The sequence below is a fragment of the Hirundo rustica genome, chromosome 5, assembly GCF_015227805.2.
Source record: "Hirundo rustica isolate bHirRus1 chromosome 5, bHirRus1.pri.v3, whole genome shotgun sequence".
NCBI lineage: Eukaryota > Metazoa > Chordata > Aves > Passeriformes > Hirundinidae > Hirundo > Hirundo rustica.
The window spans coordinates 48,055,706-48,127,538 of NC_053454.1; the positions used below are offsets into that span (position 1 = coordinate 48,055,706).

At 44.1% G+C, this 71,833-nt stretch overlaps 1 protein-coding gene and 2 long non-coding RNA genes across 3 annotated transcripts; 1 reads left to right on the forward strand and 2 right to left on the reverse strand.

The window, feature by feature from the left end:
* Positions 1-16,172: 16,172 nt before the first annotated feature.
* On the reverse strand, positions 16,173-18,210 carry LOC120753564 (uncharacterized). The gene is made up of 3 exons (XR_005701150.2): positions 18,175-18,210; positions 17,508-17,586; positions 16,173-16,836 (listed from the first exon to the last, which is right to left on the reverse strand). It is a non-coding gene; the product is annotated as an uncharacterized LOC120753564 (long non-coding RNA).
* A 357-nt stretch (positions 18,211-18,567) lies between these two features.
* On the reverse strand, positions 18,568-20,906 carry HAND2 (heart and neural crest derivatives expressed 2). The gene is made up of 2 exons (XM_040065764.2): positions 20,345-20,906; positions 18,568-19,338 (listed from the first exon to the last, which is right to left on the reverse strand). The coding sequence occupies exons 1-2, from the start codon at positions 20,897-20,899 to the stop codon at positions 19,240-19,242; spliced, it is 654 nt and encodes a 217-aa protein (XP_039921698.1). The 5' UTR covers positions 20,900-20,906; the 3' UTR covers positions 18,568-19,239.
* LOC120753490 (uncharacterized) lies at positions 20,319-27,643 on the forward strand. The gene is made up of 4 exons (XR_005701112.2): positions 20,319-20,449; positions 22,359-22,451; positions 26,553-26,704; positions 27,506-27,643. It is a non-coding gene; the product is annotated as an uncharacterized LOC120753490 (long non-coding RNA).
* The last annotated feature ends 44,190 nt before the right edge of the window (positions 27,644-71,833 follow it).

The window sequence follows — 71,833 nt, forward strand, 5'->3', positions numbered from 1 at the left end:
ACCAGCCTCGCCACTACTCAGTGCATCGAGGAGAGATCTCGTCCTGTTTGCCTACTGTTAGCTGGGATCTCTCTCCTTAGAAATTTTTTTCTTTATTTTTTCTTTATTATCTTCTTGATTATTTTCTTTATTATTTTTAATATGTAAAATGCATATTTAAATAGCCCTCACTTCGTGCAGCATGTAGATATGCGAGCGTCTGAAACAAATTAAGGGGAATTGAGGGACTAGTTCACTAATCTTTAAAAAGGTAACTAAAACAATCTAATATATTTTCGACTGTAATAATCTGCCATGAATTAATCCTGCGTGTGCGTGTACACGCGGGGAGGAGCCGTGCCGCCCAGGGAAGCACCTGGGGCAGAGGGTGGGAAGAGGGATGTGTTTGATCCCACCGCTGCTGCTCGGGCGGGTGCGATATTCGGCTTTAAACCCTGCTCCTCTGCAATGCGGGCGGCAGCACACGGGAAAGGGAACGGGAAAGCGAATGTGCCCTGCGGGCGGGGGCGGCCCGGTTGTGGGGGCACACGGCGCGTACGGGAGCCTGCGTCCCGCTGGTGCCGCCTGCCACCTGCCCCGCCTAAGGGGGCTGGAATCGGCAGCGGCGGGCAGCAAGCGGTGACAGCTCCCCGCGGGGGGCAGCTGCTGGGCAGGCCCGCCCTGGCCACCCGGCTGCGGCGTCCGCCGCTGTCGCGCTCGGGTCCCAGCGCTCTCAACCTCGTCTGCAAAGAGCATCCTTTCCCTGAAGGTCCTCCCGGCTCTCGGCTCCGCGTGCTACTTGAATAAATGGTACCACCGAGATGAAACGCGCTCGTCGGGGTGGGTACGGTTTACACCTATCCCAGGGCTCCGGCCGGCAGCAGGCCGGGAGGAGAGACCCTTGGTAGTGACGCCTGAGCCGTCAGGGAGTCTGCATGGCTTGCGCAGCACACCGGAGAGCAGGTCCTTCGGTCCTGACAGGATTTAGAGGCCTGCCGAGGGCTGAGGAACGCGAGGGAGGAGGTGGCCCTATCCTATACGGCCATCTGCCCTGCTGAGATGGACAGGAGCGTGTTGTGTTTGGATCCGGCTGGGTGGACAAGGGGAGGCACCGGGAGCTGGAGACCAGCAAGCAATGGGGGAAAACAAGGAGAGGCAAGGAGGGCTGGGAGGGCTGCCACTTTGAGAGCACAGCCCTAGAGATGTAATCCGGATGAGGCCCCGCCGGCCCCAGGAACGGCGGGGAGAGGCTGCAGCCGGCCAGGACCTGCCTGGAGGGTTGTGCGTGTCCAGGGCAGGGGCAGGGCAGCCGGGGAAATCGCGTCCCCCGCCTGGGAATCAGCCTCTCATTCCCGCCTGGGAATGAGCCTGAACCTCGGGAGCTGTCCCGGCCCCGCACCCGCAGTTTCTCCCCGTGCGGAGCACTCCGCAGCTAGCCCGCAGGGCATTTCCCGACGGTGAGGGGAAAAGCCTAACCGAGGTTGCGGAGTGTCCCTCCAAGTGCGCGTTACCGATGGATTTCCCTTTCCTGCCACCAGATTGTAACGGGTTTTGAACGGAGAGCACACGCGAAGCTGAGGGATGCTGCTAAGTTTGCAAGGCTGAGCGTGCTCGCCGGGGGCTGGGGACGATACAGAGAAAGGCGCATCCCGCGCACGTGGTGCCCACCGACCCGGTAACCCAGCCTCCCCAGGCATTACTGCAAATTGAAGGCTATGACCTGAGGGGTGCAAGAAGAAGCACATCCCTGTGCCCGGAGGGCTGGAGAGGAGCATGGCAACTCTGGACTCCAGAGGTGCTGTCACTTTACACCGGGACCAAGTTCTTTGTTTTGTGAAGACAGACACGCCGAACAAATCTCTTCAGGCTCTGAATGATAGCTTACGTGTCCCACTGCTTGGAAGGCTGGGCACAGCTGCTCTGACCGCCGAACATTGCAGAATTAGGTTTTCTGGGTCAATTTTGTGCTTCTCGGAGACAAGTGCTCCTGCTGCGAGCTGGGGAAGCCCCAGCCGAGGGGTTTTCTTGGCGACGATGTTTGTAGGTTTGGAAAGGAGCTGCAAGAAATCTCACCAGGCATTTTCCACCGATTACTTCCGTGGGAAAACAGGACTGAAAATGCTCCCCCGATCGGCTCTTTCCCGCGGCTATCGCATCGTCCCTGTGAGCTCAGGGAAAAAGAGGCCCTCTCCCTGCCCTTTGCCTTGCGGGGTGAGTGCAAGGCGCTGGGGCGAGGTCAGCTACCGCGGGAGCGGAGCGGAGCGGGTGCTGCTTCTCGGGGCACCGTCCGCCGGCTGGGGCGAGCCGGGGCGCTACCGGCTGCCGGCCACCGTGACGGGCGGCGGCTGAAAGGTGCGAGGCTAAACCAAACCCGAAAAATATCCCCTACCATAAATACATACATACATACATACATACATTAAAAAAAAAAAAAAAAAAAAAAAAAAAAACAACAAACCCAACACCACAACACCAAAAAAATAAACTAAAAAAAAAAAAAAAAAAAAAAAAAACCACCAAACAAAAAACACCACCACCACCACCAACAAAAAAACCACCCCTCGTCAGCTACAGGTAAGACCCATTCTGCTTTTGATACACACGTGCACACACCCTCCTCAGCCCCGTGTGCCTTCCCTGCCGCCCGGAGGTGCTGGTTGCAGAGCCCAGGCCGCATAGCTGACTCCCAGCCAGCTCTCCAAGACGATAGACTGGCATCTGAAATATCACCCAGGGAGCTGGAGCGGCTCCGGCAGTACCGCTCCGCTCTTCCCCAAAAAGGTATCCGGGGAATCCTTCCCCTCCCTTGCCGGCCGAAGCCCTTTCAAAGAAAGCCAGGCCGATGTGTTAGCCTAAGTACGAAGCATCCGAGGAATTTCCACCGGGGAAACGAGCCCTTTCCGCGGGCTGGCGGCGCTTCCCGCACTGCGGCCCGTCCTGCCCGCCCTGGCGGGGCGTACCTTTAGGCATGGAAGCGTTTAGCGGTTTCGGCGGTATTAACTCCTAACAGGGTGTGAAAAGTATTGGGGATTGAAAAAGCTGTGGGAAAGTGGATTCTTTCCAAGTGAGGCGGGCTGGAACTTTCCTCCGCTCTACTGGCGTACACCTTGCGCTGCTCCTGCCGCAGGGCTCCCCGAGGAGCGGCCCCTTCCCTGCGGCTGGGAGCCAGACAGCCCGGCAGGTGCCATGCCCCTCGCAGCTTGACCGTGAGCTTTTATAGGTGGAAAACACGGCATCGCGTTTTGCCACCAGCCCGCTCACCCCTGTCACCTGCCAGAGCCGTGTCGCCGAGCGCGGGGGATGCCGCCCGGCGGTCGCCCTTCAAAAGGGGCCCTCACTTCGCCAGGCAAGGTATTCCCTTCTTCTTTCGCTCCGGGAGCGGAGGTTGAGCCCTGCTCTGCTCCAGCCGCCGCGGCCCCACAGCCGGCGTTCTTTCATCCCACCCCCCCGCCGCAAGGGGCTCAGCGGCGCAGGCACCGCCGGGCTCGCAGAGGCACCCGGACAAAAGGACTGTTCTCCCAACAACTTCTTGTCGGGTTTTTCTCCCTTTCTAAATTTTTCATCGGTACATCCGGGTTCTTTTTTTTTAAGTGTGAACGCTCCGGAAAATGACCGCGGTACAAATATTTCACGCCTGATCAAGCTGAAGCAGCCGTTAACACTTGTTCTAATTAAAGAGGATATTCACATCGCTGGCCCGGCATCCCCGAAGGAGCATTACGATATGTGTCCACATTCAAACTCTATCTTCTCGCCGTGGGGAGTTAGGGGGGAAAACATCGAAGTTTGAAAAAAAATTCTTAAACCTCGAGGCCAAAAAGATAATATTAACAATAATTATTATGATTATGATTATTATAATTATATTATGATAATAATAATAATAAAAACAATAAAATGTTTGGTTTCTCCTCGCCACAGAAGACAGCGGATAGCCAAGAGTTCGCTTCTGATAACCTGCTCTCGCCCTGACCATGGCTGCTCCGGGCAGACAAGCAGCTGCAGGCTCCGGTGCTGCTGGCCTGCCTCTGTGGCCGCCCGGCCTCCCCGCTCGCCCAGCGTCGCCCCTCCGGTTGGGAGACTGCTGGTCCCGGTGGTGGTACCCGATGGCAGGGCGGTGAAAGAGCCGCCAGGAAGGAACCTTCAAGGGCTCCCAGGGAGGGAGCGGCGCAGGGCGAGCCGCTGGAGGGGAACCGAGCGTCGCATCGCTTACCTGTTTTAGGCAAGGGACACTGAGAGAAAAACCCTTCTCAGGGAAAAATAAGCACAAATCCTCCTCGAGTACTCCCGGAGCCGCATCCCGAGTGATGCACTTGGCCAGCGGAGGGGAAAGGCACAGGCGGCAGCTGCTCCGCCGAGCAGGGCAGGAGCGGCCGCAACGCCCGTCTCGCTCAGAGGTTCCGAGAAACCCCGAGATAAAATGACAGGCTCCTTCTGCGGAGAAATAAATTTCTAAGCATCAGAGTGAGGTTTTTAACAAACTAAAAAAAAAAAAAAAAAAAAAAAAAAAAAGCCCCCCACCGACCTGTGATTGAGAGACAGTTAAAAATAATTGCCCCTGTTAAGAGACAGGAGACCAGGTTACAGGGAAAACTACCTTCTTTCAAAGCCCGCTAATGGCCATACGATTCATTAGGTTACTTAATCCTAATAACCTTGCTAGCATCAGTCCCGGTGACCCAGCCCATTAAGCACCACCAGCGAAACCCTATAAAACAGGCAAGGGGAATGTCCAACATCTGAGCACATTTATTAGCATTATGTTCCTGAGATAACGTGCCCCGGCTCCCCTGCACGCTGCTGCGGGCAGGGTGGGGAAAGAGGGAGCTCTCTTTTCGGAAGGGCTGAGCGCAGGACCAGGACTCCGTGAGGCGGATGGCTGGTGCCACTGTCACTGTCATTCGGGGTCTCCTGTTCTCTCCGCTTTCCTTGCCCGGCCTCCGTGTCTCCAGCCAAACAATAGCTACATTTGTGGCGAGCATTTTTTTCCTTCTGATTAAAGCCAGGCCAATCAATGGCAGCCAGAACGAAACGAAACGCAGAGAGTAACATTTCGATCATAAATGGGAGTTAACAACTTTAAAAAAAAAGGGGGTGGGGGTGGGGGTGAGAGACCAAAAGTCCCCCTTACACCGAAACGTGCTAGTGAGTCATTGCGGTATCACCCTCTGGAAAGGAGTGGGCTGGAGGGGAGAGAGGGAAAAGGGAAGTGAGGAAAGCAGCAAAGCCGGTTCCTCCCGTGCCTTCCAGAGCTGCAGACAAACCGGACGCCTCCCCGGCATCTCCCTGCCAGGGTGAGGTCTCTGTAATTTACGACACTCGAGTTGTTACGGAATTTGCCGGTGCTCGGAGCGGGGCTGCTCAGGGCGCAGGCACATGCAAGCGATTAGAAGAGCGAAGGGCTCTCGCTAGCCGGGGAGGGACCTCTCCCAACGCAGCTATCACCCCCTTTCCTCCGGCCCTCTCCGGGCAGGCAAATCCACTCTGCTCCCGGGTGGGATGGCTCCCCGCGGCCGGAGTGAAACCCCTCCCAGGATCTGCCGAGGAACAAAAACACCGTCTTCTGACTTTGACTCTCTACAATCCCCTACCAACATTTCTTTAATTTTCCTCTCTTTTTCTAAAGAAGAATGTGCCCGGAGGCAGCGGGATGGCGTTGTTCGCGCTCTGGCCCCGCATTAAGAGATGCCGGCCCGGGATAACAGGGGAGGGCTCCCGACGGACACCGGCCCCAGGCTCCCGCCGCTGCCCACCCAGGCTGCAGAGAGGGGGCGGCTGGCAGGAGCCGCCGGGATAACGCCCGGTTGAGTTGAAGGTGATCAGGCAGAGTTCAGCCTCCACAAAGAGCTGACGCGATTCCTCGCTGTTTTCGCAATAGTTTTAACACGCTGGCGGAGATTAAAGAGAGGAAAGCGGCGGGGAGCGAACCGCAGCGCCCTGTCGAGCTGCCCGTTCCCGGTGCTGCGGGCTCTGCCGAGGCTTGGCCGGTGGTTAACTCTGAGGGCTGATCCTGCAAGCCCTCCTCCCCGGGAGAAGTGCTCGCCGCGTTGGCCGGGGTGCCAGGGGCACGGACGGCCGAGCCGCAGTGGGGCTGGGAGCGAGGTGCGCCCTGCGCCCCGTCCTACACCTCCGCAACTGACAGCGATCCTGTTGTTAAACTCTTTTGTCTCTTTTTTGTTTGTTTGTTTGTTTTTCCTCAAGGGCTATTTTAACTCGTAAAATGTTGCTCTGGCTTGGAACTTGTCATAACAGGAGCCTGCTTTATTTATTGGGTTATTTATTTCTTTTACCAGCAACGATAACCCCAACACGGTTCTGTTAAAAGAATGAGTTTCCAAAAACAAGGGGAAAAAATAGGGCGGGGGGGGGGGGAGGGGGGGCAATAAGAGGCAGAGAAGAAAAGAGAGGGAAGAGAGGGAAGAGAGGGAGAGCAAGACAGAGAGGAAACGAGAGATAAAGAGAGAAATCTAGAATAAAGCAAGGAAGGGAGAAGCAAGAAATTGAAAGAAAACAAGAAAGCAAGAGAAAGCAAGAACTCAAGCAAGCGAGCGAGCGAGCAAGAAAGAAAGAAAGAAAGAAAGAAAGAAAGAAAGAAAGAAAGAAAGAAAGAAAGAAATCCACACGTGCCAGCTTTTCAAAATTAAAACAAGAAGCCCCGAAGTATTCATTTTGGTATTAATATTATTTAACATTAAAAACTCCGGGAACTTCAAACAATCTTCTCGCAGGGAAAAGAAAAAGAAAAGAACTATTCTCTGGAAACCATTTGTTCACAGCTCGAGCTGTGCCGTTTTGGCTTAGAAACAAAACCCGAGACGCCCAACCCTGTCCCTCCTCCCCCCAGCATACATCTTTTCAGCACACATTTTAAAATAAATATCCTTACGAGTCTTTCCAAAATCCTCCTTGTTATGAATTGATAGGATACGACATACCCCAGCTGCGTGCCTGGGAGTTGGGATTTAGCCCTTTAAATGCCAGGACAACATCTGGGGGGAAAATAATTCCGGCGGCTTCGCCCTCTCCGCTGGGTGCCGCCGGCGGGGCTGGGGCCCCTGTGCGGGAGGTGAGCGGGGGCTCCGGGGGCACCCGGCCCCCCGCTGCACCCCCGGGTGCCACGGCAGCCCCTCGGAGCAGCGGGCGGCCACGCGGTGCTCTGGGTGCAGATAACCGCAGGGAAGAGCCCCCAGCTAGGCGGAGGAGAAAATGATGCTTTTTTCTGACTCTCCCCGCAAGGTCTTTTAATTTTACCGTGCTTTTCGTCCTACTGCTCAGCAAGTCAACATACAAAGCATATTCAGTATCTAGTTTCCATAGAATTTAATAAAATAGCGAAAAGGTTGCCAGGGATCTCTTCAGAGGTGTCCTGCTTGGGAAACAGGGGCCGAACCGGCACGTTTTTCGTCCTAACATAAAATAAATTCAATCTCGAAGATGTTTTCGTGGACGCTTACTTAGTAAAGTTTTCCGTAGCTATTTTGTCCCAGAAGAGTGCCTACCAAAAAAAAAATAATAATAAAAAAAAAAAATCGCAGGAAGAATTTACAGCGTGATCTTCTGTTTTGGGGCTTGAAACAGGTGTCAGAGCTCTCTTCAGGGAGAGGGAAATATATACATATATACACACACACACACACCCCTGCGTGCATATGTGTGTGTGGACCATTAAATAAAATGACCACTTTACATTAAACAACAACAAAAAATCAAACATAAAAAAATAAAGAAAAACCTTACCATTTTAAACACCTTCTATGCTTATTCATCTTATAGAATAGATTATGTGATCTTTTCATGTTTCAATCTCTATTTTCTTGTCAATTCTAATGAGATGCTGTAGTGGGAACCATCGCCACCCATCTTTAATAGGATGTACGCTTTTAATCTTATGCTTGGGTATGCCTTCTTAGGGTTGGACAAGTAAAAAAATACCTTTTCTTTTCAAAAATAAGGAAGACGCGCGAGTAATGGCATAGCAAATGACGTAAGACTATGGACATATATTACAATGATCAGCCATCAGAATTAAAAGTATGATGAAGCACATGTTTTGAGGTGATACACCTCTAGAAAATGAGTTACAGTTAGTTACTGTCCCCTGTCTCCTCCCTTTATCCAGCACGATATTGCCTTCTCTCAGCCAAGAGCTGAGGGGAAAATAAGTTTGAAAAAAACCCGAACTCGTTGTCCCTCGGGGAACACGATTTCTAACAGTTGTTTTACAGAGGAAGAGCCAGTGAGCAAAAGAATCCTAAGGAGCGAGCCCATAACCGAAGGTGATGCACACTTTTTTAATCCATGCCCCCACATACATGTTTACGTCCACATATTCCTACAGCTAGTGCTTAATGCACCAGCAGCGTGTTACTCTGGGAGAGCGAGTGCTTAAAAAATCCTCACAAGATCTGGTGATCTTGTTTTGGGGAAGCTCCAGAAAGTTTACAAACTTTGGGGGGGGATAATTTTTCCATTCCTTTAGCATCCCCCCGCTCGGCGAGTGCAGACGCCAGCCGCGCCAGGTACGGGCAGGGCAGAGGGAAGGGGCTCGGAAGCGGGCAGCCCCGGGATCCCCGGCCACCGCCTCCTCCCGCCGGCTGTGCGTGGGATGCGCCCGAGGAACGCCCGCCAGGGCACTGTCCGGCACTCCCTGCCCCGGCCGCGGTGCGCGGGGAAGGGGCACACCCCTTCCCTGCAGAAACCTGAGCTCCAAACCACGCGTTTGTCTCCCCTCCCTTTTACCCCCGGGACTCCCACCAGAGTCAAGCCAGAACCGGTTTCCTAAAAGCAAACCGCCTTCTTCAGAGCCCTCTAAGTCCCAGCCCGGCCCCGGGATACAGCGCACACGAGGATGCTGTACGCAGGATGCCAAGGCAGCCCCGACCCGGGAAGTGCGCTGGATTCATGGAGAGGGAGCTGGGAAATACTGAAAGTACTCGCAGCTGGCAGCTCACCGCAGTACCCGTGGCAGGAGGGGCTTCGGTCGAGACAGGGGGTCCCAGCACCTGGGTTGCTGCCTGCGCGCACTGCACACGCCCCAGCCAGTGTGGCAGAGGAGCTCCGGCAACGGAGAACAGCTTTTTTTTTTTTTTTTTTTTTTTTTTTTTGAGGGTTCCTTGCTCTAACTCAGCCGTCGCCCTGCCAGAGCAGCTCTCCGAGCCTGCCTGCACCTCCCCGAGGATGGGATGTACCTCATGCCCTTGTCGCGCGCGGAAACTCAGGCCATCCTGCAAACGACGTGTTGCCTAAATAAAGATAAAACGTGCTATACATCACAGGCTTTCGCGGCTATTCTCAATGACTTGTCCATTCCTCCCCCCTCCCCATCCATCCCCCTAGCACCCCTGGCACACGTGCAATGATAGAAAATGGTTTTAAATGTCCAAGGGTCACGTAGAGCCATCCTGATCGTTTAGTAAAAATAACAGAGCTATTACAGAGCTGAAGGAAGGAGCCAGGGAGTTCACCCACACGTGCTTCAATACTGTGCCTCGATTGAAAGCACACACATATCTATATCTAATCTATATCTATATACAGATATATATGCAACGGCACCATCCCATGTGACCCTCAGGACTCTCTCATTAGGCCATAAATACGTACATAGATGACAGTGAGCGCTCCTGTATGGGTGGGAGGAGGGGACACAGAAGGGCTGCTTGTGTCTTTGGGATGGAAACGTACATAAAGCCTTTTATGAGAGCTCGGGACACAGCAGTTGCTCACTAACCTACTTTTTTCTCTCTCTCTCTCTTTTTTTTTTTTTTTTTTTTTTTTTTCCCATCTCTATTGCATAAAACTGGAAATAATTAAATTCTTTTAAGGTTTACTTTTGAAACCGTGGCTGGAGTAAACTATGATTCAGGTGTAAATAATTACCAAAGTCATGAAAGCAGCAACTGCTACATGTGGTTTATTCATTGCTTGCCTTTTCTTTTTCTTTTTTCTTTCTTTTTTTTTTTTTTTAATCGTTTGATCATTTTCATCCCTAACTGTCTGCCAAATTCACATATTTGTAATTTACTAAACTTTATCGTTCCTACCAGGATAGGGATGTTGTACATTAGTTTCCAGACTCGTTCTGCCCTGCCTCGGTGAAGAAGCCTGGCTGGATGCTCCTCAAGAAGGGATAACGCTATTACCCTGTTATTAGAACTGAATAAACGATGCTTCTCCTTTCATAAACGCTACCAGACCCACTCGATTTTAGACTCCGGAGAAGAAATGAATTATTAAAGGAAAGAAATTGTTTAAAAACAATAGCTACTTGGCTAAATGAAAGCAATCCCTGGGGCAAGACTAGCAGGGTTTGGCAGGAGAGCACAATAATAGAAGTATGTGTTAAACGAAAACCTTAGAGAAATAGGAGAGACGTGGACGTATAATATACAGCATGTAAACAAAAGCCCAGGATTTATTTCATGCCTGTTTTCTTCAGCCTGCTCCTATTTTTTCTTTTTTTCTTTTCTTCTTCTTTTTTTTTTTTTTTTTTTTTTTTTCCCTTTTGCCTAAACTACAACAGTACAACTTCAAGCCACTTGAATCTTCAAAATGCCGTGGTGGAAAAAAGCAGGAAACCTTTTTTTTTTTTTTTTTTTTCTTGCCTGTGTCCTATTCAAAAAAAAAAAAAAAAAAAAAAAAAAAAAGCGGGTAGTAAGCCACCACTTGAACATGTTCTGGTGTTGTAAAAGTGTTTTTTATCAGGCTGTAAATTACTGCCACTCTGACAGAGCAGCCGGAAATGTAAATCACACCGTAGAGCTGAAGTTATGAAAAAGTTTGTTCCCTTTTCCATGTCCCAGGAAGATCTCGGGGCTGCTGGGTTGGGAAGGGAGGGGAAAGGCTTGTTTACTATTTTCCTTCTTCACCAAACTGTTGGCTCCACGGTGCCTGGGACTTTGATGAGAAAGAATGGACAATGTGCAGAGTCCCTTCCTATGACACCCAGGCCACTGCCACTTGGGAGGTCCTTTGGCCTAATGCAACCACAGCTAACTGCTCCCAACAGGAGGCTCTGTGGATCAGGCAGGGTCACAATTATACTTCTGCTAAAGGCAAGAGTTGCCTTTAAAAAAAAAAAAAAAAAAAAAAAAAAAAAAAAAAAAAAAAAAAGACAAAAGGGAAAGGGGGAGGGGGGGTGCAAGGGGTTGAATTAAAGCCTTTCAATTCATCTGGGGAAGGAAGGACCAAGAGCGGGGTTAGTTGAAACCGTTTCCAACAGGCAAGAACAAAATAATGTTGCATCCATCCTGAGGGAAATTAGGGGGAATGAGGTCCGGGACGCTTCCAAAGGGGTTACTCCGACGTCGGGACCGCCACACCAAATGGCCCATCGGGAGCAGTGGGCCTTCCCCGGGACCCTGCGAATGTTTTGAGGACTCATCTGCGGAGGGGAGTGCTCTCTGGTGCCGTACATCGCACGGGCACTGCTCCTCTAAGGAAGGGAGGAGAGAGCTACAAAGCCACTGTCCACAGCGAGCCCTTTGCACGGGGAAGGGAGAAGAACTCCAGGAGATACCACAGCCGATCGGCCTCTGGTTTGGGCACTCGGGGGGCATCAATATTTTACGGAGGTGGGAGGACAGGAATGTTGAAACTGATTATATATCTCGGAGAGACAGGGCTGTGAAAAACACGAGCCTCTTGCATTTAGGTGAAGAGGTGAAAAAAGGCGGGGAAGAGGGAAGAGGGGGGATGTCCCGACCTCCGCCGCTTACGGGGACAGCGGCTGCCGGCCCCTGTGCATTCGCATCTGGCCCGTTCCCCTGGCAAGCCGGCCGGGTGTGCTCCCAGCGCCCTCCAGCCGGCCTTCCCCTACTCCTCCCGCTCTTCCTGCCGTGCCCCGTTCAAAGTCCCCAAAGTCACGGTGCCCCGTTACACCCCCGGGAGCCCGAGCCCCGCCGGGCCGGGGGCTTTGGGCGGGCCCGGGTCTCGGCTGCTGCCTCCCGCCGCGGCGGGCGGGGCACGGCGAGGGGTCTTGCCGTGTCCCCCCATTCCCACCCCATCCCCGCGTCGGGGACAAGGGGACGCCTCACCCACCAAGCTCCGGGCAGCTCCTTTCAGAAAGTGAGATCCGCCCGGGGAAGGAGGGAGCGGCTCCGGGGATCACTGCGGCCACCGCCCCGGCCCCGCTGCCCCCCGCTTACCTGGACGACGGTCCCCGTGCTTGGCGACGGCTCTCAGCAGGACGAGGGCGAGAGGGGACGCCTTGTGCCCGGGTGCACAAGCGCCCGGTCATGGCCCCCCGCGCACCCTAGAGAGATCCGGCGGGAGGAAGAGAGAGGGAGGAGAGAGGAAAAGCCTTTATTCCCCCTTTCTCTCCCAGATTGAGCCGAAGTGACCCGCAGTATCTGGAGAAGCTTTTTGAAGACGTTTGGGAGGGAGGGAGAGAGTTTTCTGCTGAGAAACTCAATCTGCCATACAGTAGCGACTGCATCTGGGATCTGTCACCGCTGACAGCACCACAGGGCACAGACATGATGTTCCGCACAACACTGCAACTCCCCAAAATACCCTCCTCGCTCCCAAGGTATCTGCCGGGTTGCATCGCGCTCCTTTGCCAAAAGGGGGAAAGCAACCTGAGCCCCGCAAACAAACACACGGAGGGGAAAGGCAAGAGAGAGAAACCCTGCCTCCCCCTTCCTCTCCGCGATGCAGAACACTCGGCCGCCGAGGACGCAAGGCGAGAGACGATGTCACGCTCGGAGGGCGCAAAGGCCATAAATGTAGACTCTCGCGCCGCTAGATTCCCGGGAATGACTTTAATGAATAATTTCGGAGACAGTTATGGCTTTAGGTAATTACTGCGCGGCTCTATGAAAACCAGATTTGGGAGACAGGCAGTCAAGGCCGAGCCGTGTCCCTGCCAGACCGCTCCAGACACCACCTCCCCCCGTCGCCGCCCGACCCCCGGGCGTCCCGGGCCTCCCGCACCCCCCAGCTGCCGGGGTCCTCCTTCGGGCAGCGCTGCCAGCAACTCTGCGAAGGCTAGAGGCTTGTGGGGGGAGCACCTAGTATTATTATTTTCTTTTAATCTCTTCCGCCTCCTGTATTTTTCTGGCAGGATATCTCATTGTCTTTTAGGCCAGTTTTAGAAAACTTCTCTGGGTTTGCACGCGTATTTATCTTTTTTAAGAAGTTCATTACAAGCAGCTGTTGCAGCCTATGGCCACATACGGCATGCAAATAGAGACCCCTATAGGAGAGTCGGCCTCTCTATTACCCCCACATGTTCGCTCAATAGACGGGACCGGTGAAACGATTCTAGTGCTCTGCACTAAAATAGAATTGGACATTTTTCTCCCGAGTCCTTTGGCCAACGGAGGGGCTTGTTTCCGCTTTGAACAGCCTCCACGGTTAGCCAATGAAGGGCTCCGAGATGCGGGGCCGCCGATCTCCATTGTTTCTCTAACACACCGCTGCTGTTCCCAGAAGGCCGCCCCCGGCCGCAGCCGTCCCCCGGGCCCAGCCCGGCTCGCCGAGCTCTGCTCCTTGCCCAGGCAGGCTCGCTCTCCGCCAGGATCCGCGCCGCGCCAGCCTCAGGACGGCGGGCTCCCCGGGGAGAGGTGCCGGGCCGGCCGCCTCAGCCCGGCCACAGAGCCGTCACCAGGCACGGGTCTCCCACAAAGGACAGAAAGAGGATTCCCCCCACCCCCCGCCCCTTTACTTTAACAGCTTTTTAAATATTCACTTACTCCCGCCCGCCCCCCTGGGTGGGTGGCTGTGGTGGGAAGCCGAGCTCACAGCATACCGTTTGCTCTGATTCAGAAAGGAAATGTTCCTTTTCCTTTCGAGATTACAGATAGACACAGAGGAGCGTTGCGGTATTTTAGGGGGTTTATTTTATTTTATTCTGCTGGAACAAAGCAATGGAAGTATTTTTAAATTTATTTTTAGGGTCACACGGGGCTTTGTTTTTCTTTTCTCCCTCCTCCTGGCAAGCGTATTTTACCGCGAGAATTTAATCCTTCAGATAAACTGTCTAACATTATCTTTTTCCTCTGGAGACGAGATCAGCTGCTTTCTCATCCACTAACCCACCCCCCCGCGCCTCCTTCCTGGTAGTAGCACTGATTGTAATGTACAGCTGGACAAGTGTCAGCCGTCCAAGACTGCGAACAGCCAGCGGAGGCTTAAGTTGTATTTATTCAATTATTTTTTCTAATCTCCTTGGGGGTAAAAAAATAGAGTGATACGAAACTTTTTAAAAAATGCAAAGTAAAAAGTTTGTCAAAATAAACGTATCAAACGCGGTCTCGGGTCCCGCTGAGCCAAGGCTCCCACGTCGGCTGTTCAGCGTTACCGTCAGCCAGCCCGGGCTCTCAATTAAAGGCGATTCATTAGGATTTAATAGCAGGTGCAAAGCCATCTCCTTGCCAGCAGCACTGCCGTTTGGGTAGGGAATCGCCTTGTTTTACAGCAGCCTCCGGCTCTCCCGGCTCGTTCTGAACCTGACTACCACTTTGGATAACGGGGTGTCGGCGCGCCTGCGACTGCCCGCACGTACGCCTTGCACTTTGTTCGGCTAATTTCTCCCCGCCAAGACATAAGGTGGAAATCTGCCTGGCTCGATATTTGTTTTGGAAGGCAGCGCTGTGAGCGAGTGCGCCGGGAGAAATCTAGCTGAGATAAAGCAAGCGCTGGGCCGCGGGCTGAGGGGAGCGGGGTGGCTGGGAGAGGAACCCCGCCCGCGGAATGCACCGCTTTTGCTTTCTCCGAGTCCCGAACGGACAAATACACAAACGACCTCGGCGGCAAACTCAGAAGAGCCGGAGCCTTCGGGGTTCCGAACCGGGCTGTACCGAGGAGCCCCGGGGCTGGAGCGCCGCGTCCCGCTGCACCCGCATCCCAGCTGGCGACCGCGGCAGGGCCGGGGCTTGGAAAGCGTCGCCGTGATTACACCCAAGTGGAGAGCAGGATGGCTCCGAGCCGTCTGATCTGACGTCAACATGTCTCTAGCTCCTCGCTGCAAGATAGAGGGAGCAGAGCCGGGGGAGGGACGGCTCTAATCATTCCCAGATGTCTCTAATAGCAGATATAAAGACTTACATAGTGTCTGAGAATAAATTTGTAATCAATGCTCTAAAATCGCATCATCAAAGCAATGGTATTTCTAGAGGAAAAGGGGTTTGGAGGAGGGAAAACTGAGGAAGAGGGAGACACACACCACGCTGGCTTGGAAGGGGAAGAGGGAGGTGCGGGGAACCTTAGAAATCCACTGGCTTCGCGCATCACCGGGCTTTGCTAGAATTTATGTGAATATACAATTCAGATAACAACTCTGTTTAACTCTCCATTGTATGTGACAAGCTGAAACAGCTGAACAGTAATTGGCCAATTAGAAATAGAAAAGATGGGAACTGGTTTGCAAAGGCACATATTTCACGGCCCGAGAAAAAAAATATCCCAAATTAAAATATATAAAACATTGATAAGCCCCTCGTTACAGCAGAGGGGATTATGTCTGTAGGCGTGCGGAATGCGTTTCCTTCCCATCGCTACTTGGAGATTTCTTCTGGGGGTATTTGCGAGTCGCTGGGCGAATACGTGCGAAAAAGGAGGATTAACGTTAAGTTTCCAAGAGCAAAAGGAGGATATTTTGCTTAGAGGTTTTATTATTAAGCTTCTCTCCCCACCTCCCTGCCCAGCTTTCAAGTTCATGCTGTCTCCACGGCATCCCCTCATCTTGTTTATATCCCGCGCATGGCTCGGCGCTTGTTCTAGGGGTGTCTTTGGCTTGGCCGAGAGGCCTCGTTGCACCTCCTTGACAAAGATATCAAACAATAAATAATTATTGAAATAATCCTTTGAGGCAAAGAAGAGTTCCTGGGAACCGCGGGGGAAAGGGGGATACGTGTGAAAAATTAAAATCCCCAGACCACAACACAAAGCAAACGAAGAAAAAAAAAGCCCCGCCACATTTTTTTCTCTTTTGCTTGCCAGAGTGTAGGCATGGCATACACATCCGATAGCAACGAGGTCCCGCGTGTTGCAGAGTCCCCCCAAAACTCAATACTGCCAGCGGCTGATAGGCACGCCGCCAGCAGCGGAGCACAGAGCCGGCCCCTCGCCGCGTCCCTGCTTTCCAAAATCCGGACTAGCTCTAAAATCCGTGCTGCTGTCTGCCTCGGGCCCCCCAGGGGACAGGCGGCCGCTGGGGAGGTCCTCGCCTCCCTGCGAGGGGCAACCGCTCTGTTTCGGGCGTGCAGCCGGGCCCGCAACCCGGGGAACGGAGGGGCCTCTCCCTGGGAGGGAACGGGAGGCGGGACGTCACCCGGGGGAGTTTTGGTGCTCTTCCTTTTCAAGGGGAGAAAAAAAAAAAAATAAAAATCAAAGTGCTGTGTTCTCTTGAGAGAGAGCAGAGGGTCTCACTGCCTTAGCCATGGGGTCTCGCTGCCTTAGCCATGAAACGAGGCTACAAGCCTAAAACACGGATCCGTGAGTCCATCTGGGGGGAAAAGGCTCCAGCGCCCCGGCTGCTCTCCACCCTGCCCTCCCTTCCCTCTTCCTTCCTGCACCCACAGAGAAAAGTTGCAGAGTGGGAAAGCCTGCTATCCCTCCTCTTACGTGCCTTTAACCTCGGTAAAAGCTCCCCCAAATGTTTTGGCCTGGAGGAATGACCGGACAGATCGACGGGATGCCGATGCCCCCGGGTGCGGGAAGGATGCGAAGCGCAGAGCTCCGCTGTTATCAGGCCTTGGCTCCGCGGGCGGAGGGCTGAGGCCAGGGCACTGACATCCCCATCTACCATCAATTTACCTTCTGCTTCCCCATTTAGCTTTTAATGTCAAAACCTACATTTTTGTCGGCTCCGGTCTGTCTAGGGCTCCTGTGATTTAGCTGCTGGAATGGCTGCTCCTGAGAAAATAGCAACATCCTCGTTAGTGGGCAATTAAAAAAATGAGATCCTCCTTAGCGGATTCGGAGGGGCTCTCTGTTCTGACAAACTGGCGTTACAAAACCGGAAAACTGTTAATGGGGAAATGTTGGACAGGCGACTCGGATATTGGATATCGGAGCCGCCCGCCGGCCCTACCGCGCATCCCTCGGAGGAGTTGCAACCCGGTGACTCGGCCGAAGGAAGACACAGTGTCTGCGGGGAGGCTGCCCATGACGTGCCCCACAGCAGCATTCGCAGCCCCCCCCACATCCCTTCTATTTTTTTTTCCCTGTGCCGCTAAAAAAATTTAAAAAAAAAGGAAAAAAAAAGAAAAAAAAAATAAAAAAAATTGTCTGAGCAGGGAACGCAGAGTGTGTGAAGCTCCGGTTCATCAGCTGGACAACTAATAGGCAAGGAAAAGCAAACAAGGGGGCAGATTCTTCTCTCCAAGTGTTATAAACAGAGGCAAGTGTCTGTAAACACAGACTCACGCCGGAGAGCAGAGCCGGGCTCCCTGACCCGACGGGGGAGAGGGCACATCACTTTTGTCTGGTTGTTGTAACCCCGCAACCTCCCCACTGTCAGCAGGGGCGGCGAAACGGCGCAGGGGCTCCCTTATCTTTTTATGGGCAATTGCACATCTACCTACGCTTACTGCCGGGTCTCGTTGGGAACCACTTCCTTAGGCGCGGCGGCACGGGAAGGCCGGCAGGTATGCAGCCCTGGACCTGGAGAGAGAGCCAGCTTGGTTTAAGTTGCGGTGATTCACGAAAAAGTTTTAACTACGAGCCCTAATTTTATTATGGAAAAGGTGGAAAACCTTGCCCTTAATCGGGAACGGACAAAAAATACGTAGACCATCTTCCTTTAGTGAAAACCTTTAATTTTTTCCTTACGTGCCTACAATACAGGAGGACGTCATGCATTTCCCAGCACTGAACTCTGCAGCTCGCCCTGGTCACCAGACTGGCACCGAGACCCTTGTAAAGGAGTGGATAAGCAGGGCGAAATATTTAAGGGAAGAGAGATCCTGTTGGGGAAGCAATGAACGTACTAAAGAGAGCCAGAGCACGGGCTGCTGCAGTATGCAGCTGGATAAAAAAGGTTAAAAATAATTATACTCGTTGTGGCACACTGGAAACGTGCAACCCAGGAGAATTTTAGGAACCACAAAGTTAATATTAAGTTCACCGTCGCTCATTGTAAATCTTACATATTCCCTACAGCACACCCTCCCCACCCCCCCCCCACCCCACCCCCCAGACCCCCGCAAATCCCTTGCCTTGTTCGCTCTTTCTTCCTTGACGTAAAACTACCTGCTACATAATGACTCCGAGCAAAGCTCAGCAGCCTCCCCGGCCTGCCTCCGGCCCCTCTCCGGGAAGCCGCCCCCGCGCCGGGCCCGCGCCTGGCACCGCCGCCGCCCGGGCTCCGACGGCACGAAAACCGCGCATCTCCGCCACTCCTGACCCGCCCGGGGTTTGCACCCTTGTCCACTTCCCCTTCGCAGTAGGTCTCCTGCATGGAGAACACCACCACAAGGAATTCCTATTCAGACGAACTGCCTCTTTCTGTTCAACACTCACGGGTCTGAGAGATCCCTCCCTCTACCCCTCCTTTCATTCAGTCACTTGTTTAAAAATAAAATTAGGAGCCGTATTTATAATTTAGTTTACTTCCGAATATTTTAAATATTATGAAAAAAAAAAAAAAGCCATAAACAACGCTGTTATTCAAAACATTTTGAGGTATAAAACATAAAAAGATTTGGATTTTCTTTTTTTTTTTTTCCTTTTTTCTTATTTTTTTCTTTTGTTTTGTAAAAAACACACACAGTGGTTTATTGAGTACTTACAACGTTTACACCTTCAATATTAATTAGATTCCACTTTTTCCCTTACGGACGGAAGTGCACATAACCAGTAACTGTTGAAAACATCTTCAAATACCGAACGACCACAACAAAATTACAACACTAAATACCGAGTCAATCGAAACATTGGTGCAACTGCTTCTGTTGAAATATAGCTTTATAATCCCATGAATATTTATATCCAAAAGGCCAAGTATTAAAGATACACTTCACATACACACTAATGCCAGGGAGGGATGATTTTTCTTTTTCTATGGTTCTGCTTTCCCCACGTGTTTTATACAGAGCAAATAACATTCACAAAACATTTAGAGACATTACCCCTTACCAAGCTGGAGTTTCCTCTTCATATATGGAATGCTTTTTCCCTCTCCTTCAAATATCCACATTTTGGGGGGTTGGGGGAGAAATTGCACATAAATAAACTGGATGATTCCAAATGCAAAGAGTCCTCAGAGGAGAGCTCACTACCGAGACTAAGAGGAAGGCTCCTCCAGTCCTGCCGTGCTCACTGCTTGAGCTCCAAAGCCCAGACATGCTGCGGCCAGCCAGTCCTCCCTTTGGTTTTCTTATCGTTGCTGCTAACTGTGCTTTTCAAGATTTCGTTCTGGGGAGACAAGGATGCGAGGGGAGAAACAGAAGGGGGAGAAGAGAGAAAACAAAGGTTAGGTATATTCCTCCCCTTTCTAGGTCTCATCTGCTCTGCTTCGAGATAGAAAACTACGAGGAGACCCGAGCTCATCGAGGCCTGCGGGCTTCAAGAGACATAACGGGGCCGTCCACGGGATCTCGCCGCGGGGGAAGCCGCCGCCCGTGGGAGCGGCCTCGCGTGGCGGGGGACCGGCCGTGGACCCCGGCGGGGACCGATTCCCGCTCCGTGCCACCCCGCTGCTCTGTCGCGGCCGGAGCGAGGGGCTGGAGGCTGAGAGGCGTCAGCCGTCCACGGGGACTACGATAAGACCCCCCCCTAAAGCATCCCCTCTCTGATTGCGGGGAGAAGCTGGGCACCGGCACGTACCGGGGTAAAACATCGGACTCGCGGCCACTAACATATGCGGGAATCAATCACACGCGAGCACGCCATGGGGCCTACACGAAATTCGGCTTGCGCTGCCTCGCCTAAACCGACTCTCGCATTAAAAATCAAAAAGGCTGAAGCGCCGAGTGCGGAGGCAGGAAAGCCTCTCGCTGCAAACCTCGTACTTGCCGAGGGCTCAAAGCTGGGCTGGGCTTAGCAGGTAATCATGCCTCCAGATTTTCATTTAAGGCAGCAGAGGCTTGCCTCCTGCGAGATCACGGTTTGGGATACGGGACAAGCAGCGGCCCGGGAATGACCTCCCCGGGGGGCCCTAATGCGGCAGACTTTTCCCCGCGGCTGCCCTCAGCCGCCGGGTCGGATCCGGACGCCGAGGGCCGCTCGCGGCTGTGCACGGTCCCGCTTTTGGTCCTACCTACGGCCAGGGACCGCTGGGACCGAGGCGTCCCCCACGGATTCTGCCCAGCGAGAAGCCGCGTGCGCTCGGATGGGGCGCTGGCCGGCGGTCCGAGCAGCCTCCCCTCCGCGGCTCCCCCGCCCCGTCCCGCCCCGTTCCGTCCCGTTCCGAAGCACTGACCAGCTCTTTCTTCCTCTTCTCTTCCTTCACGTCTGTCTTCTTGATCTCTGCCTTGAAAGCCTCCGCCTCCCCGTTCTGGTCGTCCTTCGCCAGCAGGTCCATGAGGTAGGCGATGTAGCTGGTGGCCAGACGGAGGGTTTTGATCTTGGAGAGCTTGGTGTCGGCGGGCACGTTGGGGATGCACTCCCTCAGCTCCGCGAAGGCGCTGTTGATGCTCTGAGTCCTGCGCCGCTCCTTGCGGTTCGCCGTGCCCCTGCGTTTCACCGGCCGGGGCCCCCCGAGCCCGGGCGGGCCGTTCCCGGGCGGCACCCCCCCGTAATGGGAGTGGTCCATGCCCGGCGCCCCGTTGGCGTACTCAGGGCTGTAGGACAGAGCCATGCTGTAGTCGGGGGGGGACATCTCCGGGTGGCTGCTGATGAGCCAGCCGTGGAAGTAGGGGTTCTCCTCGTGGCCGCAGCGGGTGGCGGCGGCGGCGGCGGCGGCGGCGGCGGCAGCGAAAGGGTAGCCCTCATGGTGCACCACCGGGTGGTGGGGGAAGCCGCCCACTAGACTCATCCCCGCTCCCTAGAGCACCCCACCCCGCCCCCCGGGCCCCAAAACAAAGGTTTCCCCTCCCCGCCCGCCCCCCACCCCCGTCGCAGCGGCGGGAGATGCTGCCCGCCGCTCACCCCTCAGCACTGCCCCTCTGCCCGCTGCCTCTCCATAGGGCGCTGCTGCAAAGTCCCCGCGGGTGCCCGAGCGATCCCCCCTCCCCGGGCGCCGCCGCCGTCGCTCATGCGTTGTGCCTCCACCTCCTCCTCCTCCTCGCCCGGGGCCGGGTCTTCGAGGAAGCGCGCACAGAAAAAAAAAAAAACACAACAAAAAAATGCTACGGAGAGATGTCGACCAAAACAAAATGGCTTGGCTTCCCAGCCTGGGATCTTCCTCGCCTCTTGCTTCCCTCCGCTCTCTCCAAGTCCTCCGCGGCCCGGCCGGGTGGTACTTACACGCGGCCCCCCTCCATGCGCCCCCGGCTCGGGGCGGGCGGCGCCGGCTCTGCCCTGCGCGGCGGCGGGGCCGTCAGTGCTGGGCGGGCGCTCGCATCTCTGCCCGCCGCGCCGCGCGGCTCAGCGCCCCGGCGCTCCTCTGGGGCATCCGCGCCGCTCGGCCGGGCGCGGCGGCGGCGGCGGCGGCGGCGGGCGGCGGGCGGCGGCGGGGCTCAGCGCGGCGCGGGGCACTGGCAGGGCTCCCCGGCCCGATCTCCATGTACAGCTACATGTTTAGGGCCGCTCGGGTTAATATATGTCGTCAGAAGCGGCGGCCGCCAATGGCCGGGGCGGGGGCGGAGCCCGCCGCCCTCCGCAATAAAACTTTTTGATGTTCTCTCTGCTAATTGCCGAGGTCCTCTTTTAGGATTGGCTGCTCCTCCGCATCCCTAATGTAATTAAAACAAGGGGGGAAAAATTATCATGGAGGCAGAGGTTAATGCAAGTGTTTAGCAGATGCCTTACAGTAAAATCTGCATTAAAAAAAAAAAAGAATCGAAAAAACCCAAACAACAACACCACCCCCCCCCCCCCCAAAGTCATTAAAACTTAAATATTGGATAATCTCAAACCAGGTACGGTATGGATCCGAGAAGTTTCTTGGCAAAAGTCTTTGCGAGAGTTTGATAGGTTCTGAGGTTGCTTTGGCAAAATGCTTTGTGCCGGTCCGGTAGAGGAACCGAACCGGCTTCGGAGGGCACTTCATCGATGCCCGGCTGAGACAGGCATGCCCCAGCAGCGCTCCGGTTTGTACTCGTATTGCCGGTCAATACACACCACGAGATCGCTGGGTTCCGTGAGGAGGGAGGCGAGGCTGCTCTGCCTTGCCTGTCACCCGGCTTGCGACCCGGGTTAGCGTGGGCTGCTCCGGCTGCGCGCCCGCTGGCTGACCGAGGGAGAGGAGCGCTCGGGGCTCGGACGGGGATGGTCTCGAAAGAATTGTTTGGAGACACTAACAATAAGTCCGGCTCTGACTGATTCTTTTCCAGCTTACTGCCTGCGCCTGTGCACCTCCACCGGCGCTCGCCCGAGTGACTCTCGCTCCTGAGATCCGTTTCATACTTCTTGAGCTGCTATGATCGGTAAGTAACCGAATATTCTTTACAGCATGCTCCGAGCAAATTTTCTAACTTTTACTAACAAATATATAAATATTTCTCAGCATTCCTGCTTCTGCAATAAAAAAGACCAGCATCTGCGGAAAGCAGGTTTAGTTATCGAAAGGGAATAGTTACATGCTCGCTTAACGGCCAGGCCAAGGAGAAAATCCGAAGCTATTTAGGTGCTTTGCTTTAGTAAACTTGAAGATATTACAAAAGAAAGAAAAATATATCTCAAATTGTAACTCTTGAATAACTCGGAGGTGAGGTGCGTTTGTTGTCATCCTCAAATGGAGCCGAGCATTACTAAATAGCTGCGAAATACCAAACACCCATCATTTGTGCTGGCTGACCCCTAGGCTGGTTCGGCGTATATTGAAATGCAGTTCTACAATATAGGCAGTGTGGAAAACTGTGTCAACAGGAGCTGAGAGGTCATAAATTAAAGAAAGAGGAAGATAGAGATGGAGGAGTCTGCGAAAGGAGGCAGCAAAAACTGTGCATCGGTTTCTGCAGCAACTTAATGCGCTCTCCGGCCCCTCTGCAGAGGCGGTGAGGGTACCTGGGGGAAGCGCCGGGTGGTGGGAAGAGGGCGAAAATCAACTCAGTGCCCGGGGAGAGGAGGCAGGCTGAGCTCGGGCGGTCCCGGCGTGGAGAGGGCTGCCGACTGTACACGGCGGCTTGTTGGGACCCGGGGGCTTTGCGAGTGGGTCTGCCGGCTCTCGGCGGGGAATGCCCTGCAGGGAGTGGAGAGGGTCCGCAGATGAGGCCCTCCGCCAAGGAGCTGCTGCGGTACCGGGGAGCTGGCTTTGTGGGGAAATACTGAAGGCGATGAAGAGTGCCGGCCTCATGGCTCGGCAGGACGGGGACTGTAGAGTCTGACCTAGAGAGGAGACGTGCACGGAGCGCAGACATGCAGGCGTGGGTTTTTATAAGCATATACACATATGCGTGAGCGTCTGGGTGTAAACTGAGTACGAAAGTGAAAAACTAGTCCAGATGTAGAATTGATGTATATACACATATATCTTATACGTACACGCACATGCTTGTAACCAGCTGATGGATATCTGTATCTGTATATGCACAATCACACGTGTATATATATTGTGCTATCCCAAGGAAAGAAGGTGTCCGCAGTGTGGATTTTTAAATGTAAGGAAGGCCGTGGGCAGAGTGTGCAGGCAGAGCCCTGGAGCGGCCAGGCAGAGTGTCCCCGCCGCTCGGGATGAGATGTCTGCAGGGCGCAGCCTGGAAATCCACCCAGTTTCTGCAGCGGTTCTCCAGCTTTGTTTTGCTGCGATATATTCTTGATGGGAAGGAGAAATGGACATTGCCAAGGCCGAAAAGTTATATTGGCTTGCAAACGGACGTGTGTTTCTTTACACTCTCCTTGTTTGTGTACGAGCTTCCCGGTACAGTGCGGGTTAGACTGCAACTGTGACCGTCTCTGTGACAAGACACTGTGGCCGCCCCGATAGCATCTCCAATGATGAAGGAAACGGAAAACATGAGACAGAGAAAAAGTAATAAAATATACAGGAGATATCGATCAGAACACCAGTCTCCGAAGCTAGCATCATGACTGCTTAATTAACTTTGGAGAAAGAGGATCTCTAGATAAAGCATCAAGAGGGATCTTATATATATGTATATTTTCCTCTTATCCGAGCAGTTATTTATGAGTTTTATAAAGCGAGTTTTAGATCAAATGAAACTCTCTTGTCCTCCCTCAGCTTTTAAATACTCAGGATTTCCGATCATGGGTTGTAGCCTTTTCTGTTTGCTCCACGCATTGAAAAAAGCTGCAGTTCAAAGTACCTTTCCCAATACTATGCTCAAAGTCCGCTAGAAAGCATCAGCATTTTGCCAACCTTAAACTTATTGATGTGATTAATTTTTTTTTTTGTGCACAAATCATATGGTGAAAAAAAAAAAACCAAAAAACCAAAACACCAAAACCCCCAGAAAATAAAAAGAAACCCTAGTCTTATGTCACTTTATTTCCCTGCCAAAATAGTTGCATGTTAGGCGGCGATTTATCTGCACTCTGCTGCCAAACAGGACTCTCCTAGCTTGCTACAATAAAGAAATTTTGGTGGAGACTCTGTTGGAGCTGATTTTCTCTTCCTCTACTCTCTTTAAAAAAATTCCTTTCATTTTATTTTTCCGGGAGTCGGTGTGTTGGGCTGTGTCGTCAGCTTGTGCCCGGCGATTGCTGCCTCCCCAGCCCCGCAGCGCTCCGCGGGGCCGAGAGGGAGGAAGGAGCTGCCCTTGCCCCCCGTGGGTGCCCCGCGGCTCCCGAGCCCGCGGCGGGGGGCGGCGGGGCCGGGCGCCCGCTCAGCGCCGCCGGGGCCACCCGCTGCCCCGTCCCGGCGCTCAGTCGCCGCCGGGCCGCTTATCGCCAGGTCACTTCTCTCCTCCGGGCCAAGACTGGGCTGGGAGTTGGGATAACAGAACAATAGAGCTGCGCTCCCCCCTCCTCCCCCCGGGCTTGTGTGAATTAAGCTAAATTGCAAATTAAGCTAATTTCTCCGAATCGGTCGGGGAAAACCGTATGGAAACGGGGAAGAGATGCCGACGCTGGGTGGTCGGAAACCCACATGTGCTGGGGACTCCGGGGCTGGCTGACTGGGAGCACCGGGGCCACACCGGGCCAGGCCCTGTGAGGAGCAGGCCAGGGGCAGAGAGGCGCCTCGCCGGTGCCTGGGCAGCGAGCCCGCTCGTTTGGTTTTTTACGGCACCTTTCTTTTGAGGAGCGTCCGAAATCGGTGGGACGCTTATGAGGACAGGGCAGCAGCGGGAGCCGCAGCCACGGCTGAGGTGCCCAGTACCGACGCCAGTCGTACCCACCCCTGCTCCATGCAGCAGCACCGGGATATCCCTCCATAAGGTTCATTAAAGCAAAGGAATAATCAGACACACGAAAGCACCCCGAGTGCACCCCATCCTTTGCTTTTGAGGCGCTGCCCTGGCCGGGCAGCCCCCTCGGCGTCTCTCCTTCCCGCAGCTCCCTAAGCACCGGGGTGTCGGTTCCCTCTCCTTTCTCCGGCTGCCCACCACATCGCTCAGCCGCCCGCTGCACGGCTTAAAAAGACGAGATGGGTTTGAATTTATAGCGAGCATGATGTCATTGATCCGGGACCAAACGTATCAGAAAGGGGTATCATTCTCGGATGGGTTTGGGGATGCTGGAGCATCCCGTGTCCCAGGGATGCAACGCATCCTATATCTGGGGCGTCACTTAGGAGTTCGTGAAAAACATAAACATGCAAGAAAAGGGATTTTTTGTAAAGAGGCACGGAGAAATATGATTTGGAGGTCAACCTGTCAGTGCGGGTTAATGAAAAGGACTTGTGCCTAATGGGCCTGGCTTGCACCCTCTCTTGTGCTCACACAACCTGTATTTCAACGCCCAGGGCAGAGGGCGGGATCGGGCCCAGCAGGCCCGAATTAATCGCTGCCCTTGGAGGTGGTGGAACCCTGGTTTACGTTACTGCTATCGGTAATGAACGCCCACATATTTCAGGCACGATAATCTCGCAGTCGTTGTATATACGAAAAAAAAAAAAAAAAAAAAAAAAAAAAGGATGAGAAAAACCCAAGACACTGACCATTTCGTAATTTGCAACGATTGGCAGTAAGCGCAGGACCCTACGCGTTTTACCGCTGCATGTGCAAGCAATTATTCGAGGATTGCTTATATTTGTGACTGAGCATCCAGAATTGCATTTAGACCCTGGACAGGAATCAGGGAAAGAAAAGAAAAACATAACGAATTCCAATCAAGAGCCCTTCTTTGTCAGAAAAAAAATGGTAATAAAGACCCTACAAAATTCTGCAGTGAGCAGAGTGTGTCTCTATTTATTGGAATTGTTATATGCATCTCCTATACTAGCGCATATGTATGGACACGCACACGCATACAGACAAACACGCTATTTTCCCGTGTAATATTTGTTAGTATTCCCGGGGGGGGGGAAAAAAAAAAAAAAAAAAAATCTTAAGTTGCTCTTGAGCTCGACTCTGATGAAATAGCTCGCTAATGTAATTGGCTTCATTAACGAATATTTCGTCCTCCAGCATCTGAAGTTCGGAGACGGCGGAGGGAGAAGAAGGCTAGGCTGGCATCATTTTGTGTTTAGCTTAACAAAAATCAACACTTCTATTGTCATTCTTCATGGAAAGTCTCCACTTAACGAGGCTGGGGTTTAAGAAGCCTTCATAGATCAAAGGTAACCTCTCTTGGCTTAAGAGAAAAATCCCTCTGGAGCAGTGAAAATTAGCTGCAATTTGGCCCTAACTACACTCCCCAAAATGTCGGTGTCGTCCTGCCGGTGTCTCCCACCCCGTATACCTGCTGCTCTGCACCCCGCTCCCGCTTGCCCGGGATCGGCTGCGGCACACGGGCTCGTCCCAGAACGCAGCAGCTGAGTCCTGCAAATGTCGGCTGCACACTTGTTGCAAGCATCAGCCCGTACCGCAATTCCTATATGTGTATCTCGGTGTAATTGATCTGGCCGAGTGAGGTCTTTTTGGTAATTTGGATACACCAAGTCTCCAGTTAATGACATATAATCAGCCTTTAGGTCACTTGGTCATTCTCTTATTACAAACCCCTCCTGTTCTCTCTGATCTCCTTTCAAACTAAATTTCACACAAACAAATAAAGCAAGACAGGGACAAGTCCTTAAAATGCAAGAGTGAAATATTGGAGAATTGCTCGTGGGGAACTATAAACATTTTTAAAAAGAAAAAAGGGAAAAGATAGGACAGAACATCTTATCGAGAAAGAGAGCATTGTGTACAAAATACGAAGGGAAAACCGGTCTGGCTTGTGTTAAAAATGACATAAAATTAAAATAAAATAATTACAAACAGAAATGGTATAATGTAAACAGAATACAGGAGATTTTACTAGAAACGCACGGCCGCGTACCGTAATTTGTTCGCACAGATGATACAGCCTATCTGTGGATACGCAAAATGTTTATTTGCTGCGCTTTAGATGGATTTTTTTTTTCTCTTCTTTTCAGGAAAGTTAAGAAGACAGAAAATTGAGAAGTAGTGTCATGTACCTCCCCAGACCCGGAGGGAAACGGAGCCGCGGCCAAAAGGAGTGGGTGTAAATGCGACGACAAAAATAAATACTTTATATCACCCTGCAGAACTTATTTTACGAAGTCAACACTTTGTTTTTCTGCAGCTCACCTTTCCTTTCCTCTAGGGAGAGACAATGCTCACTTTTTTTTATTAGGTATTCCCTAAAAGTTTATTTTGATCCCCGTCCAGGTGTGCGTGTGTGTATATATATACATATACATATATATACATATATATATACACACAATCAACAGGCTGAGGCTCATGTGTGAGCAGAGGCTGGTGCGGTGACCGGGAAGAAGGGAGATCGGATGCTCTAGGTAAGATCCCAGGGCCCTACAGGCTACAGGCAACTCATCGCAAAGCCCAGTTGTTCGGAGCTGAAGTTGATCTATTAAATTGAGAACGGGGAGATACCAATGTCGTTCAAGTGTTAGCACTTTGAGAAAGCAGCCTGCAGAAGAGAACTGCGACCCACATTCCCTGACAGGCATTAGCGCCTTTCAGAATATTATCGACATTTTTACCGGAGGTCTCATTCGCGTGTACTAGGGGGCTCAGACAGGCGCTAATTGAGCACGTAGCATGTGCGAGGTTGCGAGAACGAGTGTGGGGGCAGGCTCACACAGCAACAGAAGTGGGAGCGGTGCACAGAAGGAAAGGAGTGTCGCAGGCCACCGCGCAGTGCATGTTGGTGTGACACATCTCATTATTAGTTCAGTACGTTCCCTGTCTTTTCGGGATTTTTAAGGGACATTTTAATATTTTTTTTTTATTCTTTTTCCCCCCCGCCAGCCTTTGGGCTACTGCGTTGAAGCATCAGCCCGTAGCCACACGGCGATCCGACCCAGTACATCAAAGAGGCGGTGGGATGTTCCTCCGAGAGCCGCCGGGGATGCTCAGCCCTACCCCGGCACTGCCCGGGCGGGGCCGCCGGCCCCCTTCCCGCGGGGCTGGAAATCTGGAAATGCCAAAGGCCGAGGGGGTGGCGGCGGGCTGGCCCCCTGCCCATCGCAGCCCACGGGGGTGCCGCTCCCAGGAGCAGCCCCGCCGGGCTGGGGGCGGCTGGAAAGGGTTAAGAGTTTCCCCTCCTCCTGCTGTAGCCCCCTGAATGCCGCTGCTTTCCTCTAGAGGTCTCATTAGGGAAACCCTAACTGCTATTTTCAACGTTTCCTCAATCAAGCGCCTTTAAATAGAGCTCCACAAACAAATTGGCGGCAAAAAGCGCAGATCTTGTCACGGGCGAGGCCGATTCAATATTTCACCCTTGTTTGCTTTGTAATTACAGCCTGGCTGGTGGCTACCTGCACTCTGGGGCGAGCTCCCCTTGCCGCCCCCCCGCCCGCCCCTGCCGTCCCGCCTCAGCCCGCAGACACCTTTCCTGGCCTGGGAACTGAGCGGGACCGCCCGCGGGAGACACTGAGCGAGTGATCCTGGTCAAAACTGAAAAATTACACGGAATCTCCCCGGCTAAATGTTGAAATTTTTTATTTTTATTTTTATTATTATTATTAATTTTTTTTTTTTTTTTTTTTTTTTTTTTTTGCAAAGTCCATTCTGAAGCCACGAACTTCAGAAGCCACGAGCTTCCCTTCAGCAGAAGGGATTTTCCCCGAGTGCCGCCTTGCCCCCTCGTGACGGGGTCAGGACCACGCAGGGCAGTCCGAGCAGCTGGACTGATCCGTGGAACTCGCTCCCTCTCTCTCTCTGTTAAACGGCTCTTACGATTTGTTATATTTTCCACAGCTGATTATTCTTGTTTGACTGCTGTGCAGAGCCACTTTAAATCTTGGTCAGGAAGAATAAAAGTTGGAACTGCTTGGACGGGTTCCCGCAGACTTGCGGGCTGGTGCGGGTCCACCTCGGTGACTGCGCAGCGACCCCTCCGCACCCACCAGATCTCGATAAGCCTGGTTACTGCGGCTCGGGGCGGCGGCATCAACACAGATCGGAGCTAATTCGATTATGTCTGAAAGCCGGAGTGTAACAGAGAAGAATTTGGCGTTTATGAACTAAGCTGCTATATTTGCTTTGCTATAAACCGACGAGAATATTTTATGATGGAGGGGAACAGTGCAACACAGAAAGGAAATATGACAATAAATCTCTTTTTATGGATTCTCTTTAGCAGCAAAACACAAGGATTCAACGGTTTTATGACTCAACCATTTTGTAGGTACATCTAAAGATACCTACACAGAAAAGAATAACCATATTCCCCCTGCCACTCCTCCCTGGGACACAGAAATCCAGCCCTGTGCCCCTCAGTTCAATGACAAAATTCCCTGAGATTTTCACGGCAGCAATGCTGGCATGAGAGTTTACATCTGACCACCGCACGGATATGCTTTGGCTATTTATGGTGCCACTGGCATATCCCTTCTACGATACCCTTTTGTGTATCACAGTTTACTGATACACAAACCTTTTAGTCAGAAGTAATGCACCACTTTCCATCTCAGAATGAGCACATTAGGCTGTTTTCTTTCTGGTTACTCTAATAATGTTAAAGTTTGAGATAACTGATACATCTATAGAGCTAAATTATGGCTTTAGTTTTGAAGGAATTTGGGAATTCGCATGCTGAAATAAAGATAGGTACTTCAGGAGGAGGATTTCCAAGTGGTAAAGAGTCTTATGTTCCTTGAAATAAGTGCAGGTTCCGCACTTTGAGGATTTAAACCCAATATGTTTTTTTCAGAGTCATGTTCCACTGTAAAAAAAGCCAAAAACATTCATGCATCCTCAAACTGTTTTGTATAATGCAAAAATATTTGCACCTAAGGTGCTAAGCACATTTTTTTTAATCTGTCTCCATGCCTTGTCTTTATTCTTTCATACTACCAAGTCCTGATATTTCTTACGCAGAGCACCTAGATCCAGGTTAAGGCACCTAGAGATCAAGAAATAGCTGGTAGGTCCAGTGGTCTGCTGCTGGGCTGCAGTGATTTGGAAGTGTAGATTTTGAAACACTTGCTTCACATATCTCACAGTGCTGAGCTTTTCCTATCTCAGCACACACACATGCACGCAGTATGGCACTCTAAGAGACTGGCCACTTGAAGCCCAACAGCTATGAAAGCAGAATGCAGACACAGCACATGCAATTAAACATATTCTTCTCAAATAAGTCCTTTTAGTTGAATTTTTTCCTCATATACAGCTAAATGAAAGTCACATGGACTTTTTTCCCTCTGTGTGAGTTTTTTTTTTTTTTTTAAATTTAATTTAATTTTATTTTTAATAAAATAAGCAAGTGGATTCAGAGCCCTGATTTTATTAAGAAAGATTACATAACAATCAGCTCAGATGTGTCAGTGCAAATAGTGTGTGGAAAAACATCTACAATAGATATCCATGGGAGAAAGACGGATCACAAAACCACAAAAATACAAACCTCATCAGTACAAGTTGTTGTGCTTAAGCCAGCTTTTCATCTAAGTGGCACCTATTTGTATGAGTTGAAGTTTTGCATGTGCCTACTGTGGGTGGAAAATATTTGTACATAGTCAAACTAGCTTATCTCCTATTACCAGTCTTGCCCAGGGAGGCAGACCACAGTGCAGGCTGGTTTTACCCTTTTTCACTGAGAAAAGCAGCCTGGACTGAGCTCCATTCTGTCGCACTAAAGGACTGCAAGCACATTTTTGCAGTCACCTCAAGGACAGCTACACTAGCTCGCAGTCTGCAATATAGACGGAGTAGTGGGAAAAGTGAGTACTGCACATGCATACATCTTTTTTTACCTGGAGTCCAGGGACTCTGCCCTGCATTCCCTCACTCCATTTGTGTACTATTCATAAAGATATGTCCTAGCTTGTAAAAACAGTACATGCCCATTTTGCGTGATATGTGCATGCACACATCTGGGCTGCATGTGTGGAAAAGTAAAGGCACACGCTACAAAAAATTTTACATGTGCAATTTTCCAAGTATGGGTCTTTGGGTCTATAATATGGCACATCTACAGTGCAGAAAATGTCATTCTTCTGCACAGGAGGACATTTTAAGTGGCTTTCAAAAGAAAAAAAAAAAAAAGCAGAACTGTTTCTTGGTTGCACAGTTAGCAGAAGTTTATTTCTCCTGGTTGCTCCTGATGTTTTCTGCAAGCCCACTATGATGGACTGTTACTCCTAAACAGCAACATGCACTCAGTGATCAGAATATTTCAGATATTCATTTCTATAGGCCGATGTTATTAAAATTAAAAACATCTGCTTTGAGGAATGCAGATTTTCTGGATGTAAATACTTCTCTACACCCACAGTAGTTTCAGCTACTCGGGGAAACAAAATGTAATGCTAAACAGTCGTTGTATTGTTTGACACAGAAGCAAATGGAACAGTGTTGTTCTTAATGTTGTTGTTGTTTAGTTGACAATTGAAATTGGATCAAGGCTTTCATCTGGGAACACTTTTCTAATACCTCTGTAGGTAATGGGAGTCCTATTGCCCTATATACTGGGCAAGGTTCACCCCCACCTTGCCAAGAACGCTCCTGAAGAGAGGAGGTTTTGCCTGCAATAGGTTTTTTAGTGCTTGTCTGTTATCAGTTCACCAACACAGTTTTGCAGCTGAGGAGAGCAGAGAATGGAGCCCCAGCTGCCTGTGTTTCAGATGCTATCGCCTAATCCTTATTAAAGGCATCGTGGGTTAGAAATTCCTCTGCAAAGCCACGTGAGAGAAAGCTGCTCCCTTTTGCACGCCCCTTAAAAACCACTGTGAGCATTTTCGATACCTGTGTCAGCTTCTCTTACGCTGAAGCTGAAGCGGGCGTGCTTGTTTAAGAATGAGAAATGACGTGTATTGACTACCACACAGCACTCCGATTGCTGTGCTAATGACATGAGTGCAACCAACATCAAAGGTGGAGTACTGTGGTATTTCCACGAGATATTTTGTCACTTTTGCCAGTCAGGCTGACTCTAAATAGAGAAAAACCACCAAACGGGGGGTTGCAAATGGGAAGTATCGATTTTGTTGACATGGGAATAAAGAAAAATGGAAGATAATCTGTGGGAGGACATTTCCCTAACCTACACGTAGGTGGTGGATGATTAAGAAAGCATTGTGTGACATAGGAGTGTGCATGGTGCTACCCAGAATGATAGCAGTTAATGTCCTTTTCTTACTCAGATTCCTTAGAAATCTGCCACTGGGTAAATCTGGGTGTATCAGAAATTATGTATAAGTGGAGACTTAGACAAAACATGTGTTAGTGTAAACTAAATAAAAACCCCCAAATACCTCAATACCTATCTATCCTTTAAAAAAGAGTTCAAATACTTCTGTGCCTTGTGAAGGATTGGTTCTTCCTTTGGATAGTATGCAAGAGAGTACAGAGACAGGTTCTCCACCAGTGGTCTGGAAGACCTCCAGGCCATTTAAAATCCTGACTCTCACTACGCCTTCCCATAGTTGCTGTCAGAAAGAAATCTGATATTTATAGGGTGGATGCTATGAACTCATTTATAAGAAGAAATCAGGACTTTAAATTTTAATATTTTTTATATCCTATACAAGTTGATAAACACACAAATGCATACATGTAGGAATCTGGAAAAAAAAAAAAAAAAAAACAAACCCCAAACAGGATCTGGACATTTCCTTTCAGTATTTACATCTTAACCAGTGCTCTAGTTCAAAAGACATGTGGGGATCTGGCAGGATTAACAATATTTGCAAACCATACAGCTCTTGAAAAACATCTGATGCTGCGTCCTTGAGATTCTCGTGGATCATTGCCTTTGTGGAGGCAAGTGTCTTTGTTCCATCTGGCCACATGGAGTTTCACAAAGTAACAATTGCATGGAGTATTTCAGATATCAGTAGAAATCTAAACGATTTGTACCTTCAAAACTGTAGATCACAATCATGAAAAAAAAAGCAAAATCCATCTGCTAGATCTGACTTGAAGGAAATGCTTATGGAAGGGGAACAGCTGAGTATGAGACAAATGTGCTTCTTATATTTATGTCTATGGACACTGGCTGCTTTTCTTGTCTGGACTAGGAAGTGTTGCCAGTGGACTATAAACTAGACACTCTGAGGAGAGGTGATCCACATTTTGTTTCCCTGATATATGAAGAACAGAAAAAGAATTTCCAGGCAAAACTCCACTGTTGAAATCTAGAGATAGGTCTGAAGTAACACATGAACACACAGATTCATTGCAGTGATGGGGATGCTACCTAGGAGGATAGATTAAATTAAAAACAAACAAACAAACAAACAAACAAACAAATGAAACCAAACTCAGATAAAATTTTAAAAAATGTTAGAAAAGTTTTTTGTAGTGACTTAAAAATACCACAAATAAAACTATTATTAAACTAGATTAAATGAAGTGGAATTTGCTTTCAGGCCTTAGAGCCAAGAATGTTCTTTGTGCCTCTATCCTTTTTTGTGCTCTATGTACCCTGTGCTGTTTACACAAGGATTATCTTGTTTATTTTACAGATATTATGCTTCATAGAAACTAATCAAGGGAATATTTCTTTTTTTATGACAAAAAGTGGATGTTGAATTGCTCAAGTTGCTTTTATACAACATTCTTGTGTTTGCGATAGTGTGATATTTAATAAAGTGTTTATAAAGTCAGATATAATAGTTTATCAGATCTTAGGCAGTCATAATAACAAAACTGCCCTTACCCTGAGTGTTATGTACTGTACTTTGTAATTTACAACACAGCACTTGCTAAATTACTTCATAAACCAAGAAAGTTGCCTACCAAAGAATCAATGTTATAAGAACTAAGAAATATTTTCCTAAATATTTTTTTCTGTTACTTAGAGTCCATACAAATCTTTAGTAATAATTTGGACTCAGATAAACACTGCACTCCCTGTAGGAAGCAACACCTGCTTGCTGTGAGTACAGTCTATCGAAATTTCCAGTGGAAGAGACTTTTCAGCCTAAAATACTACATATCTAAAATGCCACCCTGCACAAAAAAACCTGGATAAAGCGAAGGGAAAAGACCGAAAGAAAGCTGAAGATTTTACAGGGGGAATCTAATGGAACAATTCAAGTGGGAGTTAATAGTTTATGAGACCATGAATAGACAATGGAGCCTTTCATTTCTGAGTTGCTAGTCCAAGTCCCCACCAGCTTATGTCAAGTCTGTTTGTTGGATTTGCTGTATAGGCTTCTTGAGTGGGAAACAGGTCTTGTGCCACTGAATCCAGTCTTCCTCTCTGCTGAAGGACCTGCCCTGAGAAATCCATCTGGCAAACAGCAGAAGACCTGGGTGTGCATCCCAGCCTAATACTAGCCTCTCCCCACTGTTCCTCAAATTTCAGTCTTGTTATTCCCTATGAGCACTCTGTTCGCTGTTGCATGGAAATGAAAGAGAAGATAGACATTTACAAGGAGAGAACTCTCATTTGTAACATATGACTGATTTTTGGTCTGCAAATAGGCGACTACCTTCTTGATAATCTAGCATTTTCTTAATCCTCAGACTGTAAGCAGCTTCTGCGGCTATCCCTGACATGCAGTTCTAGATAAAAACCATCCTTATGGTCACTATGAAACAATCATCCAATTACACTTTCACCTGTTATATAGTTTTCACTTTACCCTCTACATAGTTAAGACAGAAAAACCTCATTCATATTTGCATTGCTAATTGTGCTATTTTTATGGAGCATAAATAAGCATAAAATTCACATTCCCCTGTAGGCAGCTGTATCTTCTATCTGGACAAATCTAGTCTTTGTATTTCTAATAAGCTGTCTAAATGGCATGCTCTTTTCAAAAAGAAATGTGAATTTTAATTCCTGATCAGGCTTTGATCTGAGAGAAATGCAGAAATTACACTCTGCTGGAGTTTTCCCTCACGAAAGACCAAACCAGACCAAACCAAACAAAAAACCCCCAACAAAATGCACCCCCAGAAGCCAACAAGGATTAAGAGCTTCCTTACACATCTAAGAATTTCTTGCCAAATCACAAGAAATCTAGGAAGGATGAGTGATATTTTTCCTTATTTCTAGTTTTAGAAAAGATGTATGGCAGCCCAAGGTAATTATTTGATATCAAAGAGAAGGAACAGAGAAAGGGTAAGGTCTTGTGGTTGAATATGACATAGGTAGATAAATATTTTTCACCCAGAAGACTTGAAAAAACATATTCCTAAAGAGTTTTGTGGGAGACCATCAAATACATCTGATCTATTGAATGATTTTTAGAAAGCAAGGACTGAACTCAAGATTCTATCAGGTTAAGGAGTCAGACTTGGTTTCTTTCAATATTTCCATGAATTCATGTCACGTTTTTACCAGTACATAGACCGAAGCATAAGAATCAACACTTTACATGGCATCTCTGAGGAGGGACTCCAAAACACCAGGTGTACGAACAGGTGTTTTTCTTATCCTCCATGGAAAGTTATGCAATTGAAAAGCTGCAGACTTGGAATTTGTTCATAGATAATTTCTTGCAAGCACCTTTATACTTTAAAGTTTTTTTTTCTCAAGTTTATACAATCTGGTCAGAATAGTATCTCTATTTCCCTGTTTTATACCTGATGTTAATTTTGTGACAGAATGATTATTCCAGAACATTTCTAGCAGAAAATACCTGTGGTAATCAAACCCCTTCAATTCTAGATAGAAAATGGATAGGATTCCTGACCAGTCCCATAGAAAAATGGCCTTTGTCTTAGAGCTCTTGAGCAATAAGAGTTCTTGATTACCAGCAGGTTAGAAAATGTAGGCAACAGATACATTTTTCCTGATGCAGAACGTGCAGAAAAAGACTGCAGAGTATTTGATAAAAACTTTGAAGTTTTTTGCAGAAATTTATCATGGCATGCTGTTTCCTTTAAGACCTGAGGGGCTGGAGTAACAGAGCAGGTTGTGAGTGAGGCGTTATTAGATGAACAGATACCATGACAGTAGAGAAGAAGGTGATATTTGGAACTGGGTAGAGTGTGATGATTTAGAATTTAAAGAATGTGACCTGAGGATGCAAAAGAGAAAAATTAAGAATTTTGGTGAAAGCCAAACTTATAATTAAAGTGTAACCTGAAAGGAACAGAAAAGAACAGATTTATTGAGTGGTAGTGAGATTACAGACTCTGAAGAGATAGTTGGAGACAGAAACTGGATTAAAAAAAAAAGGAAAAGGAAATAAGAATAAAGAGAGAAAAGAGCAAAGACAGAGGGCTGAAGAAAGAGTTCTACAGGGAAAAGACAGGAAAAATTTAGAAAATATGTAAAACATGGGAAGAGGATACTGTGTTAAAACTGGAAGAAGTTGGGGAAGTGACTAAATAGTTGAAGCTAAGTCTTAAGCTGCTCCTACCTGGGATGTGCCCAGTAGGAGCATATTGGGCAAGCCTGCTCACATCATTGCCTGCCACAGGACACTGCAATCCCGGTCTCTGTATCCATCTGATTATTGCGCTCCAGCTCGATGGCAGCTACTTCACAGCATTTCCTACTTGAAACCTGGTTGGCCCTTACTGTAAGTTCTATCAGTTCTATGGCTGCTCTAATAAGGTCACCACTGTGGATGCCAAAGACCATTCCCATCTTGAGACCCACACATCCGCAGTCTGGCTTCTGTTTTTTGACGATGTTGTGAAACCGGTATTGGTGATGAAATAAAAAAACCACCACTGCTACTCCTTCTGTGGGCCCTCTTTCCAATCCCAGTGGTGTAACCCCTCAGTCCTTGGATAATCCACCATACCTGGTGCTGTTGGCTTAGAGTAGTCCCAGAGCCATTAAAAAATGTGCCCGATATAAACATATAACTTTTCTTCTGGCTGCCTGATATTGTGGAAGGTGATCCCTCTTTAGCTACACAGAGCTTTGCTATCTCCCACATGAAATAAAACAGTACCCGCAGGTTTCTCCACCAGAACCTCCTACTCACCGTGCACAGTCTTCGCTGGCTTCCTGGAAAGTGGCACAATGATGGTGAAAGACCTCTGGACACTGCAGATAAAACCACTGACTGTAACTCCAGCCCAGACAGCTTGCCAGGCAATTTCAGTCCTTCACCTGAGATGCTTATTTTTGTCAAGATGAGAAAGTTAGTCTGTGGAAGAGGAAGAGTTTTCCTGGGTGAGAGACTCCTGTGAGAATTTTTCAGTTTTGCAACTGTTTCCACAGCTATGAAGTCTATCAGAAAGGTGAACTCACCAGCTCTAACACATAAAATTTTCTTCCTTTTTTTTTCCTCCTTCAGATCTAACCCCTTAGTACACGTAGCCTTAGAAACAAAAATAGCACTAAAAATCTGGTAAAAATTTTAATGCACACAGGAGACAGCATGAAAATGACGTGGTCTTTTGGGCAACAAAATTGTTAGCTTGGGACACTCCAGTTCTGCTCCAGAGGTTCTCTGCCATTTTGGGCAAGGTGTGTCACTTTGGGCAAGCCAAAATACAAGTGCCTAAATCCTCAAATGAGTATTTATTAGCCTGGAAATAATTCTTACTTTATAATTAGTCAGAGCTCTGAACAAGTGCTGTAGGTATTTATTTGAATGCAATGGTTGCCAATACTTCCACTGATGTTCTAAAATCATATATTTTTCAGAAATGTCACCCAGCTAGGAAAAAAGCAACTTCCTTAACCTGGGATCATGTTTGGACCATGGAGGTGGGGGTAGAGGGTCACTTATCCCACAGTGAGGAAAGAGGTGCAAGTGCAAGTGCCCAAGAGGAGACTGTGAACTTCAGGAACAACTTAGTAAATTTAGGCTTTGTAGTCTAAAGGCTACCAAAAGGTTGGATTTCCTGAACACATTCTCTTTTTCAGCCCAGAAACATTGTCTGTGCAGATGTTGATAAATTTATACATTTGTTACAACTTCAAGCTGTTTGGAAGCTGTGGCAGGTCAGATTCTCTGCCCAGGATGCTCTGCAACAGGTTGTATACAGCCTGGTGATAACCACAACACTGCAAGAACCCTCATAGTCAGGCCAACACCTTAAGAGAGCATCATATTTATTATGCACACGTGATGAAGTCACCACATGCCTGCACAGTAAGACTTACACTTCTGGGGATTGCCTAATGGACCTACTGCCCATGTGCTGCCCAGTCCCTGGGAACACGCACAGAAAAACCTCTGTAAGTCAGATTTACTGTGAATATGCAGAGCAATGAAATGCTGCATGTGCAACAGGACGTGTTGCTTCCTGAAGTGTGGGGTGCAGTGCACATACGCTGCACAGATTTCTCAGGCTGAAATACAGGATTTCTGTACTGGCCAAACACTCAAGTCTTGATGAGGGGCAAAATCTCAAGATCTGTTATGCACGAGTGCCACAAGGAATTTGCTGGTTGGCATGGTGCTCCTGCTGACCTTGTTGCAAGGTGCTTCGTGTGCACTGATAAAAAGATGTTCCGTGCCTGACTCATACTGGCAGATTCCTCTACCAGGAAGGCATTGCAGCTGTAGGAGATGCAGAGTTTGTGTTTTTCTGTGGCATTGATCCATTTATGGGTAAATTTCCCATCTGAACAGGAATATATGGGTTCACGATATCAAGGATGCCTAATAAAAATGCTGTTAACATAAATAAAGACTATGAGTCTTTCAGATTTTATACTGAGTAGGCACTATACAAATTATTTTTATTTCAAGAAGAGCAACAAACCCTGAAAAGCTGAGAACACCTTTACGGTAATCCTCAACCCTTACAAGGTAGCATTTGGTTACAATTAAAGAGAAAGTCTCAAACTAATTCTTACCTTCCTGAACTTCAGACAAAAAGGGATCCTGATGTGAGCCACCTCAGGGTATTTGTTCTACAAAAGCAAAATAAAATTTGTTAAACCCAAACCATCCCAAGTTTTGATCACTTTCAGTTTCAGTACAGTTTGCTATTTCTGTTTTACAATTTTTGTGCCCACATAAGAAAAATGTGAGCAGACGACAACTTAGGTTGATTCTTTGAGGTTGAGCTGAGGTCAGTGAAAAATTGATAGCAACTTTTGAGAAGAAAAAAATCATCAAAGCTAAAGGAAGTTTCTCAAAGTGGGATTTAATAGCAGCTATCATATTGCCTTCAATGGCTTGACCATTTCTTCTGCAGCTGTTTTATTTTAAAAGATTTCACCCCCATCCCACATGTATAGGCCTAGACACTGACCTAAGTACGCACATCCAAGTACTTTGGTCACTCATGATAACTATAAACCCTTCAGTGAACTACCAGAGAGGTAGTTCAAATGGAAATGGTGAAATTCAATATAGCGTTTAACTAAGTCACTGTCTAAGGTTAAGCCCAAGGAACAATTAGTAACACTGGAAGGGGAGACAAATATATTAATTAGTGCACAGACACCAAATATGTGACTTTTCTGGAAGCTGTAAAATAAGCACAGTGGTATTTCAATATGAGTGGAGCAAATGAGTCTATTCAAATACAGAGTTTAACTCATTTCTACCTATGTGTGTGTCTTTGTGAATGCAAAACCCCCTAGATTCAGATTTAGGTGCAAAAGAAAATTTAAAAGACAAGAGGGTAACTTTAGGTGGCACTTCTGCTGCTTTGCTGCATGTCTAATCACAGATAGGGTCAAGTTCTCAAAAAAATCCCATGGAGGAGGTGGCCAAGCTCCACTGACTCTCGGGGTGGACTGGATTTCTGATATAATAAGGGCTTTTTGAAAATGATATTGTAAGTTATGCAAGCCATAACTGAGGGCCTTATCTGTATCTCATACAAAAGTATCACATTTTATAACAGTAAACATAGTTTAAGTAAGAGAGAGGGAGATTATCAAGATGATAAAATGTGCATGCAAATGGAAAGTAATTTATCCATATATGTGTTTATTATGGGACATTTCCATTGCTATATATTTTGAACTTCCTGAAAGATTGTTAAACAGCGTTCCCTAATCTCAGTGAAGGATGGGCAAAATTCAAAATTCACATTTGACTAATTAAAAAAAGGTATTGTTTATTATTTATTTATTCTCCCCCTTTGATATGAAAAACATACCAGTATTTTTGATGCAGTCTTGCACATGGAAGTAGGATGGCAAAATGCCTACCATAAAGCTGACACTAAAAGGAGAACTGGGAAATTTCCTCTTCACTGCAGACTGACGGATATCTGAAATTTCGGTTCATTGTGCAATGTCTCTTTTTGCAGCCAAATATTTATCAGTAGAAACAATAAAAAATTAATTTCTAACTGGTCTTTTCCCATCCCTTGCTTATTCTCTGCTTCAAAATCAACAGCAGTCCTACAAAGCCAGCTGTTAACTTACGCTTTAAAAATGGGAATTTTAGTGTCCTGTGAAAAGTAAATAAATTGTAGAGTCATTGTAGATAAGGAATAGTATGACGACAAATATTATAGAGGATAATTTTTTTTCAAGGCATTATTGTTTCTTCCTGCACATACAAGTGAGCTGCTGGCATGTGATGGGATATCTGTGAAACATCTGACCTGTTTCCTAGCTTCCCATGTAAGTGAATTTATAAATCGTCTGAAATGGCTTGAGATTTCTTCATGATCATTGCATTTTTGAGATGCTACTGATTGCTAATATCTGCAGTCATCTGCAACCACTGAATGGTCAAGGCTGGAAAAACTTATGGAGGTGTGTAGCCCAAACTCTACCTCAAAGCAGAGTGAACTATGGGGGCAGAACAAGATGCTCAAGGCTTTGTCCATTTGAGTCTGAAAACTCTTGAGAACAGACTTCACATTCTCTTTGCTCAACATATCCCACTGTTTAACTCTCTTCAAAGCATCTTTTTTCCCCACAACATCCAGAGCATCCTGTGCTTCAGTCCTCGAGTCCTCCTCAAGAATCAGTTTTGGTAGCCTTTTGCTGGACAGATGTGTGTTCATTGGCTGTGCTGTTTCTCTATATTCTGCTTTCTTCTGCTCTTTTCTGAATGGTCACTGGTAAGAACTACCAGCCTGAAATACATTGAACTTGAATACATTGGTCAGGCTAAGCTAATTTGAGAGCTGTTTTTTCTTCTTTCTCCTGCCTTGTGCTTCTGCTGATTGCCCAGCGGATGACCTAGCCAGCTTACTCTCACTCAAAACCCAGAACGTAACAACTTAGAGGGTACCAGGAAACACCATTATCACTCAGTTTGTTAAAGGACTTTCACTCTGAATGGAAGCAGACTCAACTTGCTGGTTGATATTTTGTAGAGTATCAGACACTGTAGAAGAGACCACTGAGTCTTCCTTAGTTTTGTCAGAATGGACACCTAGATCTAGGTAGAGTAGGCATCTCTCACACTCTGTAAGTACAGCAACTATGTTACCCAAACTAAGTTATCACCTGGGACCATCTATATCAGGATTGGTATATTTGGTCTTATTTGTAGCAGGAAGAATTATTAATGATGCTAGGGAAAATATGAGCTTAACCTTGTTTAATTGGAACTAACTGAATTAGTTCATTCACAGACGTGATTTTTAAAAAGCTCAGAACAAAAGATCCCAATTGATAAAATAATAAACTTTTTTTTTTTTTTTTTTTTTTTTTTTTTTTTTTTTTTTTTTCTCTCTGAGCCATGGAATGCTTTTAAAATATATGAAAGAACTCTGTGTAAGGCACTGAATGTATGGAAACCACACTGAGCAGAATATTCCAACCTGTGGTTTAGCACCTAAGCTTTGATTAATCTTTCTTTTTTAATTCTTATGCATTTGTGGAGTGCATTAATGTCAGAAAATCTTAGGTAATAAAGCTACCAACACTTCCCTCTTTGTGAAATCCTGTCTGTAGTATAAGACTACTGGTGCTTCATCTTCACTCAGTAGTTTACCCATAACCTCTCTAACTTGTTTGTTATAAAATAAACCATTCAACTTAATGCTTAATGCATCATTATTTTAAAATTACCTTGCTATGTACTAGTTCTTCTGTTCAGATATTTGTTACTGTTTGTAAAGAGATTTACAGGTCAAGATGTTTTTAGAAGTCATATATAGAGGGACCTAATTTGTCACTTGGAGTCTGACTAATAAAATCGGAGATTGAAATGTACAAGAAATGAAGAGTTATTCGATAGCTGAGACATGAAATAATGATATCTGATTTTCTTTGATATCTGATTTTGAAAGAATAAAAGATGTCTCACCTTGGTTTATAGATTTTTTTACCGTCACAGTGATAACCACTAGTATTATCCTTTTAGTGCTTTCAGCTATTTGCAGGGCTTTTATGAAGATTTAAAAATAGTGTCTTGTGGTTGTTCAAAACCGAACAGCAAATGGACTGTGTGATAGTTATCTGTGTTCAAAGATAAAACTGTGAAGTTATTAAACTACATTTATCTAAACAGCCCAAGAAGATGACATAGATTTAAAGGTGTAGCACAAGATCAAAGAACACAATAAATGATGCAGGAAATAACAATTTAAATTGGAAAATTTCTGTAAAGCAAAAGCTCATTTGTTAACGTGAAGACTGGTTTTAAGGTGAAGAAGAGACACGATGTGTAATAGAACTTTTAAAGCCCCCTTTCTTTTCCTGTGGAAGTTGTTCTATATTAGACTTGTATTTTTGTAGAAGTAGGATTCTGTCATGGTTTTTCTCTTCAGTTTCTAAGGCACTTCAAACCAGCTCCAACAGCCACTGATGGCCAGAAGGTATCAAGATTTTTGAATGAGGTTCTCTGGAAATTCAAGGTGTTTTCCCTTTGCTTTGCTAAAGGCTGGGGAGCTGCCCTGCTTTTCTGCTCTCCTGGCTGCTAGTTTCTAGGGAACTGAGTGGTGGACCCTCTGAAAGCTTGGTAAAGTCAGATTGACCACCATCCATTTTATAGCTGTAAGAACAACAGCACCCAGAGAGCAAGAAGAGGATGGATATGGTAAGCTACAGAGTTAGTCTATTCTTGGGCAAGACAACCTACCATCCCTCCACTGAAAGAGAAATGAACATTTCATGGAGTCTAGATGGAAAGTATTTTCTTCAAAATAGTTTAAAATCTTGGAGAAATTGCACTGTCTTTTTCATGTGGCCTGATGGAAATTCTTTCATTTCTTCAGCTTTTAGAAATGTGATACATTGCTCTATACAAATTTCCCATTTTTTTGCCATATATGACTGGCATTTCAGGTATGTGTTGAGAGCTGACACACAAAGACACACACAAATGCTTATGTTTATTTTTCCTCGGCTAGTTATAAGCCCGACTTCTCTCCACTGCCCTTCACCTCTTGTGAACCCAGTGATGAACATCCAGTGAGAAGTTATTAGATTATCTACCAAGTTATGCTTATCTACCAACAAGTAGAATCACTGGTTATTTACTTTTCCCGAGTTTTAATCACTGTCTGAATTACCCTGGTTTGTTGTAGATGCTGCTGAGGTCTTTAATGTGCTCAAAGGAATCTCTTTTCAGCATTCATTTTAGCTCAGAACTTGCTAATCTGCTGCTCAGTCTGTTGCCAGTTTTGTGTCTGTTGTTATGCTGTCCTTGGGCCTAGGTCATTCTCTTTTCCTTTTACCTGACAAAAGATATTTCTCTGCTTCTCTACAGCTGGAACAATTTTGGGACAATAACTACTTTTCTTCATGTATCTGTAAAATGCAATGTAAATTTGGCACTGGCTGTAATAAATGTATGATATTCTACTGGCAAGAGACAGAATGATTTTTCCTGGAACCACTATTCTCAAATGACAGATCAAATGTACTGAGGTTCTCCCATGTCTTTGAACCTGCCATTCTGATGTATATCAGTACCATTTGGGAACTTTTTATCTGTGCTAGTAATTGTTTAATGTTTCACTGATTGAGATTTACAATGTTTTAATATTAGAAAACAGTAAAATATTTGCAGAAATAAATTTGCAATCCTGTTAAAATCCAGGTGGCTCATCAGGCCAGCTGGGTGAAGGCATGTCAATTGGGTAGGAAGTGACACAGACAGGACTGCTGTATGCGGTACAGTGTTCTTTAATCACAGAATCATTAAGGTTGGAAAAGACCTCCAAGATCATCGAGCTCAACCTTTGACTGATCACCAACATGTCCATAAAACCATGGCACTCACATGTTCAGTCATTTCTTGAACACTTCCTGGGATGACAACTCCACTACCTTCCTGGGCAGTCTGTTCCAATGCCTGACCACTCTAACAGTGAAGAAGTTCATCCTGATGTCCAAACTGGACCTCCTCTGGCCCAGCTCGAGGCCATTTCATCTTGTCTTGTTGCTTGTTTCGTGGGAGAAGAGTCCAATGCCCACCTGGCTAAACTTCCTTTCAGAGAGTTGTAGAGTGATAAAGCCTCCCCTAAGCCACTTTTTCCTCCAGGCTAAACAACCCCAGCTCTCTTACCTGCTTCGCATGTGTCTTCTTCTCTAGACCCTTCACCAGCTCATTTGGTGCTTCTCTGGACTCACTCTGGCCCCTCAATGTCTTTTTTGCAGTGGAGGGCCCAGAACTGGACACAGGATTCGAGGTGTGGCTTTCACCAGTGCCAGGTGCAGGGGAAAAACCATTGCCCTTGTCGTGCTGGCCACACTGTTGCTGATACAGGCCAGGCTTTGTTGGCCACCTGGGCGCATGCATGTTCAGACAGCTGTTGGCCAGCACCCCCAGGTTCTTTTCTGCTGGGCCACTCCTGCCCCAGTCTGTGGCTCAGTCTGGGGTTGTTGTGACTGAAGTGCTGGATTTGGCACTTCTCCATGTTGAACCTCAGTAAGATATCAAACAGGACACTTATGAGAGGCCACCAACTGGATGTGAATCCATTCATCACCACCATCTGGGCTGGGCCATCCAGCCAGTTCTTAACCCAGTGAAGACTGTACCTGTCCAGTGTTTGACTGCATGATACATCTTGATGACCAAGAATCAATTTATTAGTGTAATACCTGAAAACAGGCTTCTGTAGAAGTTTGGAGACTAACTTTGGTGCATACTTCAGGATCCTTAGAGAGATTCATTAAGAACAAGAGCATACGTTTGAATCAAGTACATATATAGGGTAATGGGCATGGGAAAAGAAATAAAAAAATTACAAGTTTAACTTCTGTGTGGATACAATGTATTTAAAAGAAAGATACTAGAACTTCCAGCTGTTTTTCAGAGGTGGCAGCGAACTTGCTTTTTGCAAGAGTAATCTCCCAGTTCTTACTGCGACTTACTGTAATTTCACCTTCTTAAAAGCTAACAGTATGAAATTGCTACTTCTGTAACTTTCTGCTGTATAATTGGTTAAATCTGCCATTTGTTTCAGTATTACTCAAAATAGTTCTGAGCTTTATTTTTTTTTTTTGCAGTTATTCTGCAGCATGCAGAACTACATAAAATACAATTGAAGACTCTTTCTTCTCATACTTCTGTTTTTCCTTTGTAGAATTATCTTCTTTCTTAGCCTAATGTAGATGTTATTTGTAGATAATTCTCCCCAAAATTTTAATACGTAGCCTATTTTTTTATTACAGGTACAAAATCGACTTTTGAAATACAAATTCACCATCCCAAAAATATACACATCCTTTGACTTCTACTGTCCATTTAGTCTGTTTTTCTTCTAAATTGTTTTGGTTCACACATTCTGTAGGTAAGCTTTAATTTTCATTATGCAAAAACTGTTTGCAATAACTCCAATTGCCTTAACACATGGGTATATTATACCCCTTCAAGGAGAAAATGTTTTTGTCTTCCTCCAGACTACTACAGAAGTTAATAATACATCCCCATTTTCTGTTTTTAAATAATGGCATAATAAGTTTGGATAAAAGACCTGATAAAACAGATGGTCTTGGATGAGATCCTAAGTGTGTCAAATCTGATCTCTGCTCCACTATTAGAAGGAGTACAATGTACAATAATAAAGAATTCACTGAGATGGCTTAGCGGAAGGAACAGAGGTTGTGGATATTTAATAACAATAAGAACAAAAGTACTTGTGTAGGACAAGGGTTTTTTTTTTTTTTTTTTTTTTTTTTTCCTTCCTTTTTTTTTTTTTCTTTTTGCTATGGTTGTTTTCTACACAATTACAAAGGAAAAGTAAAGGACTGAAGGCAGGATTGATGACAGTTGGTAAGGGCTAAAAGGGGAACTGGGAGTGTACTTGTGAGCATAAGTAAACAAAAATGACACCAAAGTTTTATTGTCAGTGAAGAACCTTCACAGACATAAATACAAATGACTGTTGAATGCAGAAACCAAAAAAGAGCAATTCCTGATTAAGAAGAATGTGTGCAATATGGAAAGGAATATTTTAGAGGAGAAAAAAAAAGAAGAAAAAAGAGACTAAATATTGGTTCCCAGTTAGGGAATAACCTCCTCTAGGTCTAGTTCAATGAAATTCTGAGCAATACAAAACATTTTTCAAATGTTTCAAGCACCATGCAAAGCTGTTACTACAGAATACATACTCAAGTTTCTTATGAATGTTTTACAGTTCCATAGCATAAAAATTACCGAGATATAGGTATGACTGCACGTAACAACGGTGTATTTATCTGTATTTATTCAATTTTTACTATTAGAGATTTGAAATATACTACACTTAAGCAATACTTTATAGTGATCCTACAATTAACTTTTGTTGAATATGATATATCAGATTTATCTTCTTTTTTTATACCAAACATGGCAGAACCAAAATTACCATTAAATGGAAACAAATTTTGTTGAAATTGATTTTGTATGTAAAACAAGATCTTTTTAATGCAGCTATTATTGCAGGGCTAAGCCAACTGCAAGTGTTGGGGGAAAATTCATAGGGTGCTTCAAGAGAAAGGTAATGGCTGTAGCCTGCAAAATATTTTCCGCTCATACCATTCTAAGGGAAATTGGTATTGTCCTTCATTCATCTTATTTGTGAGACATGCTGATCTTAAGGGAGTTGCACAGGAACCCAATGTTCCAAAAGGTATTTTGTGTGATGTGTCTTTAAAACGTCTGATATTTCACCTCTGGCATACGAAGGAAAGAGCTGGAGTGAACTTACAAGCAATGAGATCCACTCTCAGGGCTATCCACTGTTAGATCTATTCAATTTATGAAGTTTTTCTGTATAAAATGACTAAACAGTATATTTTTTTCTGCTTTGATAAGAAAGAAATAATTTGTCTCTCCCTTTCAAAAAGTGCTGTCTCTTTTTCCTCCCTGTACAACAAATCTTGAAGAGGTAGATAAAGCATCAACACCTGTTAGAGAAAATGGAAAGAAGACATCACTGGAAATCTTGGAAACATTTCAGCAGCATGTTTGTTTCAGAATAAATTAAGATCTCTGAACTAATCTTCAGATGAAAAGAGGTTCATATACATCTTTAATTAGATCATGTTATTGGAACACAATATTGTGATAAAGAAGATTTAATAAAGCATTTTGTCTTTTTATTACTTTCGTTTCATGCAACATGTCTCCTTATCCAAGCAAGATGTTTGACTTCAAAGGGAGTGCTATCCACCCTCCCTTTGCTCAATAAATAACTCCCAGAGGAGTAAAAACAATATATGTTTGTAGCTTTGCCGATGCTGCTGAGTGGTGAGAAGATCAATCATTGTTGTTCTTTTCTGTAGCTATTGGTCTAAGATGAATCTCTTCCTTAAAGAAATTTCTGTGTATCTTGGTGTGTGTCGTTAACCCCTCACCTTTGTGAGAGAGTGCCCTAATAATAAAATGAAATAAAGTGATTTCTACTGCTGGATAACTTTCATCTGAGGCAGGGATGACTCTGTGCAGACAGTCTGTTCAGAATTCATACTAATAAAGGTATTGAAAGGTAACTTAAGAAGTGTGTTGGATGCATGGTCAGAAAATGACGACTAACTTATTTTTCTTTACTATGAAAATGTTGACTATGCTATCACTGTTTTCAAAGAGGAAAAAAAAAAACAAAAAACCACAACAACAAAGGAAACAAAGCCAAACTTTTTTCAGAGAAAGATTAGACTCCAAAGTTGCCAGAGCTAAAGTTGATTTGATGATATATCTCAGCTTACACTACAAAGCCTAAAAGAAGCCAGAGAAATGGGTGGTGTCTGAAGAGTCAAGTATATCACCTTCTGCTGTGAGATATTTTCATTTGTCAAAAACAGCTTTCCCGGCAGTGGCTTATATTTTCACAGATTTCCAGAGATTATTCATTTCTTCTATAGGATGTTTATTTCAGTATTTAGGGACATTTATTTCAGTATTTATTTCTTTTCTCGCAATAGTTGTTCCCAAATCTTCACTGAGTTTTCTGCCACTGCGACTGAGGCTCATTTTGTGTTCTAGTTACTGTCAACATGGAGCATGGTTAATCCTTTTCTTCTCTGTGTCTGCCTCCTACATATTTGATTAGTATGTTTCTCCTTAGCATTCTTTTCTCTACACAAGTACACAAGAAATCTAATTTAAAAAAAAATTATTATCATTACATTTCTTAAATGTCTAGCATGTTTTTTTGGCCCTTTAATTAAGCTACGTTTGTATTTCTTGAAGCAATGTAGCTAAGACTAGATACAGTAGGGCAACCAGACCTCTCCTGCACTGAGCAGAATTGGAGGTTTACCACACCTATCTTATAGTCTGCATGTTTGTTGGTATCTTCTAGCCATTTTTCTTAAATGTTAATTTGATATTGATGGTTTACATTCAGCCCGTGTTCCACAATAACCAGTGAGTCATTCCCTAAAAAGTTCTCCCACTCTGGAATATCACCTTCTTATTATGCAATTGATTACTCTGAAAAGTGTAATTACTTTCTATTTTTCCCCCAACTACCTCTTCATTTTATCAGGATAATTTGGGATTTCAGCATTGCCCTTTCATCTACATTGAGTTCTTGGTAGCTTGATGTCACCTTCTGTGTATAAAATGTATGCATGAAGTGTATGTATATTCTTTAGTTTATAATTTGGATAATTCATGAAAGACTGAGAAGAATTAATTCCTGGATGAATCTCTTCAGAATTCCACTCTGTCCACCTTTCTGTTTGCAAAACAAATTATTGATAACTATTCTGTGGATAACATTTTCCAGCCACTGAAACCTAAAAGCAGGAATGCAGAGAAATGAGCACCCATCTACCACATGATTAATGAAAACTTCCAGAAAATGTGGTTTGAAAATATACTCTGTAAAAAGCTCAGACTGAAGAAGATTATTCATGCTCAGTTTTTGTTCCTCAGCCCTGCAGTTCCCCAGGACTTGCATGGAACTTGGAAGTTTTGGCTAATTATTTGTAAATAAAATCATCTGTGGAATGGAAAAATATGCAGTTGGCATAAACCTGTGGTTGCCATTGGGAATTTTTCAGTCTAAATTAGGTACAAGATTGCATCTGAGAGAGAGATACATGATGTCAGACAAACAGGAGTGAGAGGAGATTGTGAGCTGGTTGTTTTGAGATTGTGTTTTTCCATTCTTTCTTTTATAGTTTGCTTCTAAGTGATGTAGAATTTGGCAAGGTTTTCTCTGAGGGAGTGTGTGCTTTGGCAGCGGATTTCAAGGAGGAAACAGGATGGAAGAATGAAATTACCATTTACAATTTAACTAGAATTGGAGGAAGAAGGAGTAAATTCTGCTTTTAGTTGCTTTAGTGGGAATTTCAGACCTTGTATAGGTTTGCAACAACCTTTTATTTTAAACTCCTGTGTCATTACTTGTTGCTTAAATTAAAACTCCTATTGAATTTTAATTTACCTCTAATCCTCAAAATCAATTGCAATGAGGCAAACCTTTTTTAAGGCATCCTTGTGTGTTATTTTTCCTTGTTTATTCAGCTTGTTTTAATATTGTTTGTTTTTCACTTTGCATTTTAACAAGCGTGCTCTTCAGTTTTAGAGTAATTTGTGATCAGCCCCAAATGGGAGTTTATTTTATTTTAGTGTTTCTTTCACAACTAATCTGAACTTACATCTGGCTTTAAAGAAATATTTACATAGAAATAACACAAAATTGCATGGTGTAAATGTAGTGCCATTCAACTATGTAAATAGCAGCAAAGATGTTTAATTGATTATAAAACTCTGGCAAAATGTAAACATTGCTTGGTTTGTTTCCAGTTGTTTTATCTTTGAACTTTATGATACAAATGAAGAGCACTAATTGATATTGGAAGTTACAGTTCGAAGTGTGTTCCCAAAACTATACTTTACATATAGAAATATATTCTGCAAATGCCTGTTCCCCTCTTTCCACTGTCTTTAGGTTATTCAGTTCTCTATTTATAACTAGTCATCACAGTGCAAAGCCATGCACTGCTGTACATAAAACCAAACAGGTTTTACGTACTGTAAACCTGGGCCCTGCCACCCAGCCCTTTCAAGGTCGTATGATGAAATAACAAAAGCTTCAAGATGCAGATAATTCTGTGACCACTTTTTAAACAAATTCTTGATTGCATCTACCAAATTTAAGGGTAGATAGAACCCCAGGATTACAGCTGAAGGGAAAGTTGGCCAAAAAAACCCAATAAAGTCTGGGCTTCTGTCAGTGAGTGAAGACTCTCACCTTCTGCTGAGGTCACTTTAGGCACCAAAGTCTAAATTTTTGGGGACAGAGGGGCCAGTACTGTAAGAGATGATTACTACCCTAAGCACTGTGATCCAGAGGACTATCTCTGCTTTTAATTGAAGGCTTCACCCATTAGTTTTACCTTGCTGAAAAGCATTTCCACCTCTTTGACCTGGGAGGGTCTTTTGTTGCACAGGACTGGCAATCAGACTTCTTGTTCTGTCTGTCTGCACTCGTGTCTCATCACTGCTGTGATTCATGGCATGATTTTCACAGCTTCAAAGGAAAGTTTAGAGACATCTGAAGGCAGTGAAGTGTGGAGCTGTCAGGTTAGGCAGCTCCATCATGGAAGAGGAAGAAAAAAAATGAGGGAAGAAGACTGAGGGCAAAGTGCGTCAGCCCATACTCAATTCCCTTTCCCACCCCTCTTCTTTCCCAGCAGGTTTTACCAATGACACTGGCAGGCATGTCAAGGTATTCTGTCTGCTTTAGTTACTAATTAAACGTGAGGAAGGATGAGAACACAGAACAGAACTACAAATGGAAAGCTCATAGGGCACTGATCTGTACCAGGGTTTGTGGATTTCCAGCCAAACCAGCTTCTGGTGAGGCTGATTAACCCAAGACCAGAACCCCAGTAGAATATTTAGAGGGTATTTACACATCTTTGTATATATGCTCAAATTTGTGCCTAAACCTGTTCACATTCTTACCTAGCGATCATTTTATTTTTGGCAAGAAATAGAATTTGCTGATTGAAAAGTTATCTCAAAAATATTACTTCACTGCTAAACCTTTTTTTTTTTTTAAATTCATGGTCCTGTTACATTCAGCTTTAGAGAATTCCGTCATCCACATATTATCATCTTCATTACACATTGGGAAGCTATTCATTAGGCTCTCAACTGCTGCCTCAGTAAATGGCACGGCTCAGTGGGGTAGGCACAGAATTACTGCAGGAAAGAATATGCCAGTGTGCACTGTCCTTTGTCCAGTTGATTTAGAGCTGGGGAAAAGACACTGGGTAGCGCAGTGCAGCACCACAATTATTAGCAAAGTTTAACAATTATTGCATTTTTTTCCTCTCGTGATTATTGGCTTTGATGTTTACAGGAATAAGCACCACAATGTTAATTCTTGTTCAATTAAACCTGCATGGAAGCTGAGGCCAGAGAGATACACAGACCCACTACTCAACCTCCACACCGAACTATTATTTTCCAGGGGATGTTCTAACAGAGAACATTTCCCAAAAGAAGGCTTTTAAAAGTGAAAATTGTTCAATATTTACAACCTTTTAGAACTGAATGTGAAATTCTGTCCAGATAAATTGATTCAGAAAATCATAATCACCTTATCAGGTCACATTATTACTATCTAACAAATAAAACACAGTTGTGCTACTAATGGATGCCTTTTGTGCTGTATAAGATATGGAAAATTCACGCCTCCACATCACAAGAATAGTATAAGATAAGACTTAAGATTTGCATGGGAATGAGAAGATGAAGCAAAGACAAATAAATATCTTAAACAAAAAATTAAAACAGATCAGAAAAGAAAGATATGTTAATCTTGTCAAATCATATAACTTGGTCATAAAAATATGGTTGGTGCATAACCACACTACCTTCCAGTTTTGTGTTTTACATGCTACATGTGGAAAACCTGCTAAGTAACTGATAAAGAAAATGAATTATGAATTTTAAGTAATATTAATCAAGTAATTTTGAGCAATGAATATTGTTTAAATCAATCACACCTATTTTGTGGATTAATTTTAAAGAAACATTTGAATAGTGTCAAATTATTTTCACCTATTCACCTATTACTTACTCATATTTAATTAAGATTTATCAGCTATGATATTCTTTTAAAGCAAAAGTTATACAAACGCTTAAAAATTACTAAAACTCTAAGATGCTGGTAGATGCTTTTATCTTGAACATCTATGCCCCATGGTTTCTACCTTTACTTTTCTACAATGTGGTTTGTTGTGGTTTTTTTTGTTTGTTTGGTTTTTTTTTTTTTTTTTTGGTTTTGTTTTGTTTTGATTTTTTTTTACTTTTCCTTTTCCTTTCTGACATTTTGTATAGCTAGACACCAAGAAAAAAATATGCTTGGGCCAATTAAAATGTTCTTTTATTAAGATTACTGACCTTAGCCCAGAGAAGCAAGCCCATTCAAAATTAAGATTGTACCTTGATGTTTGACCAGTGCAATTGTACCCTAACAGAACTGAAACTATAAAAGGGAACAATTTCCCAAGCCTTATTAGTCTTTCAGAAAATGGAATTCAAACAGAGTGAATCAAGGATAAAGTTGTGTATTTCCTTTAATTTCTTTCAACTTTCCTAGCATTTGTCATTTTTTGTATTATGTGAAGAGTATTTAAATTTATAGATGATTTTAAAGCATGTGTTTAAAAACCAGCATGTCTGTGGTGATGTTATTAGTTTGGGTAAATGCAGATAATTCTGCATGTCAAAGACAATTAACACATATCCTGTGGTCTTAATTACCAGGTTCAAGGAAATACTGCCCAGAAGAAATTTTAGTAAACCCTCATGGAAAGTTAAAGGCCCCTGCCCCACAATTAAAGGGGAAGGTAACGGACCCCCCACTTTTTTTGGTGATTGACTATAAACCTTGGCTTAAGGGACTGTTCTCAGAGGATGGGATTAAAGCAGTCAAGAATAAAAAGAGTTTGCTTTAATTGTGAATGTCTCTACATACCTCAATTGCTCTTCGTACAAAAAAACCCCAAACCTTAAAAATTAAAGTAAGTAATGTCCCAGTAAGCCTTACACAGGAAGAACAGGCTGGAGGGGCACCAAAAGCAGGCCAGGCACATTCGTACTTGGGCTGTGTTACCCTGGTTTTTCTGAGTTTCTTTATTAGCCTTTTGATTTTCATAAATGGAGTCAGATCTTTTAGTTACTGTAGAATATTAGAGCAGTTTTTCTACCTTTCCCACAGAAGTAATATAAACAAATCCTTTGTTTTTCATTCTCTGTCCTTTGTTTGCATATTTCTAACCTGAAAACAATTGTAACTGACAATTCGTCTGGCCACTGAGGCTGAGGGGTGGAAACCCCAAAAAAAGCCAATCTTCTGCTAGACCCACAAATGTATAAAAAGTAAAAAAATAAACAAAGGGGTCTTCTCCTCTCCACTCTTTCAGCTGGGAGCTGGATCAGAAGAACCTCTGCGAAAATCTCTCGTCTGCGTGTGATTGCTTTGTGTGTCTCAGTGATAGGGCTGTATGAAAAGTCTTTTCTTTCTGTGTGTTACACATACAAGTAAGTCACTTTATATACCTGTTGCAGAATAATCAGTCCATTTCTCTTAGGCCCTTGTAAAAATTAAATCATTAACTGACATCAAAAGAAAACAATCTAGAATACCTCTTCTGTGGCTAATATTATTTTAGCCCACTGGCAATAATTAATCCTTAAGTGTGCAGAGAAGACATCTTAACAACTGAATCATAACCTTTTGATTGAAGAGCCAGCTGGGTTGTTACCAGGCCTTTTTCCTGCTGTTGAGAAACTGTGCTCTAATCCATGGAAGGATGATGTCCGTTGCAGGAGTGCAGCTCCACTCCTGCACAGGGTTATGCTCTGCTTATTTTGCCTGATGCGAGAAACCTAAACTAGAAAATGCCACGCTGGTCAACCAGGCTACCCTGGAAGAAATGAGTATCAGATATGTCAGTGATAGTAATTTTCTGTGTGAGTTGTTTTATAGTGAAGGGAGATGAGGCCAGGAAGTTTGGAGAAGGCCTCAGGTAGTGACATGAAAAGACAGAGGGATCGGAATTGAGTTTTGGGCTAGGATTTGCCTGAGAAAGTCATACAAGTGAAAGAACATGGGGGACAAGTCGCTGAGAATGCTATACAATAAGCAAGAAAAATGACAAAGCTAAGGGGAGAGTGTAGAGATGGAACATGTCTACTTTTGCTGGAAGCAAGGGAAGGGTGTTGTATGGCACCCACATCAAACTTGATCCCATGAACCATTCTGCCCATGATTCATTCCTACTGCTTTTCCAGAAGCCACCTAGCAGCCTGGTCAGCTTTGTTCTGTCTGGGTGCATGCAGATCTATCCCTTCTCCCCCTGGAATATCTTTGTGTCCTTGCCAGACAGGTCCGTGCCAGAGCGCAGGGGTCAGGGGGAACATCACAGCCTGATCAGCGTTACCAAGCCTGCGAGTGCAGGGCAGGACAGGGACATTGGAGAGGTCACTGGCTTAGAGCCACTGGTCTCATTCAGATGTCTCTTCTACTCCTGCACATATGCCGATGGTTTCTTGAGAGGGAAAAGCCTGGTGTCTGGTCCCTGAGCAGCTGCCACTGACTGCTCTGCCCAGAAGGCCAGGCAGAGAGCAAACAGCCACTATTAGCTAAAGTTAGGTGCATTCAAGTGGGGAACTTTTGTCTGAGGGAAACTCTGTGATCCACAGTGGAGCTGGTGCTGGTTGGATTCAGGAGCCTTCAGAATTAGGCTGTGTTCAAAAGTAGGGTTTCTCAACCTCTGACTGAGAGATGAGATATCTAAAATCCTCCTGGTTTCTGTCCTGAGAGCAAAAGACAACCTTGGTTTTGATACTCATTGAGTCTCGTTGTGCATTTTTCTTTCTGCCAAAAAGGAGGAGAAAGCGAGGAAAACATTATTACTCAGCCATGAGGGATAAAAGTGAAGGAAGTTTCAAGAAGCTCACAGTTTCAAGGATCAGTTTGTTCCCACATCTTGAAGATATCAGGGATTTCAGTAAAAAGGACTGGGATCTGATGAAGGAAAGGTTTTTAGTCACTTTAACGAGGGCAGTAGAGAGGACAGAAGCTAGATCAACATACTATCAATGTTAATGCCTAGTGCAAATTTAATGGCCTCTCAGGAATATATTTCTGCCCTGTAGATTTTTTATTTGGACGCAGCCCAAAGGTGAGCTCAGCTCCTCATACCATACAAGGATAAAGCCTTCACTGGATGATTAGTTTTACATCTACACCCTCAGACAAAAAAAGAAAAAAAAACAAAAAAACCAAAAAAACCCCCCTTGTGCTTTCAGGGGGATGAATTACAGGCTTTAATGACATTGAAAGTAAAGCAGTAGCCTTTCCATTATACTTAAATAAGGAAATAAACAAAAAGAAAGGCAACATCAACCTTCATTGATGAATAGTACAGGTTAGGTGTTTTTCACTTTTGATTAATTTTTTTTATAAGATAATTGTGTGTGTTATGCCTATGTGCCCAATTTATTGGTGTGAATCTCCCTGCCGAAAAATTCGTGACTTTTATGAGCGCAATAGGTGTTTGTGCTTCCCAGTTTGGCCTCACAGCACTGTATGCACACAGTTGCCTGAGGTTCACTTTACAAATCTAGCCCACCAGCTGCCAGTTAGCTTCTATGGGTTTTCTGCAATGTCAGTGGCACTTACTAGTAAAAATTGTCAGAAGGAAAAAAATGGTGCTATCAATCAGCTATACCATTCCCTACAAAACAATGGCAACAAATGTCATGAGTAGAACAGTGGAAATATATTTATGGTTTATTTCATATAGACCCGCTTTTTTCTTCAAGTGAATGCATATTGCTGTGAAATCTCTGTGTAGAGGTGTTAGAGGAGTGAACTGAAAGCACAGCAAATAGGAAATCTGCTGGGCTGTGTAGACTCTCTTTCAAATGTGCTCTTTTTAAGAGCTCTGCTTTTGCACATACTTTATCATCAGGATTTGTACTAAGGATGTGTACTCTTTAAAGACCAGTTGCTCGTGAAGGCATAAAGTCACTCTTAAAATCTATTAGTTTTGTTTGTGCTGAAAGCATATATTTGCTATTCAGGTACAATGCTCCATTTGTATAGCTTTCAGCAAATATGCTGTCACATAGTTAGCATGATGATTAAGGGCACTTTGAGAAGCTTACTACCTTTGCTTGCAGAGGTGGGGTACCTTGACCTATGAAAACCCAAGTGGTGCACTTAATAAATATATCATTTGCTAGATGAGTCCATCTACGGTTGTTTTATTTATAATTCATTGTTATTAGAACATTTCTACAATGAATGCTTGAGTTAACTCTTAGGTCTCCCTTAAGTGCTCATTTGGACTTTTGAAGTACGCATTGGTGAATGAGAGAGCACAGCTCAATGAATTCTTCTGTTCCTATGGGAGAAAAATGTTCGAGAGCACAGTTTTGAAAATCAAGACCTTAATGTGAAAGGCACAGCATTACATAATATCAGGTGCTTTGAAAACCACTTTTTTCCAACAGAAGTGAATGACTTGCTCCACACAAATTAATCTCTCATTTCCTATATTAAAACTGAACACTGGTGTAGTAATTTCCAAATAATTATAAATATTTAGCAATAAACAGACTAGAATCTTTGAAACAGTTATTTCTGTGGTGACGTTTTGCTACAGAAAAAAAGTGAAGTGCAAAAGAAGAAAGGAAGCATCTTTTTCAAGGAGACTTTAAAGATGGGATACAATAAAGAGTCTATGAGCTTGAAATGGTTTACCTTTGAGATTAAATGACATTAAGTCAATTACCAGTCGAATGCTACCTCATTTTTTCTGATTGGAAAGCACTTCCCCTTGAATACCAAAAGCAGCTATAGAAGTTTCTGGGATTCAGGCATGGTCAAAATTTAAAGGTTGATTTTCTTCCAAATTTTTTATTATGTGTCATGTTTTCAAATAGAAGGCAACATGCTACACATGTGATGACAACCAAACAACACATTTTTCACAGAAATAGATGGCTGGTAGTCTCCATGTGTCTAAATATCAGTCAGAGCAAAGGCAGGCTAAGTAATGGTAGCACTGGTAATGACTGTGGGTGTCTTGTGCATATCTCAAATCAACAACGACAGAGGCAGTATAAAATCAATTTATGAACCACATTCCTCTTGGGAACTACATTTCAAGCCATAATTTCATCTAAACTGTTTATCGGCTGCTTTTATTTAATGTATGAAGTGTCAAAACTTTTCTTTGACATTAGGCTTGTTATTGTCTTTTGATTTATGTATTAAAGGAAAACATAATAAATACAAAGATTGTTTAGTGGATTTGTGCTTGAAAAAATATTAGAAACATTTGCTACAGTGACAAAGTCATTCTTACAGTAGTTAAAAATTAAGAACTTAGTCATGAACTTTTAAATCTTTAATAGCTTATGACAGAGAAGATGTGAGCTATGAAATTTTTTACTGTCCAAGCCCCTTTTGCAAATAGAAATGTTTATGTTGTGGAGACCTTCATGACCATATCTATGCAAACAAATATCTGGGCATGACTTTCAGAGTTGGGAATGTGAAACATTCCTTGGTAGATGTGCATGAAGGAATAAATACTAGTACCCAGAAATGCCTGTGCAGATCTCTGCATTTGGCATTTATTTAACTTGGCTGGTGGCTTTGTGCATTCTCTTATCTGTGAGGTTTTGATTTTATCAGCCTCTGAAATATACTCACAATGTGAAAAAGACTTGGGATGAAATTTCTTGAAACCACGCAGAAATTTGTCAGTATGTGTCTTAGCTGCACCCATCTCTCATCTCTGGAAAGCGTGGATGGCAGAGCCATCGGAGAGGTGCCTCAGTCTTCCTGCTGGGGATGGACAGGGGGAAAGCTGTCTCCGAGTTACCAGATGACTATTGCATGGGAAGTGCAAATGGTGACCTTGGATAGCAAAATGTGGTGGGATATGGCAGCTACACAACCACCGGGGAGGCAGAACACCACACCAGCACCAAACCCTTCCGAGAGAGTCTACCTCCTCCAAACAAAACATGTTAAAACAGCAGGTGATCCCAACTACAAGCCAAACTCCCGTGGATGATATTTCCCATGTAGTTGCATTTGTATTAGCATTTACTGCAACTGCCCTTGAAGGTTGGCCCGTAAAGAAGTGTATAGACAATTTTAGACTTGCAGTAATTTAACGTGTGAAATATCAAACATTGATCTGGAGGGGGAAACTGTCTCAGTTGTCCCTTCCCACAATGCTGAGCAGGAACTTTTCCTAGATCAGATGCATTTCTCTGAAGGATGGGAGACACTCACCCTGAGGATATGAAGGGAACTATCTGCTACAGATCTCCATAAGCAGAGACAAAAGAGCCTGTCATTTTGGGCTGGTGGGTTAAATGTATGGAAGGAGGTGACTGTTGCCAAGCCCATCACCATGTGGTATGAGCAATTTGGGCAGTGATTTGCTAAGAGATTTCCTGGAACTGGCCAGGGACCTGCTCTACTTAGAAAGACTCAATGTGGGACAATGGATTTATATAGTACAGAAAAGTCAGGCTGAGACAGAGGAGGACAACTTGAGCATTCAGGAGCATCTTGTACTACATGTTAAGCTCATTCTTGGAATATTGAAGCTCCTGTTTTCTATGCTTTTTTGGCTAGGAGTTTTTTTACCTTGCCATGTTCTTCGCCTCAGGTAGTTGTTCCTACAACTCTGTAACCCACAACTACAAGTAAAGGAGTGTAAAAAACAGCCAAACAGAGAACTTGGTTTTAGTACAATCTGTAAGCATTATGAGTAAAGTTCATAAAACACCAGCAGGACTTATATTTAACACTTGTGCAGACTGCTATGTAAGAGAAAATTATGATGAGCTGTCCAATATTAGTGATTACACAGAATTTACCTGGATTTTATGTTCACATTCTGGCCTCAAGCAGTATCTTACAGATATCAGGTGGAGGAAACCTGTGCTCAGCAGCCTGTTTTACTTGTCTTGCTTTTTGAACCTCCTGCATGGAAAACAACTGTTGACCCAGCGAGTGTATGTATTATGCAATTATCATATGCAAATTATTTTATTGACATAATAGCTTTTAAGTTGGCACATGTTTTGTCACCATACTGCAGATTTACTGGTCTTCAGCCTACATGGAATTACATCTCAATATTTGCTCGTCGTCATCCTTTGAAACAAGAGTGATTTCAGGCTCAGAACCCTTGTGAATAGATCTCCAAGATGACTCATAGATGGAAGAGCAGCTAATCAGTAAGGTTAGCAACTGCAATAGACTGAAAATGGAAGTATGTTTTAATTATATTTTATGCTCACCTTGCATGTCTTTCAGCTTATCTCGGTTCTTTTTATTTGTGAAAGGAGGCTCTCTTGGAACTGAGAGCCTCACTCGCACCCTGTGCATAGAACTGGCCTGAAAACTCATAAAGTCGGGTGGGTTTGTGCAGCTCCTAATGCCCCCGGTCCTGTAAAAGCACATTTTTAATGAATTTGCTGGATCCAGCAGGTTGTGTTCATTTAGCAGAGGAGGAATGCACTAAACCACTAAACACCAATTCAATTTCATTTACTTAATAGGAAATGAGAGTTTTGACAAATAGGTGTTGGGTTGGTTTTTTTTTAAAGATACATAAAATCTATCTTTCCACATGGCTTTTAGGATCTTTTGAAGTGTTTCGATTTTTTTTTTTTTTCAGAATTAGGCACTAAATGCAAGAGTCATTTGCAATCCATTGGGGCTTAGAGTGTAAACAAGAGGTTCTAGCTGCATTTGGGAAATTTCTCTCTTCCCTTTTCTATAGATTTCACAATTCTATACCATACTTGCAAGGAGACTTCTCATGCGGTATTTGTTACCAATAGTCCCCAAACCCATGCCTGGCAGAAAAAGCCACAACAACCCCCAAAACATACTGAAGACAGAGAAGTGACTTGCCAAGTGAAGGCACAGGTTTATTTTTCTCCATAAAGAAAAAGATGTTTCACAGCAAAATTAGTTTGTACTAAGCAATACCATATATAAACAGACATTAGTGCCCTTTATATAGTAATTTAGCTGGCTGTATGCTTAAAAAGGATGTAAATATCTAGAAAATATATGAGCCCTAACTTTTTATGTAGATTTTTAGGAGAATATAACCTAGCAGACATGACAAAAGGTCTAAGGCTGGTCTCAGGACAGCTGTAGAAAGCATTAATCTCTGACCACACTGGATATGACTCTTCACCTTTCAGGCTTCCATATTTTAAAAGCAGATTTGTTAAAACTGATAACAAATGTAAAATCAGTCTAAACTGAATCAGTCCTTCTAGGCCTAGGAGTCAGGAAAACCTGCAAATGTGAAGTGTTGCTGATGAGTGCACACACACATAATTGTATTAGATACATGCTATGAATGACAAAAGTGAGAAAAAGCACTCCTTACTTTTCAGTTTTTAATGGGCTCCGATATAATGTGCATTTTTTAGAAAAATCAAAGATCTCTGAATGTCTTGGCAAGCATGGTGTTTTGGGCAGGAGCCTGCAGTCCAAATCGAGAAGGATGGCATCAGGCTTTCACCAGCAAATTAAAGACACGGCATTAAGTGCCTAGGTCACAAGTATGCATTGTCTCTGACAGGAAGGTATATGACGTGCAATATCCTTCTTCATATTTGGAAAAAATATTCTTTTCAGTTGAGGAGATATGTTTTATAACATTTTAAAAATCACAGCTATGGAATACAAATTGAAACAGTGAGCTTAAATTGGAACAGCAAATTCTTTGGGGAAATTAATCAGAACACCATTAAACAGAGGTATTAAGTTATAAACAGCTTGCAAGTCAAAACTTTCCTGGTTGAAAAATTTTCCTTTGTAAAATATTGAACTGGCAGTTCAACAAGTTTAACGGAAAAACAAATACTTTGCTGGCTTTTTGTAAAAATGTAGGAAAATGTGTTGTAAAAAATCCAAAACCTTTACAAGTTATTTTGTGAAAAATCCTATATCCAATTTGGTTTTGTTTTTCAAGCTTTCAAATTCATGTAAATCCACAGGTTAGAAGTACAATTTGTTACTAAATTCAGAATTAATGAAATGCATTTAATAATTCTTTAATTTTACTGTGGATTTCATTAACTCCTTGTATTTAGATAGTTTCCAAGCTGTGTATTTTCCATCTTGGTGTTATGAAACAGCAAAAGGACCAGAAAGCTGAACTGCTGCAGCTCAGTGTGTGATCTTAATGTGTCTGCAAACAAGAAGAGAAACACAGTTTTCTCCAGAGTACTATTCGGTGTTGAAGTGATTTAGGTCTGGAAAATCAATCCGTTCATCCTTCTGGACAATTTCTGAAACAAATATTTAGCAAGATTTATAGTGTTGTACATATGCAGGCCAAAGGATTCCACTGGAAGGCAGATTTTTGTAATGCCATATAATCAACTACTCAATAAGATGTTTTATTGTTTTGGTGGCTGTTTTTTTGGTTTTTTGGTTGGTTTTTTTTTTGTGTGTGTGTGTGTGTAATAAATGCAATTCTGCAACATGTTTTAAGGTCATATAAATATAACGAATCATTCAACTTTTCATTTCTTCTATAGATGATTTTATATTATCCTGTTTATAGAATAGATACATAAACACTGGAGGCCTATAGATGAAAGCAAACAAACAAAAAACTAAATGAAACACCTCCCCTTACATGAACTTTAATTACTGGAATTTCATTTTCATCTTAGTCATTTGAACCCATTAAAGTGTAGAGTTTTCAGAAATGCCTAAATAACCTAAGTTCAGCTGAAACCTTAGCAGATAAATATCATGGGAAAAGAATGTTTAAGAATGAGAATCATTAAGGTTGTTTTTAACATGCTAAAGCTGTTTGCTTGTTGTTAATAGTACTTGTGGTTTACTCCAATCACATTGTCTGGGAGTATGGCAGCCTAGTGGAATGCCCTAGCACACTTCCTGTCAAGTATCGTCTGAGAGCCTTTACCCTTGTGCAGGAGAGGATGGAAGATAGATAAATGTATGTGTGTCGCCAGAAGAGCCCGGATCCGGAGGGGGGTGAAATTTGCAATCACCGTCGAGAGACTGCAAAGGTAAGTGGAGACTTGGACAGGGAAATCCTGCCAGGGGTGAGGAGCTGCACAATAAAGTTTTCAAGGCTTTAATCTTAAAGTGCAAGCACTTAATGAGGCTCAGGGAAACCTTAGTCTCTTGGGCAAGCAAGAGCCCTAAGGGCCAGTTAGGAATGAGCTTACACAGACGATTGAAGGCCCAAGCAATCTATTGTCCACTACTGAGGGCAGTGATGGCTTGATATTTTTAGTTTGGCTTATGCCAGTCACTTGTAGTTTCCTCAGGTAAGTGTTTTAGTTGCTGCAAAGTGGAAAGGAGGAAGAAGGTGATTTAGGCTGAGCCCATGCACAGCCCTAAGCAGAAACCTCCAAGTTGCCAATGGCACTGTTTGCAGCAACAGAAGCGACAGCGAATCTGTGTGTATAGCAGATGGACAATATTTTTCAAAACACAGACCCAGGACACTTTTGTAGCAGTAATTTTTAGGGCTGTGAAGTACTCAGGTGTTCTGCATTCAGCTTATGGGAACTAGTTTTGCACACCCTCAAAGCTATCCTCACCCCTGCTGCGGTCATGCCCGTCTCTCTCTGCAATGGCAAACTGTGGCATGGCAGTGGCAAAACTCCTCCACTTCCCCTGACTTTGGTGATAAAGACTTGTTGCCTTGCAAGGGATGGTGCACCTCAGGCTCAGATTAAGTTGGAGCATTGGGCTCATAATGTCTATCAGGAAATTTACAGGGGGAGAAGGCAGAGCAAATACTTTATAACTAGGCAGTTGTGATAAAATATTTAATTGCTATCAGTTTCTCTTAATTTATAGAAATTTTTTTACGTAGCTATAAATTGGAATTTGCTCAGAATTTCACAGATAAATTGTGCAGCATTATAAGGAAAGAGACATTCATGGCAAAATTAAGATGTGTCTGCATCCAGACTCCTCCTCCATTCTCTGCAGATAACAGCAGCAAAGCCAGTCAGGGGGCAAGATGCCACCACAGAGAAGTGTGAAAATATCTGCTATAAGCATGGTCAACCAGAAGTTAGGTTTGAAGCCAGGGAAAATAATTATTGCACCTGATGAACTCTTTAAAATATTTAGAACAAGCCATGCTGAAGAAAGTTTATTTTCCCTGCTCTGAACCTAGTTCTTTAGTTAGAAAAAAAAAAAAAAAAAAAAAAAAAAAAAAAAAAAAAAAAAAAGAAGCAAAATTTCTGTGAAAAACAAAGAGCTTCACAAACAACGTTCTTGAAACTCTTGTGAACCATAGAAGACACCAAATGATTTTTGAATCTTAGAATTACTTCTCAGTCTTAAGTATGGGGTAAATAAAAGAGCAGGTCCTTCCTCAGTTTTAAATTTACTGCTCTTTGTTTTCACAGAGCCTTCTCTAGCTGTTATATCATTTGAGACAAGATAATCTTGTTAATCTTAGTTAATCTTATTGATGTTTTTTTCAGCATTTTTCTAGCATCTTTTAATAACACAAAAAAGTCTTGCCAGTTCCTCCTTGTATTAGAGTTTTCCTGCAAACAGTAGCACTTAGAATTGTTAATGAACCCATTCTAGTTCTTCAATAGCCGTTCAAAAGGTTTTGAACATGGCTGCTCAGGTTACTACTGTCACTGAAAATCATAATCACAAGCATAATCATGAACATTGTTATCTCAGAAAAGTCCTTGTTCTCTTCTAACCTGTTGTGCATCCATCCAAGCAGGATATTCACTTTTTTGGTCACATGGGCTCAGCTGGAACAATTTTAATGCAATACTATCCTTTTCTAATTATGATGAGATATTAATCCCAAAAAGTAGAAGAATCAGCTGGATTTTTTTCACTTTATAATCAATGGAAAGGTTTCTCCTGTGTTCTGTGTCCTCATCTTATTGCAATTAATAGTAGAATCAACTAGATGAAATGAGAAAACGCAATTCTTGGCCATTAAGAAAATAGATCTATTTATTCACGTCTGAATAAATAGTAGCACTTTGGAAAATTTTGTTGGTCCATCTCTGCCTTAGAGCAGCTTTCTCTCTCTAGCTGCTCATATCACAAGCAATATATCTTCTTGGTGGTCTTTCTTATTTATTGTGACCAACCACAATCTTTTTTCTGCAATTATTTCAGCACGTGTACAACTGAACTGAATTAAATTGAGTCTTCATTTATGATAATGATGGCTATTCTTCTTCAACATGCGTCTGAGACATAGTTACATGTCTTGCTTTGTCACCAAGAGAAACTCTGGAGACTCACCAGAGCCATTTGGTAGACACTTCTATTGCTTCCTATTTAGCTGCATCTGTTTCTCCTGGTCTACAGACACAAATTGCTCTGGGGAATTTCTTAACCAGGAAAACTTTTCTATCTTTTGAAACACTCATCCCACATTTTTTAAAACTCAGATGTCCCTAGGTGGTGCATGGAGATATGGCAAGTTAGTGTTAATCTTTATACAAATTATGTTATTGTTTTCTTTGTTTACTTGTCAGTTTTGAGAGTAATATTTTGGGGTTTTTTGTGAAGAGAATTGATATTTTTCCGTTACACTGATCTTTGTTGTGCTGTTTGTGTCACTTTCTCTGAATTAACGCAGACATTGGAGGCATGAAATGAAGTGTACAGGCTTTCCTTTGCCATTCAGTTTCCGTGAATAATTACTTGCCAGTTACTTTCTGCTCCCCAGCGTTGCTTATTTTCAGTTACACACACATCAGGAGGTCAGACCCTGCTGGCTGGATGGTTCACCACTGAGCAATGCCACTCACTGCTGTGCAAGTGCACGCTGTCACCTTTGGTAAGGTGGAGATGGCCAGACGGGTGCTGAGCTATTTGTACAAACTGAAGTTACAACGAAAGGCATTCAAATACATTCTGGAGGTGAAAAGACAGATGTAAATTCAGGCTTTTTTCCAACAGATTGCATAAGCAGGTACTTAAGTTTAAGCCAATGGGTTGTAAGTGTGTGCTTCTCCCCTAGGGGTATCAAAACCTCAGTAGTGTTTTGATAGGGTTAATAGCTAATTTTCAAATATGCTGAACCTCCATTAAATTTGTTGAAGCAAACAGAAGCTGCATATGATCAGAGAGTATTGAGGAGGAACAAGTCCCACCAAGGGGAGAAAAGCTTTCTGCCCTGCTTGCCAGAATGTCAGAATTTTGAGAAAATAGGTTTGTTTTTAACTTGGAACACCCCTTTCTCAAAACAATATAACCAATTCATGCTGACAGCAGACAAGCAGCTTAAATTGTAGATGAGCTTCAGTGTCATGCACACATATTGCTATATTTATGCATTGTTTTAAAAATGCTCATATTAGGAGAACTGAGAAGCAAATCCATGCATGTAGCTTGCAGCCGTTGGTCAGAAAGCAACCATATGATTGGCAATTTTCCAGGGAGACCTGAACGGGGCAAGTTGCATTTATGTGATCTAAATCCACTGGTTGCATTCAGGGGGGATTAACATCTGTTAAAAGTATTATGTTTATCATGCAGGTGTTTCAATATTTGTATTTATTATGTGTTGCAGCAACAGTCTCTGAGAAAACATTCATATAACAATCTGGTTGTTTTATTGTCTGAATCTGTCAGGACAGTCATTTTCTTACTCCAACATTGTGATCCCCTTGCAAGCTGTAAACTATTTAATGAAGTGAGTATATGGAGAAAGATGACAGACTTTCTAACTTTTAGAAGACAGTTTTACATCAGTGACATTAGGTTTTACGCTTGGGATTGTTTCTAATACATGTATGGCAAAAATGTTGAATTAGTTTGAAAATTTCCAGAATTTCAATTTATTCCCCTGCGCAGTTCTGTATTTGACATTGCATTCATTTTTTCAATAAACAATACACATAGATTCCAAGATTAATGGAAATAAATATTACATAAAATACCTCATAGAAGGGATAATTATATCTGACTTTGAAGAACTTTGCTCCATGTGTCTATAATTCTTTTATTGCTCAAAATAACTCTGCCTTGTGACTTGCAGAAAAGGCTGTTGCCTGCTTAAAAAAGAAAAAAAAGGAAAAAAGAAAAAAATTCAAAAGCTAGACATCTGCTGATTTGCAATACAGTGTAATGTGACGCTGCTAGTAACACAGAAAAAACAGCTATGTTAAAATTTTAAGGGAGCAAAATCAGATGCTCAAACCCACGAGGAAATACCACAGTTTAGGTCATCTGTGTGATCTTAATTTGGTCCCCTTGAGTGATGAAGTCTTATTATATTATCATGGATGTTTTTGTTCACAGGACCTCTTGAATCTGATCCAGTTCATACTGGAGCTAATGGAAATATTTTCATTGACTTCAGTGAGTTTCAGGCTGGATTCCAAATGGCCACTTTTTTCCTTATTTAACCCATATATCTTGAAATAACATAGGTGTATATAATGACAAAATTTACCCACTGAATAAGACATGATCTTGTCCTGAAAAATTTATGAAGTCCCTGTTCATATAATGAAAAGGAGGTTATTCATTCCCGTTGCCTAAATGGATTGCTATTTTCCTTTGATTGATCCACATAATGTAAGTTTATTTCTATAGAGAGTTCTTTGCTTTACCAAAACAAACAAACACACAAACAAACAAACAAACAAACACAAACTAAAAAGAAAAAAAGAGCACCAAATTGGTTTTTTTGTTTGCGCAAATAATTTGAGCAAGGACAAAGACAACACAGTTCAGCTGTAGAGTCGTTTATAGGGGAGACAGATTATGAAAAAGGTAGAGCTGAAGTAGAGCTGAAGAAACAGGTGAGTTTTCCCCCCCTTTAAATATTTGTAGATGAATAGATTAAAGTATAATGACAACTTTGGAAATATAATTTTCAATAATAAATGTCCAACTGAAAATGGTATTTAAGTGGGGTATGATCTACCAGGAAATGCCAGAGCTACTGTCAAACACTGAGAAGAGATGAGATCTGTACCAGTCATTTCTGTTAGAGTTCTCCAATGTGTGTGCCATTTTGCATGGATGGAATATCAGCAAATTTATGATTATATTAGTCCTAACATTGCCCAATAGTTGCAATTTAATGACCTGCCTTAAACTATTAGAATTGCATTGAAATCACTGCCCCGAGGAACACTTCCATTTCTCAACCTGTATGCTGAGAATGAAGAAGATTTTATATGTCATCACCTCAGCATCCCCTTATATATTCTTTCAGATGATTTACATTTATTTCTATTGAAGCCTTCAGAAAAGCAGGGTCACAATTTATTTTCTATTTTCCATCAACAATTTAGCTTACTGCATTCAGTCCTTATTCAATAGGATTCTTTCCTGACCATTCAGGTCTTCCAAAAATATCAACAGCAGCAGCACTCATTTCTTTTTAATTTTTGCATTTATTGGTTCTATCGTCAAAAGAATATGACTGAAATGTTTATATGTATTATGTTCTTATAATTTTATTCTTTCTTTTGGCCTTCTGAATTAGTAACATCTGTTACCACTGATGGAAAGTATCCTCTGGGCCACAGAGGAATCACAGTCACATGTTGCCGCTGGAACAGCCGGTGTGAATCAGCAGTAAGATAGACTCATCACTCTGCACCTAACAGATATAACATCAAAATGGAGCCAAGACATTCCTGTCCAAAGTGGGAGGTAACGGCCTATCCTCTAGCTTGAAAAGGGAAGCCTCAGACCATTTCCCAAGTGCTTGCAGCCTTAGAGGCAGCACTTAGTATGATTCACTGTAAATTTCTCATTTTCATCAGCATTATCCTCCCTGATTATTACAAGGAATAATGTGGTCCATAAGCTAACTGTAATAACAATGACAAAGAGATTCAGGAATACAGAGTACACAGCACGAGAGGCCCCCTGAGTCCTCATGTTTTTTTGGTTCTAATGGGTGGCTTTGGAGTACTTTTCAACAGTTTTCATTCATGGAAGGTCTAAAATTTCAAAGATCTGTAAAATAGATCAATGCAAAGTATTGGTCATTGACAAAGGGGGCTGCAACATTGAGCTAAATGCTACCTTGTATGATGCTGATGTTGGAGAGATGAAAAGAAAATTTTGGTTTGCCAAGGGGCAAAACTCCTTCATCTTTGGAAAAAAACCCCCTGGATCTTTTATATATGGTATCCAGAATCATTTTCTTGAGTAAAAAATGAGTGACAATTTCTTACTCGGGGTAATGTTGTTCCAAATGCAGTGTGCATCAAGTGCAATGCACACTTGTGAATAAGGTAGTAATCAGGTGTTTTATATTTCTACAACACCCAACACACCTACAACTGGAGCACATGACCAGGTCAAGTTCCTCAGGCAAGCCATGTGTACTGCATACTCTAAGCCTCTTAGTCAGGAAGTATTCAAAGCATAAGGTATAATTTTGGATTCAGAAAAGTACTTTTGAAAGATCCATGATGAAAAGGTCTTTCGAGAGAGTCTAATCCAATCTGAGATTGGATCTTTGAGTCATACATTTGCAGAAAAGACAAGTATTTGTGCGGACTCATTCATGTAGATCACAAATGATAAAGAGAAGATTTTATATATATATGTGTGTATATATATATAGATATATATATATATGAGATACAATTCATAAAGAGTCTTTATTCCTGTGCAAAGCTTTAGGTGCATTATATTACTTAACAAAATCTGCAAAATATCATAGCATCCAAACAGAATGATAATGATGATTTATCTACTGTATTCCAAGTCAATAAATGCAGCAACCCCTTCGGTGTCACTTGTATGTACTTTGTACAAAAAGATTTCTTCACTTCATATATATAATAATCCTCCATTAATTTATGTCATTACTTTTTAATATTCTTCTTCTACCTCTCTTTCTTTCTCCCTTACGTCTGTATTTATCTCAAATTTAACCATGCTGTGTGAAGAACCTCCAGAGTGTATACAATAAAAGTGAACAAACAAATTTGAATTTGATTAAGCCCAATTGAATCACTAAGTGCCATAAGACACTTTTCCTGACTCTTTGTAATATCATTTGTACTGCAGAGAAACCAAGGCTTAAAGAATATAAAACCCCACTATGAGTTGGTGTAGGAAACCTAGACTGTGTCCCTAGAAGTGTTTGGCCCTGGTTCGTTGCATACTTGTACTAATTCTGCCTTGCTGTTATCTCTTGAACAATATCAGAGCAACATATTTTGCATGGTAGTAAATTATCACAAATGGAGAAATGCAATGTATGGCTAAAAATAATACGTGTATTTTGCACAGCTGTTGAGTTTTAACCGAAAGTCTTAAGCAGCTCTTCAGAAAGTCGCAACATCTGATCTGTAAGGTGCTATCCACCTTTGCTTTCAGCGGGAGTTGAGGAGATAGAGTTCTCCAGAGACCTGACACCTATAGAGGATATTATAGAAGTCAAGTAACTGCCATGCGATAGTGTGGCTCATCCAATAAGGAATGGATTGTTTAACACTGACAAAGTGGAGTGAGTAACCAGCTATCAGAGACATTTTTGACATAGAGCCATAAAGTGGGAAGCAGCATGCCATTTTAGCAGGCATTAATGCAGCAGGCAGACTGCTCTAATGATCTATAGATAAAGCAGAAGAAATGTTTTCCTGGCTTAAGTGAATTATGGTTGCCATTAAAGATGATAGCATGACATGGGAGGAAAGGTAGTGCTACTTTAAAATGGAGTATTCCTCCTGCACACTCATCATTAACCCCAGCTAGAAACTGGAGTAGCGCAAACTCAACCTTCTTTTGTCCAGGTTTGACATTACAGCCACACAAAAGGAAAGGATAACATTTTTACCTGGAAAAAAAATCTAGACAACCTCTATAATATCTGGAGTTGTTCTTCCCCCAAACCAGATACAAATAGGAAAACTTTCATACAAGTATCTTCTTGCATTTTTTTCTGCATTCTAGTAGAAATTGTGGTTCTGTTGTGTTGGGAACAGCACAACAACAACTTTTTATAATTTATTACTCTTTAGCAATCAAAAGGCTGGCTGTTAATTCTCTTGTTTTGTCTTCAAAATACATCTTTTAAGTCATGTCGTCTGAGATAAGGAATTTAATGATACCATCATAGGTTAGACAGGAATATCATTAGGTATCTAGTGTAGTCTCCTACAGAAGAAAGAAGGGGGGAAAAAGCAGCATCATCCATCCATGAGATCAGACCAGGTTACTCTGGATATATCCAGCTGAGTCTTGAAAACACCCAAGGATGGAACCTGCACAGTTTCTTTGGAAATTTGTTCCTACCACACGACTGCCTGTTGACAGTGGGGTGATTTTGAGTGTGGTTATTTTTTTTTTTTTTTCTGACAATAAGTAAGGAGATATGAATGATCTCTTTGACCTCCCTATTGCTAAGCAGAGTGATGAGATTGTGATGAAAAATAGTTTTATTAGATTGAGGATGATGTTGAAGCCACACGGCTTGATCACACCTGCCTGAGAAAAGATTGATCTGGCTTTGCTTTTGCTGACATTCCTTTTTTGAGTGAGTTAGCACTATAAATTCTACCAAATATTTTATCTCTACTCCAAGCCTTTCACCCTCCTGTGCTCCTTCTATCCCTTGCCTTTTCTAAAGAGCATGTTTGCAATTTAGAAATAGCAAAGGGGAAGATGGTCTTGGGGGGTTTCTGATACATGGATCATCTCTTCAAAGTCCCTCTCTTGGGACCTTCCATTCACTTAGATTTGGTTTCTGCTCTTAGTTGCGGGCCAGAGGAACACACAAAGGGTAGGGGTTTTTTCCCACTTAATGGATAGAAACTCACTTCAGTACTTAAAAAATTCAAGTAATAAACCTATTCCTCTCTCCAGAGGTGCTCTGGGGGTGCCACTACCTGATGTTCTGGCAGATGTGCTGGCAGATGTAACCCTAGGCACCAGCTCATGTCCTCTGCTGTTTACATTCCCCTCTTTCATTGCTTCACATGGCTGTTGAGGTTTCTCCCTGGTATAGGACATCTGTGTCGCTTGTCTGGTTTGAAAATAATCTCTTT

What these genes read in the sequence shown, in the direction of transcription:
- HAND2 (XM_040065764.2), bottom strand. Translation starts at nt 20,899, where the DNA reads ATGAGTCTAGTGGGCGGCTTCCCCCACCACCCGGTGGTGCACCATGAG. An exon ending in AGAAGAGGAAGAAAGAGCTG is followed by an intron (nt 19,339 to 20,344) that starts GTCAGTGCTTCG and finishes TTGTCTCCCCAG; the next exon opens with AACGAAATCTTGAAAAGCAC.